The sequence below is a fragment of the Oryctolagus cuniculus genome, chromosome 19 (assembly GCF_051225735.1).
Source record: "Oryctolagus cuniculus isolate XC-2025 breed Fujian yellow rabbit chromosome 19, ASM5122573v1, whole genome shotgun sequence".
NCBI classification, from domain to species: domain Eukaryota; kingdom Metazoa; phylum Chordata; class Mammalia; order Lagomorpha; family Leporidae; genus Oryctolagus; species Oryctolagus cuniculus.
Window position 1 is genome coordinate 11,253,427 of NC_142885.1, and position 68,387 is coordinate 11,321,813.

General features: G+C 60.4%; 1 protein-coding gene across 8 annotated transcripts; it reads right to left on the reverse strand.

The window, feature by feature from the left end:
- Positions 1 to 1,743: 1,743 nt before the first annotated feature.
- Positions 1,744 to 53,772, reverse strand: SRRM3 (serine/arginine repetitive matrix 3). Of its 8 annotated transcripts, none has more exons than XM_070064487.2 (16): positions 53,594 to 53,772; positions 31,618 to 31,888; positions 26,361 to 26,462; positions 18,892 to 19,020; positions 18,750 to 18,818; positions 18,473 to 18,502; positions 18,243 to 18,305; positions 18,106 to 18,141; positions 16,498 to 16,548; positions 15,865 to 15,969; positions 15,379 to 15,559; positions 5,779 to 6,146; positions 4,651 to 4,875; positions 4,436 to 4,573; positions 4,050 to 4,148; positions 1,744 to 3,165 (listed from the first exon to the last, which is right to left on the reverse strand). In XM_070064487.2, the coding sequence occupies exons 2-16, from the start codon at positions 31,848 to 31,850 to the stop codon at positions 2,940 to 2,942; spliced, it is 2,055 nt and encodes a 684-aa protein (XP_069920588.2). In that variant the 5' UTR covers positions 31,851 to 31,888; positions 53,594 to 53,772; the 3' UTR covers positions 1,744 to 2,939. The 8 variants fall into 8 exon arrangements, with proteins under 8 accessions (XP_069920588.2, XP_089177229.1, XP_089177225.1 ...); XM_089321103.1 differs by having other exon boundaries at positions 4,069 to 4,148; positions 4,434 to 4,573; XM_089321099.1 differs by having other exon boundaries at positions 4,069 to 4,148; positions 18,892 to 19,023.
- Between the last annotated feature and the right edge of the window lie 14,615 nt (positions 53,773 to 68,387).

Genomic DNA, 68,387 nt, shown 5'->3' on the forward strand with positions numbered 1-68,387 from the left:
AGGACTTGGGCCATCTTCTGCTGCTTTCCCAGGCCATAGCAGAGAGCTGGATGGGAAGTGCAGCAGCTGGGACTTGAACCAGTGCCCCCGTGGGAAGCGGGCACTGCAGGCGGGGCTTTACCCACTTCGCCACAATGCTGGCCCCAATTCAGCTAAATTTGAACAAGGGATTGAAGGGATCACCAGAACAGTGTCCTGGGTTCAGAAGCAGAGCCGCTGGCCGGAGGCCGTGCCCCGTGCTGTCTTGTTCGAGGGTAGAGAAGCTAGAATGGGGGTCGTGAGCTGATACAGCCTTGGGCTCTGGGGACCTGGGACCTGTGTCATGGCTCATGGAGAGACAGGGGCCGTGGTCAAAGCAGGCTGCACCCTTAGCAGAGGTGGACCACAACATTTCTTTTTAAGATTTATTTATTTGGAAGGCAGAGAAAGAGAGTAGGAGAGAGAGAGAGAGAGAATGAATGAATGAGTAGATCTTCCATCCGCTGGTTTACTCCCCAAATGGCTATAACAGCCCAGGCTGAGCCAAAGCCAGGAGTCAAGAACTCCATCCAGGTCTCCCACGTGGGTGGTGGGGCCCAATCACTTGGGCCATCTCCCACTCCCTTCCCACGTGCATTGGCAAGGAGCTGGATTGGAAGTGGAGTAGATAGGACTTGAACTGGCGCCCATATGGGATGCCAGAGTTGCAAGTGGTGGCTTTGCCTGCTGCACCACAGCGCCGGCCCCTGGACCAGAGCTCTTGAACCATGGGCCCTCCTGGGCTTCGGAGTGACCCTGAGACCCAGTGTGACAGGCCAAACCGTGGGCGAAGGGTTTTCAGCCTTCATGAGATTCGCAAAGGACATGTGGGTCAAAACACACTTAAAAGTCACCCTTCTAGGAGAGAGAAAAAAAAGGAGAAAAAAAAGGTGGAGGGGGGGAGGAAGAGGAGGAGGACTGAATGTAGCTCTGTTGTTGGAGAAAGAAATGCAACGGGCAGCAGTTAGGACACTGTTGCGCTGCCTGGGTCGGAGTCCTTCTCCGGCTCTCCATTCCAGCTTCCTGCCAATGCACACCCTGGGAGACAGGATGGCTCGAGTCCCTGGGTGCCTGCCACCACATGGGAGACCTAGCTGGAGTGCCTGGCCCGGCCCGGCCCTGGCTGCTGCGGACACTTGAGGAGTGAATCAGCAGATGGGAGATCTCTGTCTCCGATACATATATTTAAGAAATGCAGTGGGAATAGCCGTTAAATAAACAAGGGGAACCCACACTTCTAAACACTCCCCTCCAGACAGCGTGCCCCCCGGCGGCCATCTTTTGGAGACTGGCTCTATGCCAGTGTTGATCTGTGCTCCCTGTGCTGCAGAGCTGGGAAGCCAGGACCCCAGGGTCACACCAACAGTGCTCTAACCACTCTGGAGCACTGCCTGGGGCAGTGCAGGGCCTCGCTGCCTCCTCCCTCTGCCCCAGCCCGCATGCTGCTGAGGCCAGGCTGGCTGTGTTTGGGCTGGGCGCCATCAGCATTCTAAACCCTTCAGGGGCCCCAGCCCGGGAGGACGGTGGGTCTTTGATGGCCGACATCCTCCGTGCATGAGCGCTGAGTAGGAGGAAGGAGCGCAGGGCCCTGCTCCTGGGGGCCGGCTCTTCTTCCTGGCGTCCAGGGGCCTCCAGTCCCCCTCATTCTTCGGGAGGAAGGGCGCCAGGACCCCCTCAACCTCCCAGGTGCCCCCCATCACAGAGGCCGGGTCTCACCACCTGCCATCCGGGCACCAAGTGTTTTATTGGAGTCCAATTTTTATCCGCACCGCGGAGAAAGAGGGAGGGGAAATGGAGAGAGGGGAAACCCGGCCAGACCCCAGACCCCTCCCCCCACTGAGCCCAGGGCATCTGCCCTGTTGGGCCAAGGAAGACTTTGTGAGATCCCTGAGGGCCCCAGGAGGAGGGGGCTGGGAGCCACAGAGGAGGACCGGAGCTGCTACTTCCCCCCAGAGCCCCAGGCCAAGGCCAGGGCCAGGGCCAGGGCCCAGATCCTGCCCTCCCTCCTCTGATCTGGGGCTCCCTGGCTGACCAGGCCCCAAAGCGCACATTCTCCTGTGCCTGTGGCCCTGAGCTGTCCTGGGGCCGGGACGCGCTGACCTGGTTCCCGCCCCATCAGCTCCCCTGGCCTGTTCGCTCATCCCTTTGGGCACCTGCGTTGCATTTCCACCCCTTCCTCTTCCACCTCCTGACCCCTTTTGACCTCAGGGTCAGGTGCAGCTGTGGCCTGTACCCCCCTCCCCGGGCCTTTTGTCATGCAGAAAGCCTGGCTGGTGTGGCCTTGGCCCAGGCCAGGGGGTGAGGCTGACCTTCAGGCTGGGACTTTGGGGCTACCCAGTCCAGGTACTTCTGGGCCCAGGCCAGGACCAGGGCTCGGGGAAGCTGTAGGCCCAGCCGCCGGCCCTGAGCCGGGGTCCTCCTTTAGCCGGCCTGGAGGAGGGGCGCCAAAGCCAGGCAGCTCTGCCTGTGTCTAGCATAGCTCCTGCTTGGTGTCCAGCTCCTCATGGCCCGGTGGCAGAGAGGAGGGGAGGGGCCAGTGGAGTGGGAGGGGCCCCCAGGTCTGGCACCTTCAGAGGTGTGCCTGGGGATGCTGAGCTGTGAGTGACACGGCAGGCCGCAGCCTGGGAAGCTGGCGTCAAGCGGTAAGGGGCAGGCGAGGCCTGTGTTCACACGGCTCTTTGTTCCCTGGACGCGGTGTGTGGGCCGGAGGTGGGGTGGGCAGCTCAGGCTGGCTCCTCCTCCTTTTGTCTGCTGGGCGGGCACCCACCCTCAGGGTCTTCCTGGGTGCCCCCTGCCCGCGCTGGCCCCAGGATCTCTGTAGCAGTAGGGGTGGGAGGACACAGCCCCCTCGCCCTTCGAGTCCTGGGACATCACCTCCCCACCCCGGCGGGGGCGGGGGATCAGGCTGGGTCCCTCTAGGCTCAGAGGCCCCCACTCTCAGAGCTGCTCCGGCTGTGGTAGCTGGGGCTGGGGGTCCGGGAGGGGCTGCGCGTGCGGCTGCGGGTCCGGCTGCGGCTGCTGTAGCTTCCGTGGCTGTGGCCCGGGCTGTGGCTGCGGCTGTGGCTCCGGCTGGAGTAGTCGCTGCTCAGGCAGCTGGAGGAGGAGGAGGGGCTGGGCCGGTAGTAGGGGATGGGGCGCTTGCGGGCACTGCCGAGAGGAGAAGTGGGTTACGGGCCGGCCGGGGTCCCGGGTCCCATCGGAGCAGTGGCCGGGGCTTCCTGCCTCAGTTTCCCCTGGTCTCTGGGCCTGTGAGGGTCAGCTGTCACTGGCCCATGTCGGTCATTCTGTTTTCCCTCACCTGTCTGCAGGGACAGGAGTGCCGCGTCTGCCTGATTCAGTCTGAGCTCAGGAGTACTAGCGGATGTCAACTGAGCCCAGCCCTGGCCCTGGGCCTGGAAGTGCCCGTATCAGCCCAGCCTGGCTTCTCAGTTCCCATTCCTCATGCAAGCAAAGCTTGGGCTTTTCCGATCACTCCAAGGGAATAAGGGGAGACCCCGGCCACTGCTGCCCACGCCCCAAGCCCGGCCCAGCCCCGCGCTGGCCCCACGCCTCACTCAGCTACCTCCCGCTGGCCCGCAGTTAGTGGAAGGCAGGAGGCTACAACCCAGAGAAAAGAGAAGAGAGTGGTTAAGGAGCCAGCGAGGCCCGATCTGGGGTTAATTCTGAGGAAGAAACAGGCGTAGTTAGTGGGAGGAGGAGGCAGCCTGGGAGAGGGGCTGAGGCTGGAAAGTAGGAGTCTGGCCATTTGAGGACCCTGCAGCCTACGGGTGTGCCACCTGTTCCGTGGAGGTGCCCCAAGCCTGGGGGTCTGGCTCCCGCTCTGGGGTTGGTGGGGGGGCAGTGCCCTCCATCACCAAGGACTAATCAGAGACTGACAGATTTCCCAAGGCGTCCCCCGCACTCTGCCTGGCAGAGTGGGCGGGGGGGGCTCCCCAGAGACCACACTGCTGTGCCCCCTCCTCCAGTGTCCCTGGGGGTGGGGAGCTGGGAGGTTAGTGAGAAGAGCAGAGGCAGACAGACGGACGGCTGACCGGAGCCAGACCAGCTCACATGGGCATCTCCCCCGCAGCCTGTGGGGAGGGGTCCGCCTGGCCCCCGGGTTGGCCACAGGCCACTCAGCAGGCTGCACCCTGAGACGAAGGAGAGAAGTAGACATCACTGTCGGCAGACGGCCGTGGCGTGGCGAGCGAGGGCGGGAGAGGAGCCTCCGGAGCTGGGCTCGGCGCCTGCTGCTGCTGCTGCCCCGCACCGCGCGTCCTCCCTCCCGGGGCGGACCCCTCCCCTCCTCCACCTCGACGAGGGCGTCCGTCCCCCGGCCTGGCCCGCACTGGGCCCCCCGCCCTCCCCGCGCCGCGCCTGGGTCAGTCCGCCGTCCCCAGGACCAGCCCCGGCCCCGGCCCCCGCCGCCGCCCCGCACCTGGTGATGCGCCGCGGTTCCATGAAGCTAGGCGAGTCCCGGCGCCGCTTGCGGATGGGGGAGTAGCTGCGGGAGCGGCGCCGCGCGCGGGCGGCCTCGGTCTCGGCGTGCCTGGCCCGGCCCTCGCCGTCCTTGTCCCTGCGGGGCGCGGCCTTGCGGTGAGCGACGCGGCCGCCCGCCCCCTCGCGGGTCCCCGCGCTCGGCTGCGCACTCACCGGCCCACGGGCTTCTTGGGCGACGGCGAGCGGCTTGCGCTGCGGGTTCTCTTCTCCGCGGAGCGCGAGCGGGACTTGGACGGCGAGCGGCTAGAGCTCCACGAGCGGGGGTGCGGGCCCGGGCTGCGCGAAGAGCTCTTCCCCTCGGGGGCGCCGCGCCTGCCGTGTGCGCCGGGGGACGGCGAGGTGCTGCCGGGCCGGGTGCGCGGGAGCCGCTCCTTCGCCCTGCAGGAGGAGGCGCGGCCACGGGGAGGCGGCTCAGCGGCGGGCTCGCGGCTCAGGGGGCGGGGCGGGGCGGTGGGGCGGGGCGGGGCGGGGGGGCGCGGCCACGGGGAGACGCTCGCGGCTCAGTGGCAGGAGGTACTGAGGGGGCGGGCTCGCGGCTCAGGGGGCGGGGCGGTGGGGCGGGGCCTGGCGGTGGGGCGCGGCCACGGGGAGACGCTCGCAGCTCAGTGGCGGGAGGTACTGAGGGGGCGGGGAGGCTGCTCGGGGGCGGGGCGGTGGGGCGGGGCCTGGCGGTGGGGCGCGGCCACGGGGAGACGCTCGCAGCTCAGTGGCAGGAGGTACTGAGGAGGCGGGGAGGCTGCTCGGGGGCGGGGCGGTGGGGCGGGTCCTGGCGTGGGGCGCGGCCACGGGGAGACGCTCGCGGCTCGGTGGCAGGAGGTACTGAGGGGGCGGGGCGGTGGGGGCGGGGCCTGGCGGTGGGCGCGGCCACGGGGAGACGCTCGCGGCTCAGTGGCAGGAGGTACTGAGGGGGCGGGGCGGTGGGGCGGGGCCTGGTGGTGGGGGCGGGGCCAAGCCGTCGGAGGGTGGCGGGAAACTTGAGGCCAGGGTCCTCCGTGTGGTAACGGAGTGGTCAGCGAGGTGGGGGTAGCGCAGTGGGCAGAGGGCGTTCGGTGGGCGTATCAGAACCAGTCGGGGGAGCCCCGTCGGCGGGGTTTGGGGTCGGTGGAGGGACCTGAGTGGGGGCTCCATGAGCTGGAAGGGCGGCTGGTGGGGGTGGGCTCAGTGGGGCGCGCAGAGGGGGCTCCGCGGCGGGGGGAAGCCAGGTGGGACAGTGGGGCGACCGTGTCCCGTGAGGGGTTGCTTGGGGCCGGGGCGGGGGGCTTCCGGGGCCGCGCCACTCACCGTTTCCCGTGTCCGCCGTGGCCTCGCTCGGAGCCGGGCTCGGGGCCGGGGCCCGGGGCGCCGCCGCCGCCGCCGGAGTCGCTGCTGGAGCGGACCCTGCTGGGCGAGCGCGACGAGCCCCGGGGCGGCGCGGGCCGGGCGCGCCGGCGGCCCCTGCGGCGGGGCGCGGACGCCGAGGAGCGCGAGCGCCGCCGCCGCCGCCGCCGCCGCCGCCTCCTGCGGGCGGGCCCGGCCCCCGCGCGGCCCCCGCGGCCCTGCGACGACGGCGCGGAGCGCGGGCTCGGGCTGTCCTTCCCCCGCGCGGGGGCGGGCGGCGTGGGCGCGGCCGCCGCCTGGTCGCGGGCCCTGGGCGAGGGCGAGCTGGGCTTCTGACGGGGGGAGAGAGGCGGGGACGGGGCGGGCGGGGAGGCAGGCGGAGGTGCAGAGACAGACGGGGTGGGGGGGACAGACGGGGGGGGGGGAGAGAGAGAGAGAGAGCGGGAGGCGGAGGGCGGGCGGGCGGGAAGGGGGAGAGAGGGAGAGAGGGCTTTCACCGGGCCCGGGTCGGGGGCGGCCGGTCCCGGAGCATCGCACACACGGTCCCCGCGCCTGCCCTGCCTCTACCTCTCCTGAGTGCCCACCTCTGGCCTCCACAGGGCAGCTCATGCAAGGTTCTCGGCATGCAAAACACAAGAGGGAGGTGGGGTGGGGGGGGGTTCCAGGACGGGCGCAGGGGCTGGCATTGCCCCCTCCCGGACGGGGACGGACGATCCCCCGGCAAAGAGAAGAGAGAGGGCGGCACCGGGAGGCCGGGCCAGGGCCAGCCCACCGGGCCGGGCCCCCCAGCGCTTGGGGGTGGGCGAGGGGGATGGAAGGGATCACACGGCACACAGATGGGGCGGGGGGGGGCGGGGCGGGACAACTGAACTCAAAACTGAACCGAAGAAAGGGAGGAAAAACAAATTAAAAAAAGAAAGAAAAAAACAACCAAAAAAAATCCACAAATGTCATTAGATTCCAAAATCAAAAACAATGTCTGAACTCCTGGGGAACCTGACGTTTTTCTGTTAATATTTTTCTTTGTTTTCCGGCCCTGCGGAGAGCTGTGGAGCTGTCAGTAGCACCCGACTGTCTTTCTGTTTCTCTCTTTGCTTTTTTCTTTTTCTTTTCTTTTTTTTTTTTTTAAGTTCTGATTTTTTAAGTCCCTCTTGGTTAACGTCCACTTACCAATAAAGTGGCACTTCCTCCTTTAGTAGGTAAGGTGTGTAAGAAAAGGGAAAAGTGTGGTAGCATAAGTTCATCATTAGATTCACAAAAACGCAAGAGAGATAGAGAGAGAGAGAGAGAAACGCAACCAACCCCATTCTAGGCCTAAGAGGAGGCCGTGCCACCTCTGCACGGAGGACTGGCGGTGCCCGGCTCCCGGGCCTGGGCGGGCACCTCGTGGGTGACCGTGGGAGAGAGATGTCCAGTGTTCTTCCAAAAGTGGACACAAGGATCGGGACGCAGAAAACCAGAAGGGGCACGCGGTGTGGTCAGAAGGGTCCTGGCTGGGGACCGGGAATCCGAGAGCCTGCCGCTACCTCACAGAGCGCCCTGGGCCGCGCCACTTCCCCAGCCTGGGCCTCTGTCTCCCCATCCACACAATGACAGAGTCGGCCTCTGTTGCCTGATGACCCCTCTGCGTGCCCCTCGGCCCCCTTCCCGGCCCCTTCCCTGCACAGACCTGTCCCCTCCTGTTTGGATTTGCACCTGTCTGTCCATAGGCTCAGCTGCCCCACACCCACACCCTGTCACCAGCTTGACTTAGAGCACCCCAGGGCAGATGTGGTGCCTGATTCAGCTTTGTGACCTCAGTGTTTAATCACAATTAAGGCCTCCACAGGCTTTGCTGAGGAAGGAAATGGTGCTCTCACCACGGCCCAGGCAGACCCGGAGTCCCAGAAACAGGATGGGGGCTGGACCGAGCTCTTTGGGCAGGCTGTGTGGATAAGAAGACAAGAGTTGCTGCCACCCTTCAGGGTGCCAGGGACTGGAAGGAGCCTGTTTTCCATGGCATGGCCCTGGGTGTTCTTCACAAACCTAGATCCAACCTGGGCAGGGAGGGAGAGCCAGGAAGTCATGCCCATTGGTGGAGAGCTCGTGATGGAAGGCTGTGCTAGCCAATGAACTCTAGCCAAAGGGGGGGCTAGAGTGGCTGCGTACAGCCAGTGGGGGCTATGTCTCTGTTTGGGGCAGAGGCAGGCACAGGTGGACAGAGTGGGTATTATCTGGCAGTGAGGTGCCTCGCTGAGCACCCGTGACGCTCCTGGCCAGCAGGTCATCCCTCCGTCTAGGCTAGGAGAACTGGAGGCAGGGTAGCTCAGCCACGGCCCCTCTGGGGTGGCAGTTTCATCCCCAGGAGACCCTCCACCGCAGCCCTAGGTTCTCTCATTCAGCATCCTTTTCCCTGAATAGGAGGCAAAAGAGAAAGAAGGCTCCAGGCACCTCAAGTTTTGGGAGCTGGGGGGGTGCTTGGGAGCCAACACACAGTACCCCAAAACTTGGTGATGCTGAACCCCTCTTTTAAGAAGAGGGCACCAAGCAAGTGGGCAGAGTGCTAAGCTTAGCAGTCAGGGCCTGGACGTGGAGCCTGGTTTCAACCCACATTCTGAGCTGAGCCAGCGACTTCGGACTCAAGCCAAGGGGCCGGCAATAAGGGAGGAAGACCAAGGCCCTTGACTTCCCACTGCCTTGGCCTAGGGGTGGGGCGGAGTAGTAGGAAGATGGGTGTCTTGGTTGGATGGCTGCCTGTGGCCAGCGGGGGTGCCGCAACCACCAAGATCCAAGCCCCGGGCCAGATCCCCTGTGCCGGCCTGGCCGCTTGTCTCCTGGCACGTCCCAAAGTCCAAGCTCTCTCTACCACACTTCCTTCTCAGCTCCTGCAAGCCACCTGGCCTGCCATGGCCCAAGACCGTAGTAACCAGCAAGGCGAAACACCCTGGACTCTGTCCTGTGTGACCTCGGGGAAGGGTCCTAACTCGGGGTGGGGGGGCTTAGTTGCCCCATTGCTAAAATGGGGATCAGTGGAGCCTTTGCTGGGTGGGCCTCTAGAGGGGTGGAGAGGTTGTTTTCAGAACCCAGCTGACTTACGGTCCCCTTGAAGATAAACAGGGCAGTGCAGGGAGGCCTGAGGCCCCCGGGGAGGCCCCTGGAAGATGGGCAGGAGGACAGACAGGGCCCTCCCTGGGGCAACAGTCCTTGGACCGACCTCGCATGCTTTTCTGGGAAATCCCCGAGAAGGGTCCCCCGGGGGTGAGCCTCCGCGGGGCTGGGGCTCTCACTCTTCCCGGGAACTGGACAGGGCCGTGGTGCTGGTAACCCCCAAGAAGCCTGTTCTTTTGCTTCCATCTGCCCTCTCCCTCTCCAGACTGCCCACTCGGGGCCTGGCTAATGCCTGCCGCCCCTCGGCCCTGGGTTCGAGGTCGCCCCTCCAGGGGCCTCCTCTGACGTCCAGGGTGATCCCCTCCTTCCATCTGCACTCCCGCCAGGGCCAGGGCCGCCGGGCCAGCAGGTGCTCCTCCTCTACACTTGAGCTCCCCTGCTGTCATGGGGCTGAGTGGCCTCTGTCCCTCCGGCAGCCCGGGAGGCGGGGCACGAGCCCAGCCTGCCTCTCCTGGCGTGGAAGCCACACGGCTGGGCCTGGCACCAAGGAGCCACTGTTGGCCCTGTGTGTGCAGGAATGAAGGAATGTGTGAGTGAGTGAGTGGATGAAGGGCCTCGCCTACCTCGGAGCCCTGCTCCCATTGGCTACCTGGTGCCTTGTCTTTTGTTCCTTAAAAAATATGTGCGACAAGGGGAGGGAGCAGTGGGGAGGGTGTGCTCACACCTGATCCAGGTGCTCTCAAGGGCAAGAACAAGGAAGCACCCGGAGGGCTCAGATACTCCCTGTCTTGCACTCAGCATCTGAGGCCCCGCTTGGGAGTCCTTGGTTACACGAGGTGGCCCTAGCGGGGGTGGGATTGGAGCCCCCACTGCCCTACCAGGCTGGTACAGTCTCCGCTGGCCCTCCCAGCACCGCCCAGCATTGAGGAGGAAGTCCTGGGTTCCTGGTCCCGACCTGGGACAAGCGTGGGCTGGGGCAGGGGTGACCTGCCAACCCTCTCCTTTTGCACAGGGGCACAGAGGCCCACGGAGGCCTCACGGAGTTGGGATGCCCACCTGCCGTGGCTGCCCCCAGGAAGCAGTTGAGAGGGCGGGGATGGGGAGGTGGGCCCTCAGGAGCCCGCCTCTGCAGCCAGGACCCTTAGTGGAGCTGGATAAGCGCTGAGCTGGGGGTCACCAGTCCCAGGATCTGGGGCTGGTTTGGTCCCTACTGACTGTTCCTTCAGGATCATTCTGCCCTGAGAGATGGAAGGATGCTCAAAGTTTTAGGGGAGCCCCTGTCTGGGAGAGGGGCACGTCACCCCAAAGACTGCAGTAGACCCTCTTACTGCAGTGCCCCCTGCTGGCCAACTCAGGCACCTGGATCGACCCACCCAGAAGGTGCGGCTGGGAGGCTCAGCTCTGGTGCCGGCTGCACCCCCAGCTGGGGGAGCCCAGGCCTCTGTCTGGCCCGGTGGGCCTCGGGGGATGGGCTGGCCCCTTTGCTTGAGCTTGACCTTAGCCAGAACGTCCCCCAGGATCTGGAGGCCAGGAGGCCCAGCGCGGCCTCCGCCAGCACTGCTTCCTGCGCAAGTGGGCCCCGAGGGCCAGGCCGTGACCCCGGTCCCCAGGGGCTGGCCGGGATGAGGGCGAGGGACTTGGCAGCCTCTCCAGACAACACAAGTCGAAGGCTCCACCGCAGCGTATCCACCCAGGAAGGGGACACAAACTTGGGATGCTGAACCACACAGAAATGCATCCAGACAACAAAATGAGAAAGAGGGGGAGAGCAGGGGGTCCGAGGGCGGGGAGCAGGTGCAAGGGCGGGAAGATGGACCAGAGCGGCCGTCAGGTGGCGGGGGCGGGGAAGTCGAGGAAACCAAAGGAGACAAACCAGGAGACACGGCTTTGGAGCTCATTTGGAGAGAGTGCGAGTTAACAAATGAGTAGTCGCTAAAAGAGAGAAAGAAAAAGGAGGATAAAAACCAACCAGGGCGAGGCTGAGAGAAAGAAAACCACATTCAAACCAAGCGGAGTGGCGGGCTCGTCTGGAGAGGGGGCAGCACGCACACAGCTGAGCTGGGTACCTACCTTCTCGCGGTCAGGGGCAGGAGTGCAAAAACAGAAAAGAAAGAAGGTCTCCGCATGGGGAAGGCAGGAGGGCCAAAGACAGCGGCTCTCATCTGTGCCCCCGCCCTGGGCCAGCAGATGGGCAGCCAGTGTGCAGAGGGGCTCTTGGTCTCTTCCCAGGGATGGGAGGGGGCTCTTGCCCTGCTATTTCTGTTTGCCTTTTTAAAAAGGGATTGCTTTTTTTTTTTTTTTTTCCTAAGCACAGGCCTTAATAGCCAAGCTTTCCTGAACTCCCTGAGTTAACAAAAGACCTCCATAGGGCATGCGGGAAGCAGCGGATGGAAGCAGTGCCACAGATGGCTAAAGAGGGGGGCTGGCAGCACAGGAGAGAGGCCCAGGTCAGGGGAGAGAGATGGACAAGAGAGAGAGAGAGACAGACAGACAGAGCAAGAGGAACAGGGAGAGAGGGAGAAGGGGAAACAGGAAGTTGCAATGCCAGGGCAGACACGGAGAGGCGGGACGGTGGAGAGGTGGACCCGGACGTCGAGGACAGAGAGAAGGCGTTTAAACAAGGCTGGTGGGAGTGGACAGATGGGACGGACAGGGGATTGTGTGTTTAAAAGGGAAGGCAACCAACCGCAGATTCAAGTTGGAGAATTGCTCCCTCCCCCACCTGGCGTCTGCGTACTTCCAGCAAAAGTCACCCTCCTGCCCTCTGGCCTGGCCCTGGGAGAGATGGCCACTCCACTGCAGCTGTGCTCACGGCCATTTCCTGGGGGTGCACGCTGGGGACACCCGGGTGAGCCAAGTCAGGGAGTGCCGCCCCTCTCCTTGGGGTCACCCTAGGCCGCCCGTTACGTGGTGAAATTAGGGCCAAAGGGGTAGGTTTTGGCCTAGGAGTTCAGACGCTGCATGGGACACCCGTGTCCTGCATCGATCGCTGTGTGTGGGTCTGGGTCTCAGGTCTGCTCTGGGTTCCACACAGGGAGCCAGCTCCCTGGGGACTCGGATTGAGTTCCCAGGTCTTGGCTTTGCGTTGGTCCAGCCCTGGTTGTTGTATCTGGAGGGTGAGCCGGCAGATAGGAGCCCTGTCTGTCTGCTTCTCAGATAAAATCAATAAGTAAATGAGTAGAAGAAAGGTGGGCAGAGGCAGAAGCCAGAGTGCGTCCAGTGGCTTGCTCATCAGTCACTCTGCCACCCTCACCATATGGTGCCTGCTACCTCCGAGGTCTTTGAAGTGCGAGAGACAGGTGTAGCCACGGCAGGTGGCCCTGGTGCTCTGCACTCTGGGAGGGCCACGCTGGCACTGGCCAGTGCCCTTGGGGGTTGGAGGGAGGCTGGACGGAGGCACATGTCCCGTGAGGTCTCCCACTGGGCATCTACTCTTTCGCCCCACACTGTGTGCCCCTGGGCGCCTCCATCCCTCTCTGGGCCTTGTTTATTTCTGCCTGTGTGTCTGAACTACAGGGGCCGAGTTGCTGAAGCAGTAATCATACCGAGTGGGCTTCTGTGACTGGGGGGCCACCTGTACCCCAGTCTCTCGGTGTAGGTGGTTGAGAGAGCTGGACAACAGCCACAGACTTCTGGTGGGGTCCTGGGGTGGGGGGACATGGGAGCTGAGACTGCCCAGGGCTCCTGCTGTGTGGTTTCCATCTGCACTTCTCCCCACAGTGGAGCTGCTTTGGGAATCTACCTGGGGAGCTGTGTGGCCTGGAGCCAGTCTCTTGCCCTCTCTGGGCTGCACTTTCCCCTTGGGCAAGCAACCTTGGGTGCTGTCACCCTGTGTGGCCGCAGGCTGGGGCCAGGATGCAGTGTCTCTCTTGCCTGTGGTCCGGCCCTGGCCCTGGAGCCTCTCCTTGCTCTAAACTCTCCCAGGAGTCTTCATGCCTCCCCTGGGGTTTCCGAAGGACCTGAGGCCTAGCCCTGCAGGTGTGCAGCAGCCTGTCCAGGGGTCTCAGCTCTCGGTCCCTGTCGGGCCTGGCCCGTTGCACTGAGCTGAAGCGAGGGCCCCTCTCCCCGGGCCTCCCAGCTTTTCTTAGAAGGTTCCTTGCACGGGGCAGCACAGCCACAGCTCTCCTGTGTATGTCAGAGGACAGACCATCCCAGGGACGGTGGCTCTGGTTTTTTTTTTTTTTTTTTTGAAAGTTACCTTCCCTTTTAAATTCTGATTACAAAGGAAAACCAATAAGTATATAGAGCTATGCATGGGGTTCATGTCCACGGCTAGTTCCAAAATTCTTCTCTGCGGTAAGAGGCACAGGTTCCCACAGTAACACACACAAAAGCAAAATTCTAGAACAACATAGAAGATAGGAAAACAAAAACAAACCAATCCAGAGAGATAGTTTGCATTTCTGTACATTACAAAAGAAAAAAAAAAAAGAAATACGAACAGAAACAAAATAACTGGAAAACACACATGAATTCTCCCACCCTCTCCCCTTGCCAGCTAAACAAGAAATGGAATCACAATATTACCACGTTTCAAGAAGGAGGCTAAAAAACAAACAAAAACATAGACGGGGTTAAAAAATGTTGACCTTTGCTTTTTCCGTTTGTTTCTCTCTCTCTTTTTTTCTTTTTTTTAAAAAAAGAAAGGTAGCATCCGAGCATACCACCCCCAGTACTCTTCCCCAGAGACAATTTTGTCTTTGTTGTTCAAGGTCCAGTCTGAGACACCGGGGCCCTGGCCTCACCTCTCTGCACCCGAGAAAAGAGGCTTTTTGGGCAAAGAAGGGATCTGAGCATTGTGCGGTCCCAGGGTGGTCTGGGGACACTGCTTTGTGGAAGGGGTCGCCAGGGCCCCCTGGGGCCCCGTGCAGGGGGAGTGTCCCTGGGGGAGGGACGCGGGGTGTGGGTGTTGCCGGAGGCCTGGCATGCTTCCTGCTCTCTCTGGGGCTGTCTGCTGTGGGGTCAGCATTAGCCCAGGAGAGAAGGGGTGGGCTGCAGTGTGGGGGGGGGGGTTGCTCCAGCCTCCAGGGCCAGGGAGGGGACCAGAAGTGGGAAGCTTATGACTCCCTGCACCTGTTGGGAGGCCCAGGAGGCTGTGACGCTTTCGAGGGGGTTGGGGCCTTGTGCTCACCGGGAGGTTTGCCTGTCACCTGCAGGGCCTATGGCACCGGTCCCTGCGGTGGCTACCCTCAGCTGCCTCTGCGTGCCCTCTGGCTCCCAAGACAGAATCCATGCCCTCCTGCCCATGTGGTCCAACTGTGTCCTCCCCCAGCCCCACGGCCTGGCCCCCCGTCCAGGGGGAGCGACTTAGAGATAGGTGATGTCCTTCAATAGCCATTGACCTTGACTCCCACAGCGTTTGGCCAGCTGCCCTTGACTGTCCTCTCTGAGGCCACTGGGAGTAAGGGGGGTGTTTGAGAAAAGAAAGGGAGTGAAAGAACACAGCCAAAAATCAAAATGAAACTGACCGACACGTACATGTTTGCTGCCGAGACCTGAGGTCGGGGAGCAGCGGCTCTCCCACTCCTGGCTGAGGCTTCTGGGGTGCTGTGCGGGCCTGGGGAGGAAGCCACGGGCCTCCCTGCCCCATGCCTCCCACTCCCCCCTCCAGTGCCCCTGCCAGCACTGTACAGCCCCCTCTCTCTGAGGGCCCCCAACCCTGCGCTCTGGACAGACAGCTCTTCCCCCCGGAGAACCCCAACCCTGGCCCGGCCCACGCATCCGGAGAAGCCTGTCTCCTACAGCGCCAGCCCCCAACCCGTGGGTGACCGGAAGTCTGTGCCCCTCCCAGAGCGTGGGTGGGGGATTGTTTCGGGGGCGGTGTTGGGGTCTCCGAGGGAGTGGGTGTCTCTTGGGACGGCTAGGGCACTGGAGCGAGCCTCTGGGAGCTCCTGCCCAGTGTGGGGCAGATTCTCTGCGAGTGGGGCTTGCCGCTCTGAGGCGGCAGCGGCACCCGGATGCAGGAGGGATCTGAGATAGAGGGAGGGGCTAGAGGGGGAGTTGAGGGAGGGGAGGGCGCTCAGGGAGGGGGCAGGGGCCTGGTGGGGAGAGGGAGGCTCTGGGCCCAAGAGCTGCCCAGAGGGAGATCCTGTCTCTTGAATCCTATTCCTGACTGTGACCCCTACCAATGTCCATGCCGCTTCCCACCCCCATATGCCTGGGGGAGGCAGGGGACCTTGGTTCCTCCCCAGCTCTGTACCCAGCCGAGCACCCCACGGCCAGCCCCTCCCTGGTCTTCAGCTCGCCAAGCTCAAGGGTGGCCCAAGCCTGCAGGGCCACCCTCGTCCTGCCACCGACGCCGGGTGCACGCTGCCACCCAGCATTTCTGCGCCCCGGCCAGGCGGGCGCAGGGGAGGGGGAAGCGGTCGGCCTCGAGGGAGGCGCGCGGCACAACCTCCCCAAGACTCGTTCGCCGCCCCCGCCCCTGCACGGCGCACCTGCGGCGCGGGAACCCAGGGCAACGCGAAGCGTACGTACCTCCGGCGGGCTGCGCGCCGGGCCCAGGCGGCCGCTGTGCGCTGCGCTCCGCTGCCTGCCGCCGCCGCCGTTCTGCTGGGGCGACCCCCATCCGCTGCCGCCCGACGGGGAAGCCGACCGGCTCCCGGTGGAGCGCTGGCTGCCAGTCTTCCGCCCGCTGTCTCGGTGTTTGGGGCTCAGCCTGGGGGTGGTGGAGCTCAGCCTGGGGGTGGGAACCTGGGACGCCCCCTCCGCAAGCGGCCACCCCGCAGCACCGGGGACAGCCCCTTACCCGTCGTGTCACCGAACCTGGACCATCGCCCACTTACAGAGAGAGCAAGCCCAGCTGTCCGGCCCCAGACTGATCTCCAGGTCAAGGTCTGGGGCGCCTCAGGGCTGCTCTCTCTGCAGGTGGACACCAGCCCACCCCTCCTGCGCTGGTTCATCTGCAGGTGTCCCCGACCCTGCCCCCAGCTCATGTGAGTCACGTGCTGAAGCCGGGCCTACCTGCTGGGTGACCTGGAGCCGCTGTACTGGGAGGACAGAGAGGGGCTGTGGGAACTGCCACTGCTATGGCGATGGCACCTCCGGCCTGGGGACTCCGTGTGAGGCCTGGGGTGGGAGGGGGAAGCCGCCTGCATCCAGTCTGCCCGCCCTGGTCCCTGGGGCCAGCCTTGCCTGCAGGGATCCTGGGACATGGGGCCTGATGCAAGGAAGCCACTCCTGACCCATCCCTTCCTGGGTCAGAAATGACCTAAAAGGTTTGGTGCTGGGGGCAGAGCCCAGCTGGTCCCTATGGGTCACTGAGGGAGGATTCCTCTAGGCAGCCCCAGTCAGCCCTCATCACCCTTCACCGGGCGCCCTGGATACTGGTTTGGGGGGACTGGGGGGGGGCAGGTGAGTGACAAGGACGGAGCTTGAAAGAACCCTGGATCGGGAGGCAAGAGGCCTGGGTTCCGGTTCCAGCTCTGCCACTGGCTCATTGAGGGCTCCCGGCTTCCTCTCGGCCTTAAATGTTCCATCTGGACAAGGGGGGATGCAGTGAGCCTCTGTGGCCTGAGGCTAAGACCATAAAGGCCAGGCTTGCTGTGAGGGGGCAGGAGCAGGCGAGCAGGGCTGGAGAGTGGGGAGGGCACTCACCTCTTCCTCTCTTTGTTCTTTTCCTTTCTTTTGCTCTTGGGGCTTCGAGATCTGCAAGAAGCAAAGATGGCAGTGATGTGGGGTAGTCTCAGCAGGGCAGGGGATGCCGTGGCCTGCACCCAGCTGTGGGGCTGGCCTTTGTTCCTTTCTGGGGCGGGCAGGGACTTGCCCCAATCCCACCCCCCACTGCTTTGGTGCCTTTCGTATGATTCCTTCCTTCTGTGAGTCCTGGCCCACGAGCATCTCCTGCCTGCGCCCCAGATGCTGCTCCCTCAAGGATGCCGTGGGTGTGGGCCAGGCACCGGAGGTCCAGCCTCAGGTGTGGGCCAGGCAGAAAGGGTCTTGGCACAGGGTCAGCAGTGCTGAGATGGCCCCTCCACGCCCCATTTGTGCCTCCCCTGCCGCCTGCCCTTAGCCTGGAGTCCAGCCGCTGGCCAGCTCACCAGGCTGGAAGTTTAGGGAGGAAATACTTCCACTTGCACTTGATTTCTCTGCTTTTGAGGGACTCTGGATCCATATCTCCCCCAAAACGTCCCACCCACCAGCTGTCTGGGGGCGGGCTCCTCAGCCTGCATCCCGCCTTTGATGAGAGGATTGAGAGCTTTGAATTAGGCCTCCGAGGCCTCCCCCCAGCTCCTAGCCCTGTCTGTGTCGCAACCCTGTCCTCCCCCACAGCACCATGTTCCTCCCGCGCATCTGACCCTCAAGCGAAGCAATGCTCGGGAACTCTGAGTGTGCCCCCCGGGAGGGACAGCAACCACACTGCCTGCTTTTTATTCTGCAGCTGACTTAGCCTCAGCTCACTTCTAGGTCCTTTTGGGTACTGATGGGAGCTGGGTAGATGGTCTGTGCATGCTGATGGTGGCCACTAGGGGGCAGCAGGAGCCCATAGGCCTGAGAAGGTTGTGGTGGTGGTGGTGGTAGGGTTGGGACAGGGGAGTATTGGCAGGGCTGGTTCCCATGATAGGTAAAATACTGCTGACTCTGCCGCTCCTCAGGGCTGCTGGGAGGGCTCTGGCCCTGATGCCAAGGTCGGGGTCACGACCCACAACCTCCTCTGTTTAACTTTTTACCCCTCAGCCTCTGTTTTCTTGACCTGGGCTCCTGACTCTTCCCTCCCCCAGTCTCCCAGAGCAAGTCACTGTCCTGCTAGGAGTTCCATGCTGGCTCCCAGCCCTGCCTGGGTGGAGGCCAGCTCCAAGGCCTGGCAGTCAGGGCTGTGGGGGCTGGCACCTGTTCCCACCCCCCAAAACTCCACCGCTAGCCCGAGCCCACCCTGTGTGCTACCCACGGAGCCTCCCAGCTCACAAGGTCCTCCTGCCTTGGCCCTGCAAATTCAGGGTCTGATGCTTCCTCCTCCTCAGCCGACTCCTCCACAGACGCCCTTGAACCTGAACCTGCCGAGTTGTCTGAAGTTCTAGGGGTTCCCCCAACGGAGGCTGGGCCAGGCAAGGGTTGCCAAGAGTGAGTCTTGGTGCTCCTCCCCTGCCATGGGTCCTCCCCCCTCTGGAACAGCCCCTGGCGTCGGGGGACCGGGCCTCCCAGTGCCTGCCCATCACTGTGTCCCCTGGGGGCCTCGGTCCACATCCTGCACGGAACACCCCTCACCTGTGCCGCCTCTTCCTCCTGGACCCAGAGTTAGACCTGCAGGGCGATACAGGAGTTCTCTTGAGCCTGCCTGGGGTGGCCCGAGGGCACAGCCCTGCTCCTGTTCCCCGCGCGGGGAGGATGGGCAGCCAGGGTACCTGTCTCGGCGATGCTTCTTCACACTCTTCTTCTTCTTGCGCAGGGGTGAGGAGCTCCCACAGCTGTGGACACAGGGGGGCCCTAGTGAGCTGGCGAGGGGATGGGGGCAGCTGGAAATGGTCCCTGCCCCGAGGCACTGCGCTTTCTGCCTCTGGAGGGGAGCCTGGGGCTCTCTCCCACCCCCAGGCCCTCCCACCCCGGGCATGGCTGCGCCCAAGTGGGCACTGACCTGCATTCAGATTCTGGTCTCCTCTTTTTGCTGAGGGCCGATGCCAGGGAGAAAGGAGGATGGACAGACAGACAGATGGCCGGGGTTAGTCCAGGACGAGGGTGAGCAGGGGGAACCACAAATGAGGCCCAGCCAAGCCCCCTCCCCCCCAGGCCACTCAGATTGAGGAGGACCCTGAGGCCTGGTCCTGGTCCTTGCTTCTTGGGGGCTCCATGCAGGGGGAGGGGATCTCGCCAGTGTTCCCCGCGGGGGCCCCCTCGGCACACGGGGCTCTCACCGGCTTCTCCGGTGGCCGCCTCTCTTCTTCTTCTTTTTCTTGGGAGGGGGTGACGCCGAGCTGCTGGACCTGGGCGAGAAGGGGCGGGGGTGAGGGGGGTCCAAGCCCGCGCCCTGCCTGCCCACGCCCGGCGCCCGCTGACCTGTAGTCCCGGTGCCCACGGTAGCAGGCGGCCGGGCAGCCGCAGTCCACCGGGCAGTCGTCCTCATCAAAGGGCGCGTACTCGAGGCCTGGCTCGATGCCCTCAGTCGGCCGTTGGGTCTCCACCGCGCTGCTGGCAGACAGAGACGTTCAGCCTCCCTGCCCTGCGGACCCTGCCTGTGCCCTTGGCCTTGGCCTTGGCCTGGGGGGGGGTTCACTGTGCCTCAGAGAGAGGGCCCTTCCCCCACTGAGTCCTCCACTGGGCCCTGGGCCCTGGGGCACCTTAACCAGGTTAACAGGGAAGCGCCCAACCCAGGCAAGGAGCCCTCCCCCTCCCTGAGGTCTGCCTGTCCCTGAGCCCCCTCCCCCTGGCTGAGCTCTCCCTTCCCCCCAGCCCTGCCTCCCTTCCAGCCTCACCCCCTCTCTGAAATATTCATGGCCTCCCCCTCCCCTCTGCAGCCTCTGGAGGCTGCGCTGCTGTCCTCATCCATCACCGGCTGCCCAGCGCTCTGCCGCCTCCCCCCGCCCATCCGTCTTGCGCAGGGGACCAGGGACCGCAGCCTCCTGCCCCTGCCCCTACTCAGAAGCCCCCCGCCGTCCCCCGCCACCGAGGTTTGCTTCTCAGCGCTGCTGCTGCTTCTTCCCAACATCTGGGCTTGAGGCAAGAGCTCTGAGGGTGCAGGCCAGGCCTGGTCACTTGTGTTCCCCAAGTCACTGACCTGTGCCTCTCGCGGCTCTCTCCTAGCCTCTTTTTTTAAAAAAGATTTATTTATTTGAAAGGCAGAAATACAGAAAGAGAGGAGAGAGAAGAGAGGAGAGAGAGAGAGAGAAAGAGAGAGATCTTCCCAACCACTGGTTCACTCCCCAAATGTCCAACAGCCAGGACTGGGCCAGGCAAAGCCAGGATCCAAGAACTCCTTCTGGGTCTCCCAGGTGGGTGCAGGGGCCCAAGCACTTGGGTCATCTGCGGCTTTCCCAGGTGTGTTAGCAGGACACTGGATGGGAAGTGGAGCAGCCTGGGCTCAGCCAGTGCTGCAGGGGGTGGCTTAACCCACTTTGCCACAGCACCAGTCCCCCTGTCACCCCCCCCCCAACCTCTTCTGAGAGTCGTAACTGTGTTACTGGGCTCTTGGGAGAACTCACTGAGGTTGTGGGTGCTATGCCAGGAAGGGGCCCTTGGGAGGCCCGGCTCCAGGGTGCTGGCCCCCACCTTCTGTGTCCTGTCTACCCTGGCCTCTGCAGAGCCCTCTCACTCTTAGGTGCTGCCCTCCCTGATGACTCCTTCCCTGCCCAGAGCCAGGGAGGCAGGGCTGTGATGGCCGGTCGCTGGGGACACAAGGTTTGGATTCTGGGGTTTGAATCTGGCTTGACCGCCTGCCCTAGCCCTGAGGTCCTTCTCTGGACCTCCAGGCAAAGCCCATCCCAGCTCAGAAGCAGGGATTAAGTATGATTCTGCCTGCGAGGTCCATGATGCGGGGCCTGGCCCGTGGCCGCTGCCCCCCTCGTGGTAGCTGTTGGTAGACGGGCCTTTTTTGGTGCGTACATACCAACACCTCTTCCCGGAGAAACGAGGCTGCAGCATCGTCCAGAAAAGAGACCAAGCGAGGGAGGCGGAGCACAGCTCCAGGGGGAGAGAATTTTCAAGGGACCCAGGAATCCGCTCTTTAAAGACAGATTTTGTGTGAACGAAAAATGCATTCCAAATACTAATGAGTTTAGCAGACCTTGAGGCTGGTTTCAAGAGTGTCATTTGGTTCCCAAACAGCAAGCCGACCTGGACAGCCTCGCGGGCACACAGGCAATAGGGAGGGTTTTTGGAGGTGAAGGAGGAGGGGCTCCTGTCATCATCCTGTCCCCCACACCCAAACACCCCCAATCCTTTCATGCAAACCTCTCTGCTCCTCCCTAGAAACTGGGACCTCCTACCTCCGGTCCCTGAGCCTGTGCAGCACCCCCATCCTCCCAGGACCCATCACCCCCTACACAGCTCTGGAAGCACACAAACGCCCAAGGCATCAAACAGACATTAGCACCACCAAGGGTGCCGCGCCGAGTGGGCGGGTGAGCCAGTGGGACACAGAAGCGGTGAAGGTTATTTACAAAATGAAAATGCTCACCTTGGGGGGTGCCTTCTGCAGGGTCCTTTCTTGCCTCCTAACGTCCCAGCTGGGGTCACCACGGGGTGCGGCCTCCTCCCTGCTCCTCTCATCAGCTCTGTTCTCTCCCTGGGCCCTTTTTCCTGACTTCCTTTGTTCCGGAATCAGCACTGCCCAGCCTCCCTCCCTAGGAGGGTCTCTGTCCCTTTCCCGTCCCTGCTGGGAGCTTTGACAGAGAGGCAGAGGGCACCAGGAGCGGGCTGGGGGAGGGGAAGCATGAGCTCTTGAATCTTCTGAGAAGACTTGTCCTGGCCCTGCCGAGATGCAAGGACTGAGGCGTCTTGCTGACTGTGGGTACCTGGTACCAGTGGTCTACCTGGTGGCGTCTAGAGCCCTGGTTTCTCCCAGCCTGGTTTTCCTGGATGATGACATCACTAGGAACAGCGTTCTGTGAGATCCCTGTGGGGGCCGGTGCTGTGGCACAGTGGAGGAAGATGCTGTCAGCGACACTGGCATCCCGTATGAGCACCGTTTGAGCCGTGGCTGCTTCCGCTTCCCATCCAGCTCCCTGCTAATGTGCCTGGGAAAGCAGTGGAAGATGGCCCAAGTGCTTGGGTCCCTGCTATTCACATGGGAAAGCTGGCTGGAGTTCCTGATTTCTAACCTGGTGCAGACCTGGCCGTTGCAGCCATTTGGGGAGTGAACCAGCAGACGAAAGATCTCCCTCTCTCTCTTTGTAACTCTGCTTTTCAAATGACTTTTTTTTAAAGATCTCCCTGCAGTCCACAATCTCATTTTCAGCTGCTTCTTGATTTAGAGAGATTGCTCCTGTTCCATTTTACAGATGAGAACACTGAGGCTCAGAGTGGGAAAGGAGTAGCCCCAAGGCTGTTGGGCTCTTTGATTAAAGCAAAGAAGTTCAGCTATGAAACTGGCTTTGAGAACAGGATAGCCCTTGAACTTGCTGGCTGACCGCTCTGCTACATAGCTTGGTGGTCCCCTCCCTACTTTATACATCCAGTTCTGGGTGTTGTGCACTGAGCGCTGGACTGGTTTGTGTTTTGTGCTATATGTGGTAGAGTAGGCAGGGAGGTCCAAGCCCCCAGGGCTGACTGAAGTAGGTGCAGACAGGGCCTGCTGCAGAGGGACAAAGGACAGCCGTGTCACCGTGGAACCCAGAACCCGGCAGAGCACACGTGATGAACCAGCCACCGTGGCCAGCGCTCTGACCTGGGTGAGGACTGCCTGCTGCAGGCGCTTCCTCACGCCAGCACTTTTGTTAATTAATGGGTTCTGTTTCCCATTAGCTGGGAGCATCACAACCAGCAGACGGATGAGTGAAGTCCAGATAGAGGAGGGGATGCAGGCAAAGGGTCAGCCCTCACTGCTTGTTCACTGGGCCAGCATGCCAGGCCTGTCGGGCAGTGGTGGGAGACACAGGATCAGGTCAGGCCTGGAGCCTTCTCTCTGGCTCCTCACAGGGCTGACTGGGATTTGCCAACTGTGTTTGTGTTAGGACGCAGCTCATGCAGGGTGTCCAGAAGCCTCTCTCCCAAACGTTTTGTTATGTAACTATGAAAACAATCATTTTTAAAGGTTGCTCATTGGCCTGGAAAGAGACAGAATTGGTGGTGGCCCCAAGAAGAAGAGAGTTGTGTGTGTGTGACCCCCAAAAGAAGAGCTTATTTTTATCCCAGGGATATCAGCAATGGGGCTTTTGGAGGCAGCCTCGACTGGTGGGTGGACTTGACCCTGTGTAGAATTGGGTCAGAGTGTTTCAGGGTCAGCGCGAGCAAAGGCCGGGAGTGGGGACATGGGGGACGTGGCTGGCAGGTGCCTGCAGGTGAGGCCGAGTGGGAGGCCAGGCTGGGTCCAGCGTGTGGGGGGCCCTGGCTGCCAGGCAAAGGAGGCCACACTTGGGTGCTGGGGAACCACAGCCAGTTTCTGTGGCTAAACAGGGCTCTTTCTTCCAGTCAGTTCCCGAAGACAAAAGGTTGTCCAAACTCAACATCCCTGGAACCATGGGCACACCACTGGGCTCCCTGCCACTTCACCCATCGATTCCTCTTCCAAAGGGGACAGTCCCCAAATACCTGATCACATTCTGCTTCCTCCGACCCACACGTGGGGTCCTGTCTATGCTCTGGCAGGATGACACTCTGGTGTCCAGTGTGGAGGCTGGACTGCAGGGGGACTGTCACAGGAGACTGTCACTCAGGCCAGTAAACCAACCTCAAGGAAAGGGAGATGGCCAGATCTCTGGGCCAGATCTCCGTTGTGGACATGGCGGTGGGGGGGACAAAAGGCGCTGGCAGTGAGCCCACTCCTGTTGTGGACATGGCGGTGGGGGGGACAAAAGGCGCTGGCAGTGAGCCCACTCCTGTTGTGGACATGGCGGTGGGGGGGGGGAGGGGCTCTTTCAGGCCATCAGAAACCCCCAGCCTGGAGACCCTTCCACCTGGACCTGACTTTGCCATTTCACTTTGAGAGGACACTGGGTTTCTCCAAATCTCCAGGTCCAGTTCGTGACCGGGGGAAGATGGTGGTCAGGAGGCAAAGCTGTGAAGTGGACAGAGGGCCTGGCCTCACTTTCTCGTGAGAAGCCCCCAGAGACTGGTATAGGGGAAGGAGATGGCCAGGCAGAGGGAACACATCAGGGTCAGTGGGGCAGTCGCCATTGCTGGGGGACCAGGGAGCAGTGGTGGGATCACCCGGGAGGTGTGCACTGGCTATGGTTCATTGCTGGGTACTGCTCCTCACACTTACACTCACTGTTGCACTTAATCTCCTGAAACCCTCATGAGGTATGTACTAGCACCCTCATTTTCTACATAAAGACTCCAGCTGGGCTGGATTGGGTTTGGAGCCACAGTCCAAGGGGTTAACCTTGAATTCAGAGGTTTGGACAGGAGGAGTGTCTGACTGCAGAGGCCACACGCTCCATCCACTACCCCACAGCTAGGACATGAAGACCTGGTCAGGTACCAGGTCCTCAGGAAGTTAGATGACCACGCTCTCCCCAGACCTCCCTAATCCCTGCCCCGCCCCAGGAAGCCTCAGGCCACAGCAGTTTTAGGTTCAGCACCAAGGACAGCTCCACGGCCTCTGGGAGCTCCGCGGGATCCTCCATCCCTTTGGTTTGCTGCAGTCCTATTGGGAGCGCTATTTTCACACCATTTCAGGCTGCCCGGGCTAGACGAAGCTCTGGCTCCACCCCCTCACTAGCAAACAGGGATAATAGCAGTGAAAAACAAAAACAAAACAGATCCTGTCACTCTAGAAGTGACGTCCTTTCTACCTCGATCCCTGGGTCTGCTAAGTCCACCCTATCCCTGCATCCAGAACACCTGACCAAGTTCCCCTGACCACGGAGTCTTCCAGGTGCTGCCTCTTCTGGACACCCTCGTGTGTCCCCATCTCTCCCCCCACTGAACAAGTGCAGGGCCTGAGGCTACAACACTCGAGGGGCTGTGCTGCCTCCCCCTTCTCCTCCCCTCTGACAGCTCCAGCACCGAGTTAGGCAGACAGCACAGACACTCTGTGAGCATGCACCAGAGAGAGGCCATGGTCTGCAGAGAAGCCACCATGGGCCCTGGGAAGCGGGACTTGGTGGCCATGTCCTGAGCAGGTAACAGGAGTGTGTGTGGCAAGTGGCAGCCAGATCTCTGTGGCTTAGAGAAGTAGAGACAATGGGTGCTGCACACTTTTTTTTTTTTTTTTTTGACAGGCAGAGTTAGAGAGAGAGAGAGAGAGAGAGGTCTTCCTTCCATTGGTTTACCCCCCAAATGGCCGCTATGGCCGGAGCTAAGCCGATCTGGAACCAGGAGTCAGGTGCTTCCTCCTGGTCTCCCATTGGGTGCAGGGTCCAAGCACTTGGGCCATCCTCCACTGCCAACCCCAGGCCACAGCAGAGAGCTGGCCTGGAAGAGGAGCAACCGGGACAGAATCCGGCGCCCCGACCGGGACTAGAACCCGGGGTGCTGGTGCCGCAGGCGGAGGATTAGCCTAGTGAGCCGCGGCGCCGGCCTGCTGCACACTCTTAACAGGAATTTGCTTGAGAAATAAAAGGAATCTGTGGGGTGGCTGCTAGAGGAGAGAGCAGGGTTGAGGGAGGGACAGGAATTGGGAGGAAGCCTGGGAGAAGGGAGAGCAGGCTGGGGCTGCAGGGGTGGTGATCACTGGAGAATCCCCAGGAGGCTTCAGGCCTGCAGCCACACAGGATGGGGGAGGAAAGGGTGGGAGATGTCCCAGAGAAACTCTGGGGGGTGTTCAAGGGCGTGCGGGTCAGAAAGCCAGGGCCCCTGTGGTTTGTAGGCAGCAGCGGGAAGAATCTGGTTGTCGGGAGGGTTGAGCAGGGAGAGGAGGAGGCCTGCCCTGCCCTGACGGCGGACTGGCCAGGGCCTCAGTGCGGGAGGACAGCAGGAGCCACTGAGGGCTGCCACGAGTCTGGGCAGCCAACCCGGGACTCCACTGGGTCTGGAGAGGAGGAGGCCAGGCAGGCTGAGCCCGGCTTCCCGGGTCTCCCGTGAGCTTGCTGACAACCCCGAAGCTGCCTCGGACTCTGCTTTTCCTCCTGCGCTGGCCAGAGATGGGAGCTAAGCAGGGGCAAGGTGGGGAACCCTCCACCTGTACCCTCTGCAGAGGGGGCTTCCCCGCTTCCCATCGAGGGTCGCCCGCTCCGACAGCGCCTCTTGTCCTAAGGTGGCTGCAGCAGGAAAAGCGCCCATGGTGCCATGCTGCTGTGGCTTTGTGTTCGGGGCCTGCTCCCCAGATGGTGCCATACATGGGGAGAAGACCAGCCATGTTGCTCCTCTACTTTGAGACAAAAGCCACCTTCCCATAACTTCCCCGTTTGATCCAAAGCCTGCCCCTGTGACAGTGTGGTAGGCTACGGACACACAACCGCCTTGGAGCCCGTACCCTCTACCTGGCGCATTTGGCCTTGAAGCAAGGGCACTGGTGAGGGGGGTCTCCAACTTTGCTGAGCCCATTTTACAGGTGGCAATAGCCAGGGTGCAGAGGAATTAGGTCAAGAGGGTCGCGCTGTCAGTCAGGGGTAGTTCTGGGGTCGGAACGTTTCTGAGGTTTCACGACTTGCACGCTGTGATCTAGGCTGCCCCTTCCAACCTTCCTCAGCTGAGCCACAGACAAAGCCCCAGGGGCAGGCACAGCAAGGCCCTCGATGGTCCTTGCAGCCCCTGCCTCGCATCCTGGGCCAGGCCCGGAGTCCTCTCGTCTTCTTGCCATCTGCAGTCCCAACCACCTGAGGAAGTGCCCAGACTGCCTCCTGCACTGCCAGGGGCCCTGGTGCCGGCCCCACCCCAGCCCCACCCCCGGCCCCACCCATGACCCGCCCCCATAAGCCTGCACTCACAGGTGGGCCCCAGGCCGGTCGTCCCTGGTGAGCACTCCCTCCTTCTCCATCAGCATCTGCCGAAAGGTCCCAACCTTCTGCCGGATCTCCTCTTCTGAGTACCTGCGGGGGGCACACTCCATGAGCACTGCTCTCCAGGCTCTGGTCCCCTCCTGAGGGCCCTCCCCGCCCAAGCCCGGGCCCCCACCTCCACGTCAGAAGCCCACACTCCAGCTTGTGATAACTTGTCTGAGGTCACAGGACCAAGGCAGGCCCCGGGCACTGAGGCTGCTCCAGAACTGCTCACTTTGCACAAGCACACGACTAAACCAGCAACCAACCAAATAAATAAAGCAAAGGAGGTGGCGAGAGACGACTCTGGAGAGGCTGAGCCCTGTTCCCTCCCACGTCTGGGTGCAGCCTCTCTCTAGAGATGACGGGGAGAAGTGAGGAGCCTGACTTCAAGGCAGACACAGCCTTTTTCTGCTGTCTCGTCTTTGATCCAGCCTTGGGAGGTCCTCAAAGCACCCCCACTCCAGTGGGATCAAGACTGCCCAGCAGCTGATTGGGGTTCTGGTGCTAGATCCAACGAGTCTCTCTGCTGCTGGTTCTCCCTGCCTCCCTGAGCCCACTCTCCGGCTAGGGACCAAAATCCAGAATATCTCTTCCTCATTCCTCATCCCATACCCTGGCATCAGTCACTACCCTCTCCGAGGCATTGTATCACCGTGACAGCCGCTGCCCTGGCCTCCCAGACCCTGTGGTGTCCACGCTGTGTCCACGCTGCCCCCTCACACAGCCCCTCATCCTGTGCCTGCCACATAGTAAGGTGGCTAGTGGCTGTTACTGAATGATTCTTGGAGTCCCGCTGCCCTCCCGGGTCTGCAGGTCACTGTCCTGGACAGTGGACCATCCATTTCTGGGGGCAGAAAAGGAATGGGGTCCTGTGTTGTCCCTGTCGTCTGTTCATTATCGACTACCTGTCCCCACAGCAGGCCCAGCCCTCCCCACTCAGCCTGTCCATGAAAATGGGACACTGTCCCCTCCCTCTTCCCCCTCCACCTCTCTCTGCCTTTCTTCCCTGCACTCTTTCAGCAAACAAGCACAGGGGAGTAGCTTGGCAGTCCTGCTGCAAAGCCTTGGCAAGACGAACACATCCTTTGACTCACGAGTGAGCTTGCAGGTGTACCCTGTGGAGAGGATCATGGCTAAGCACTGAGACTTGACTCATTGGATGTTTACGGCAGGACGGATGCCTCCCGGCCGGCCTCGGTGCAATGCCAGCGCGTGCGTTTCCATGGCGACCGATGCCTCCCAGTTCCCGGCAGGTGGTTATGCTCTGCTGACTCGTCTGTACTCTGTGCTGGCCTGGAGGTCCTTGCCGGAGGGCAGGGGCCTTATCTGTCTGGTTTGTTGTAGCATCCTCAGTGCCTGGCATCGAGCCTGCCACATTGGGGGCATCCAAAAATTTTTGGCAAATGAGTGTTTGGTGATGGAGTGGCACTGGAGGTTGGATTCTTATCTTGGAAAGACAGCTCTGGTGGCTGCAAGTAGGAGGAGCGAGGCCTGCAGGCCAGGAGCCCGGCTTTGGGCCTAACATCTTCCCCCGAAGGGCAGGGCTGGGGCTTGGGGTCCAGTTGAATCTGTTGGGGGTTGGGTAAGGGGCACCCCTGCCTCTGAGCTGGCTTCCCTGGACCCCCAGCTGGAGCCTGACTGTGGATTCTGGCTCCTGTGTAGCTACATGAGGAGGGCTGGGTCCTGGCTTGGTTGGTTGGGGCACTATTCTTCCAACCTCCTACTTCCATGTAGCTCGGGCCACCCGTTGCTGGGGACTCCACACCAGCTTCTCCAAGCTCTGAACCCTGCTCCTCTGTGTCACCTCAGACCCTCAGCATTTGCTCGGAGGTCCCTTGACCTGGTTTGCTCTCTGGGGAGTGCAGGCCCCCCTCAGCCGGAGCCCCAAAAAGAAGGGCCGGTGGCCCCTCTCTGAACAGCAGAGGCAGAGAACAATGGCTCCCAAACACCTGGTGCTCAGCAGACTGGCTTGTCATTGTCACCCACACAAGGACCAACACAGCACAGGCCCTCAAACCCTGCTCAGCCCGATTCAGAGCCCTGGGAGGAAGACAGAGCTGGTGGCCCATGGCGTGAGGCCTTGGGCCTGGCAGGGCTGGGGAGGAGACGGCTAAGGACAAGCCCAGGCCAGTGCACCAACAACACAGAGTGGGGTTCAGGCCAGGGTCCACGTCCCCAAGCCTGGGGGTGGTCAGTGGAATGTGGGATCCCAGCAAGACCTGAGGCAGCCCAGACTCGGCATGGGGTGAGGTTCCATGACCAGCTCAGAGGAGTGTGGAGGGCATCTCTGCCTCAGGGGACCCAGGGATGACATGATTACTGAGCCAAGAGGTCTCAGCTGTGGCCACCACCTGAGACCCCTCAGGGCCAGCCCTCCTGGCTGAGGCTCTGCGGGGGCAGTGACGAAGCGGCCAGGCAATACAGCCAGACGCTCCCTCCTTCCTGGCTCCGTGACCTTGGCAGATCACACACTTCTCGCCTTAGCATCCACATCTGTGAAACCTTTCAAGGCTGTCCCTAGGATGAGGTGGAGCAAAGCGGTGCACCCTGAACCTGGCACGCAGCAGGTGCTGGGCGCACAGCAGTGATTGGAGTGTGCTCACCTCCAGCAGTGGGGACGGAGGGTTCAGTCACCCCAGGGCCCCTACCTCCTTCCACCGCTCACCAGACAGGCCTGGTGCTGGGGCTCTGGGAACCACCTGCGCTGCTTCTCCCTGCTTTCCCGGGAGGTGAAGGCTGAGACGGAGCGGGAGGCTGCTCCCCTGGGAGATGGCAGAGCCAACACCTCAGACTCAAAGGCGAGAGCTACGGGGGGTGGGAAGTGGGGCAGCAGCGTCTGTGTCCCTGCCCCTAGCTCCTCAATGCTCCCTAGCCTGTCTGGCTCCCTCAGTCCCCATCCTACTGTGGTTTTGGGGACCTCCCTGGGGGCAGTTCTGGGAGTCCCTGGAGTAGAAAATGCTGACTTTTGCTTCTCACCCGAACCCAGGGCTCTGTTCACTGCAGCCCCAAGCTGGGGGGAGGTGCCCTTTGTTGTCCCCATTTCATTGAGGGGCAGACTGGACAAGGAGCGGGGAGGGCTCAGAGCCCCACTCTACCCGGGGACAGAGCCGTGCTCTGTCACTCCTAAGAAGACGGGTGCAGAGTTGGGGACTGGGGTGGGCACACCCAGCATGAAGGTGGGGGCCATGTCCGTGCCCTCTCTCATGATTGCAGGCTGCACGTGCGGCGTCAGTCCCCACTGAGTCGGCCGCCATCCGTCACTATTAAGGGAAAGGATTGCTTTTTAATGGGGCCAGAGAGAGGGTGCTCCTGTGACTGGCGGGGATATTTGTCAAATGCCTGAGAACCCAGGAAATAAATGCCAGCAAGCCAGTGCTTCTGGAAGTGGGTTATGAATGACCAGAGTGGATAAAGCAGCAAGGGTGCCCGGTGCTTTGGAGCCCTTTGTGGGGACAGGTGGGAAGGGGGCACTGGGCGGGGACCCTCGGGACAACCCCAGGAGGCAGGTGTCCCTGGTTCACAGGTGAGGAAACTGGGGGGCGGGGTCTCAGTGCAGCAGGGGCCCCCTCAGCCGACTGCTGTGAAGGGAGGGGAGGGCAGCGCTTTGGTGGGAGGGGCAGATTCCAGGCTAAAGACCCCCTCCGTGAGGACCTGGGGGTGGAGGGGGCCTTGGCTGAACATCTGGACACCTTGTGGGTGTTTTACAGAGAGGCAGAGGCCCTAGAGGCTGGGGCCCCACATCAGGACATGGCCAAAGGCCTTAGCCCTCTGCCAGGGGGGCAGAAGGGCCATTAGCGTGTGGTGAGAGGGTGGGGTTTTTCCAGGGGGAGGGTGTTCAGGGTGGGAAGGGGGGAGGGGGGAGTGTGGTGAGGGGGAGGAGTCCTGTCTGTCTTGCCTCACTTGCTCCCTGTTCACGGCACCTGCCATACTCCTGAGTCTCCCAACTCAGCGGGGTTTGCAGGCCCGTGGGCACTCACTTCCTCTTCCCACACCCACAGTGCACCAAACCCGCTGCTCTCCTCTCCAACCTCAGCGTCCATCCCTCTCTGCAGGGAGCCTCCCCGCCTCCGCCCGCTACCTGGCCCACAGCTGCAGGTGACCACCAGGTCTCTGGAGCAGCTCACCAGGACGCTGGGCTCAGGCTCAGCCTCGGCCTTGCCTTCCTGGTGGCCTTTAGCAAGTGAACCTCGGTGTCTCCCCAAGCCCCACAGAGACGGTGGCCCCCGTCTTGGCTGTCTCCTGGGGAGCCCACGAGGCCTGGTGGGGGGCAGACACAGGTGCGGCTTGGGAGGACAGCTGTACACGGCTGGCCCGGCCCCCAGGTGGCCCCAGGCACGAGGGCTTCTGATTCCCCAGCTCCTGGACAGTGTAAGTCGGGCAACAGGCCCTGTGCCCCACTCTTTTGGGGTTCCTGGGAGCCGCCCACACGGGGACAGCCTTACTCGCTTCTCTGCCTCCAGGAGTAAGGGGTGTCTTGCCCTGTTAGGCTTTGGTAAGGGGTCCTAAACCCCACTGCCTGATGGGGGCCGGGCATCACACACACACTTCCTCCTTCTCAATCCCACAAACTCCTATTCATGCTTCAGAGCCCACTCAAATGCCTCCTCTCCTGGCAGCCCCTCCCTCCCCTTCCCAGCCTCTCCCCGAGCTCCTGAAGCCCCTGGGCCCGCTCCTGCCCTGTCCTGCAGCTACGGTTCTGCCGTGCGGTGGCAGAGCTGGCTGCCTACATGTCGCTTTCTGTTCTGAGCTGGCGAGTGGGTGCGGGGTGGTCTTTGATGACAGAAAGTGAACTCCAGTTCAGCTCTGGGCCCTGCCTTGTCCTGCAAACACGGTGCCTGGCCCTGTCCAGGAAGAGACCACAGGTTCCCCTCACACACAGTGAGGGCCTGTTGTGCTTTCCTACCTGGCTGGAGCACCGGCTCAGACCCATTTCACAGAATGGGATACTGAGGCCTTGCCTGGCCCTGGAAGGGATGTTTCCAGAGGGCATGGAGTCAGTCAAGGCCCAACCCAGAGCATGACAGAGCTGGCCTTCAAGGTCGGCTTCTCGGTTGAATAAATCCACGAATGAAAAGTGGGCTGGACTCGCCAGGGTCCCCCCTCCACTGGCCCGGATTCCAGCCGCTGGCCTGGAAGGCCCTCCGGCTCCCCCGCCCCCGCGAGCCAGGCCCCGCCCCGCCCCGCCCCGCCCCGCCCCGCTCACCCCTGCTCCTCCATCATCTCTTGCAGCTCCATGCACTTGAGCTCCACGCGCCGCTTGCGCTCGTGGTCCAGGATCTCGCGGTGCGCGCGCTTCACCAGGCCCGGCTCCGCGGCCCGCAGCTCCTCGTCGGCTCGGGGCCAGGCCCCGGAGGAGGCGCCGGGCTGCGGGAAGCCGTTGGCGGCGTCGGGCGGGGACGGCATGCCGGCTGCGCCATTGTTCACGGTGGAGGACATGGCGCCTGACCCCGGACCGCTGGCCTCGGCCGCCCGCCCTGCGGACACAGACACCAAGAGAGTGGTCACTTCTGGGCCACCTGCTAAGCCCCTCTCTGCGCAGGTTAATCCCGGGGATTTAAAAGCCCGCGCGTGGCTCTAATCCGCTTCCCCTCAGCCCGCAGAGGGGGGGCAGATGGCAGGTTTGCACCTCTGGGTCACACCTCCGGACCTGGGCAGGGTCGGACGCCGGACCCTCCCCGTCTGTAACCGTGTCATTTTCCCCATCTTGGAACCGTGTCATCTCCAGGGTCCTAGTTAGGAGAAACCTCTCTGTCTGCAGCCCCTGTAGGAACGCCTCATATGCCTGATCCCTGCATCTCCCGAAATCTGTTATTCTTTTTAAAATTCATTCACTGGAGACAGCGTTGTGGCGCAGGGGGTCAAGCCACTTCCTGCAGCACCAGTATTCCATATGGGCGCCGGTTCGAGTCTGGCGGTTCCACTTCTGATCCAGCTCCCTGCCAATGTGTCTGGGAAAGCAGCAGAAGATGGCCCAAGTGCTTGGGCCCCGGCGCCCACGTGGGAGACCAGGAAGAAGCTGCTGGCTTCCAAGCCGTGCAGCTCTGGCTATTGTGGCCATCTGGGGAGTGAACCAGTGGATGGAAGACTCTCTCTCTCTCTCTTTCTCTCTCTCTTCCTTTCTGTAACTCTGCCTTCCAAATAAACAAATCTTTCGAAGAGCTTTAGGTATCTGAAATGCAGAGAGACAAAGATCACTCATTCCCTGGTTAACCCCACAAATGCCTGCACCAGCCAGGGCTGGGCCAGGCCAAAGTCAAGGGCCAGAACTCAATCTAGTCTCCCACGGAGGTGGTAGCAACCTGAGTACCTGAGCCATTACCGGAGGCCTCCCAGGGTGCACATTAGCAGGCAGCTAGACCGGAAGTGGAGCTGGAACTCAAACCCAGGCCCTCCAACGTGGGATGCAGGTTCCCAGGCGGCACCCGGGCTGCCACACAGACACAGTTTTCACCAGCTGCTGGCTGATGTCTCCAAAGTCAGCATTCCCAAGGCCACAGGACTGTCCTCTGTTCTGGAGACACTGCCCCTGTTGATGTGACCAGAGGTGACGGACCTTGGCTTTCCTGGCCGCCGTGTCCTCCTGTGGGCTCAGGTGGGTGGGGTGGGAGTCAGCATGGCTTGGAGGTGAGCAGCCCTGATGTAGAGCAGACAGACAGACACACAGACTCCAAGGACCTCTGTCTTCACGGAGGGGAGGTGCCTCCTGAGCTATTCTCATCCCCTTTCTCCAAGGTTCTGGTTGCTAAGCAACAGGAAGGCCTCCTTCCCCGGGAGTGGGGTGGAGGGAGGGGGGAAGAGAGGCAAGGACCAGGCGTGCTCAGACCTCCCCGATGGGGCCTTGCCTGTGCCCTCACTGGCCACAGAGTGGGCAGGGTTCAGGGCCATGGGCACTGGAAGTCGGGGGAGGACTGTGAGAGCACCCGAGGCTCTTCGGGGGACAGGGCGGCAGGAGGAGACGGGAGTGATGGGGACACGAGCTCCTCTCCTCCGTCCTTTCCCCGGGGTCCCCTCCACTCGCTGTGGGACCCTGAGGATGCTACCGCCCCTCTCTGAACCTCAAACGGCCACCTGCGCCCAGGAGCACCACCGCCCCAACTCCTCAGTACAGGGGGTCCTTGGGCTCAGGGTCCTTTCTGTCTCTGTCTCTCGCCGGCCCTGCACCCTGCTGCTGCTTGCTTTTCTTAGGATGGTCCACAGATACCACCGCTCACTAGGCCCAAAGCAGAGGCCCAGGTCCTGGCCACAGAGCATGGTTCACGGGGGCCCCCTCCATCCGTTGGTCCCTTGGGACAGGGACATGTGTGGCTCTTGGCTTCCTGCGGCCCAGCCCTCATCGAGCTTGGCCCCTTCTCCCCTCTTCTCAGCTCAGCCCCTCCCATGTCGCAGTCTCAGTCCAGGCCCCGGCTCCGTCCTCTGCCCCATCGGCAGCTTGGCACGTCCATCCAGAAGCACATCAGACTGTGTCGTGCCCTGGGTCACAGCCTCTCCCTGGGGTCCCACCTGACTCCTGCTGCCCTCAGAGTTACTGCCCGTGGGCCTTCCCTCCCCATTCTGGCTGGTGTCAGCCTCTCACAGTTCTTGCCCCTTGCCGTCGTCATTGTGTTTCACAGTCTGGCTCCCCATGGGCTGAGGACCGGTCAGCTTTCAGCTCCTGGTGCCAGCCAAGTGCCTAGCAGGTATCTGCCTAATGTCAAAGACAATGGCAGAGGAGGTCGGGTAAAGGGCCAGGTGGCCTGCAAGGCCCCTGCTGCTCTCTCACAACTTTACCCTCCTGGGTCCGCCCCTTCCTCCGCCCACCTCCAGCCCCACAGCTTGGGCCAGCAGTCCCCAGACAAGCGCTGTGGCCTCCTGCCCTTGCGCCTTTGTTCACGCACCTTCTCTGGCTGGAATCCCTCTTTCCCTGCTTCTCCATCAAAGAGACTCCAGCTCCCCCTTCGGGGCCCAGCTCGGAAATCACCTCCTGCAGGAAGGACGAGCCAGCCCTTCCCTGCGCTCCCGCAGCCCTAGCCCTGCCTCTTTGGTAGAAAAGTCAGGTGCTGGTCGCGGCCTCTATTCTAGAGGGGGGAGCTCTTGGCGGGACGGGGCCATGCCTTCACTCTGGCTCCTCTGAGCCCCAGCACAGGCAACGCAGGGGCTGCTCTGGGGAAGGGGAAGTGTGGGAGAAAGGAGAGCCCTTGGAGCCAGGAGCTGAGCAACGCTGCTCTGCACGCCCGCCCTCGCGTGCAGCCTAGAACTTGACCCAGGCTCCTGGGGAGCAGGAGTGAAAGCTGCAGAGCAATTTTGAGAGCACGCAGATCTCCAAACCCCAAGCAAGTCTCTCTCTGGCCTCAGAGGGTGCTGGGCGATGCTGCTTGGCTGCCGAGGGCTCTCTTTGCAGAGCTGGTTGAGATGGAGAGGAGAGGGGGGTGAAGACGGGAGCTGGCAGAGGCAGACTGGATGCGGCCAGGACAGAGTGGATTCTATCAGTTTCACCTGGTGTGCTGCAGAGGCGCCAGGCAGGAAACTAGGCAGTCATTGACAGGAGGGAGAGGGAGAGAGAGAGAGAGAGAGAGAGAGAGAGAGAATTCTCTCCCCAAATGGCTGCAGTGCAAGGACCGGGGCTGGGCCAGGTTGAAGCCGGGAGTCAGGAACTCCATCCTGGTCTCCCACATGGGATGCCAGGGGCCCAAACACTTGGCCATCTACCGCTGCTTTCTCAGGTGCATTAGCAGGGAGCTGGATCAGAAGTGCAGCAGCCAGGACTTGAACTGGTGCTCCAACATGAGGTGCCAACATCATAAGCAGCAGCCCCCAGGTTTTATGAGACCACAGTGAGAGTTCAGAAGGAGAAGGCGGGGCCAGGGCTGTAGCATACTGGGTAAAGCCGCTGCCTGTAGTGCTGGCACCGGTTCAAGTCCCGGCTGCTCCACTTCCAATCCAGTTCTCTGCTATGGCCTAGGAAAGCAATAAAAGATGGCTCAAGTCCTTGGGCCCCTGCACCCATGTGGGACACCCGGAAGAAGCTCCCGGCTCTTGGCTTCAGATCGGTGCAGCTTCGGCCGTTGTGGCTATCTGGGAGTGAACCAGCGAATGGAAGACCTCTCTCTCTCTCTCTCTCTCTCTCTCTCTGCCTCTGCCTTTCTGTAACTCTGCCTTTCAAATAAATAAAGAAATCTTAAAAAAAAAAAAAAAAGGAGAAGGCGACCTCGTGTGGGCGGGTGCTAATATCCTGTGCTGTTGTAATTGGTTGATTGATCGACCCATCCTCATAAGGAGCTGACTAATGTATCAATGTCAAATTAGACACAGGTGGTTAGCGGAGAGCCACAGGGGCTCTGTCCTCTCCCAAGTCTCGTCCCGTCTGTTCACGGCTGACTGGGGAAGCTCTCCTAGCCTGATGAGCAGATTCGCTGGGGATACCACCTGGGGTTGTAAATTCGGGGTCGGAATCCAGAGGGACTCAACGCATGGGAAAGACGGGAGGAATTGGAAGGGGAAACAGGACAGTGCAAGTCCTGAACCAATTTTCTAAACTGGGAGTTGGGTAGACGTGGTGGAGCAGCAGTATTTTTAGGATGGATTTAGGGATTTTCGGCGATCACAGACTCCATTGGAGTCAAGATCATGGTGTGACTGCCAGGAGTGCGTATTATCTTGGGCGATGTCGACCGAAACACGAAGCCTGGGAGGGGGCGAGTGGGAGAGCACACTGGGGGTCAGAGGAGGACTTAGGTCCGGCCTGGCTGAATCCACCGAGAAGTTTGTCACAAGGGGCTTGTCCGACATGGCAAAGCCAAATACGGAATGCCCAGTCCAATGGAGATTGAATTTAATATTTGGGACACACTTCAACCAAAAAATTATTCACTGTTGATCTGAAATTCAAATGTAATTGGGTGTCCTATATTTGATACGTCAATCCAACCTGGGCCCCTCCCAGATGCACCGAATGGAAATCTCGGAGAGAGCGTGCTGGGGTTCCCCAGGGGATTCTGATACAGCCCACCTGGGCGCCACGATGGTGAGCAGGTGGCCGGAGCAGGCCTTCCGAAACTTTACTGGGTTTCAGAATCACCCGTGGGGAAGGTTGTTGAGCAACGGAACTGCCCAGCATGTGTGTGGCTTAGCCATTAAGATGCCACCTGGGACACCTTCTCCCACATCCTTGGCTCTGGGCCCTGAGTGCTGAGAGGCAGCAGGTGATGGTTCAAGGGATTGTGTCCCTGCCACCCATGAGCGAGACCTGGATGGAGTTCCCAGCTCTGGGCTTGAATCTCTGAAGTAAAAAATTAAACAACATGGGCCAGCCCCGCGGCTCACTAGGCTAATCCTCCACCTAGCGGCGCTGGCACACCGGGTTCTAGTTCCGGTCGGGGCGCCGGATTCTGTCCCGGTTGCCCCTCTTCCAGGCCAGCTCTCTGCTGTGGCCAGGGAGTGCAGTGGAGGATGGCCCAGGTGCTTGGCCCTGCACCCCATGGGAGACCAGGAGAAGCACCTGGCTCCTGGCTTTGGATCAGCGCGCCGGCCGCGGCGGCCACTGGAGGGTGAACCAACGGCAAAGGAAGACCTTTCTCTCTGTCTCTCTCTCTCACTGTCCACTCTGCCTGTCAAAAAAAAAAAAAAAATTAAACAAACACAAAAACCAAACACACAGGTCACTGGGTTCCACCCGCAGTCTCCGATTCAGTAGAGCTGGCATAGGGCCTCGGGATTTGCATTTCTAACAAGCTCCCAAATGAACTCAAGGCTGCCGGTCCATGGAGCCATACCAAGCAGAGCCAAGCAATTGGGTGGCTGCTGGAGACGGTCAGGACCTGGAGTCGACTCCGGCCCAGTCCAGCAAAGGGTTGTTTTGTTTAATAATGATCAAAACTCTTTAAAAACCGCGAGGCTTGTCCTACTATGATGAGTGAGCTTCCCATTCCAGGAGCTATTCAAACAGGAGGCACTCCATCATTCATTCACTCAACTAACACTCATCAGCGTCTTGCCCAGGCCCCACCCTCTTAGAAGCCAGGGATTTGCAGATGAGCAAGACCCCAGCCTGGCCCCCTGGATGTTCTCGGGTGGCTCAGGTAAACAGCAGTGGTGTGTTGTGATACAGGATGTGGGGTGTGTCTGTAGCCCCACACGTTTGGTCAGGGCAGGAGGAGACAGTGATGCAGAGCAGGTGGGGCCTGGATCAGGATTCAAGAAGTAAATGGGTTGACTTGAGGACTTGGGGTTCACTGGCGGGGCAGGCGTCTTGGATGACACTGGGTCTCTGCTTGGGTGACCATTTATTGTGATGGGGCACATGGAGGAAAAACTGTGTGTTGAGGGTGAGGGGCTTGAGGGGGTCTAGCAGGCAGGTATGGAGCCTCGAGATGCATCCCCAACTCCATATTGCTCTGGTCTTCGGAGCCACCGTCATTGCTCCTCTCTGGAGGCAGAGTAACAAATGGGAAGCCTTTTGTCTACAGCTGATTGGCTGAGGCCCTAAGCAAGTGCCTCCTGATTGGCTGAGAGGCCCTGGACCAGGAGGAGGGCTGGACTCCAGGACCCCATCCATCCATCCATCCTTTCCTACCAGCTTCACTGCCCACTCCCAAACCTGGAGCCCACCCCTCCCTGGGGGATGGAGCCAGTGGCCAGAGCCACCAGCCACTGCTGGAGGTCAGCTGAGGCTGTCCCGAGCGCTGGATCAGGTCCCGAGAGCAAGCCTGGATTCTGAGCCCATAAAACTTGCAAGCAGATGAAAGTCAGAAAGTGCTAGTGCCTGCCCACGGGGAGCACTCCTGCTGCCGCCAGCCAGCAGGCGTTCAAGGGCCAGGGGGCTGCTTTCCAAGCCTCATATCTGGGGCCCTGGTCTTGCCCCCCCCCCGAAGGTGCAAGCCTGGGTCTCCTAAGCAGGCCTGGTTATGGACATGATGAGCCACGTTCTGGGTGCAGGGACCTGCCAGATCAGCCTGCTGGTGATTAACTAAAGGTAAAACTGCCCATCTGTCCTGCAAGGTCCAGTCTGCTTGGAAACTCAGCTGTTGACAGGCACGGGGGCCTCCCACCTAATGAGGTCATCCACACCCTGGGGCTCTGAGGGGAATATGCCCAGGTCAGCAGTGTCCTGGCCAGGTCTGCAGGAGAGGTAGCAGGCTGTATTGAGTAGCAGACCAGAGACAGGTCCAAGGGGGTGGCCTGGCCCTGCCCTGGGAGTCCCTGATTTGCAGGGAGACAGAGCTGTGCTCTCTGGACAGTCATGAGCTGAGTGACCTTGGGCAGGAGACTTTACCTCTCTGCACCTCAGTTTTCTTGCCTGTCAAATGGAACCAATCCCCCTGACAGGTGTGCTGCAAATTCTAATGCAGGTAAAAGGCCACCCCAGGGCCTTGTGTCCTGAATGGCATGGGTGGTCATCACTGTTCATCCTGTTTTGGATATGGTGTGTGTGAGGAGGCCCTAGACATCCAAGAGAGGATTCCAGGAGGCTTCAGCTCACGGGACTGGCCCTGGAGAGACCAAGTCTGGGCTGAACTGGAGACTGAAGCCTAGAGCCCACAAGGTGGCTGACTGAGGAGGGTGCATAGAGAGAGAAGGTGAGGGAAGAGACCAGGGCAGTGGTGGACAGCATGCAGAGGGCTTGCTGGGGGGACCTGGGCCGATGCTCCTCACCCCCTCGCTGGTCTCAGCAAACTCCTTCTCCCCATTCCCCATCTCAGCACTCCAGTCTCCAGCACCACGGACAGCACCCGTGCTACCAACCTAGGGTCCCCCTTTGCTCCTGGGGGCAGCACCCCTACCCCCAGGGGCTCCTCTCCTTGGCCCTGCCTGCTGCTGACCTGCCTACCTCCCCTGGGTGATATCAGGCCTCTGCACCCTCAGGTACAGCTCCCCACCGCTTCCAGCAAGTTCTCCGTCTGTGTTCACACAACTCAACCATCTCCCTGCCCTGAGTCCTTTCCGAAGTCTCCCAGTAGGTCCAGGACAGGGGGATGTTAGCCAAGGAGCACTGGTCTCAGAGAAGCCGTTAGCCTGAATTCCAGCTCTACCACTTCTGCATGGGTGGCAGGAAGAAGCCATCACATGCCCCTAGGGCCTCAGTTTTCTCCTCTGTAAAATGGAGACAATACTCTCTACCTGGTAGCTTGGTGGGACCATGCAGTACTCCAGCGACAAGTCTGTCATAAAGACAAATCCTGCAACCACTCCCCTGTGCGCCCTGCCCTCTACCCCACCCCCCAACCCAGTGCTAGGGCACCAAAAAGAAACCAGGGAGGGGCTGCCTTTGCCTGGGCTGGGCAGGGGAAGTTTTGCTAAGGGATTGACACTCAAAGTGTGAGTCCCAGGGAGTCCCAGCAGGGGGACAGTGAAGGCTGAAGTGTGGCACGGTTGGGAACCGAGGCTGGGGTGGGAGTGGCGTATGCGGTAGGAAGCTGCACTTGCACTGAGGGTGAGACCTTCTGGAGAGAGAGCCCAGGGAGGGGGAGGGGGCAGGGATGTGCCTCCTGGATTCTCCGGAGGATTTTTTTTTTTTTTTTGCACCTGTCAGAAACGTTGACGGAACTGACAAACCCGCACGAAACCTGGTTGTTCGGTAGTGAAACGGAACTGGGTCTTGGTGACAGCAAGTGTGGACAGCAGTGGTTTGCCAGGTGTCCCCCCTGAAGCTGGAAAGAAGTGGCCCCCCCACCGTTGTGGCCTAGGAGTCGAGGCATGTCCCCCGGCCATGGAGGCCAGGCTGCACCCCTGACACGGACGCGTCCCCTGAGGCAGTCGCCTGCCCTCCCTCCCTTCCTCTCACCTCCAGCCTGCGAGCCTGAGTGTGGGGAGGGGGCCATGAGCTGGATGCCCACCCACAGGAGTGGCCTTGGCAGCAGAGCCACAGGGCCCAGAGTTACCCCCTCGGCTCTGGGCTGGGTTACGTGTTTGTGTCACAGCTGTTTTGTGGGTGGCTGCTCTCACGCCCACCAGAGAAGAGAGGAATGCAGGGGGAGGGGCACTGGTGTGAGGACGCCAGGACAGGGGAGGCTGGAGGGGACTGAGCTGGAGTGTGTGGGGAGGAGCCTAGCCCAGGGGGCTTTCTGGAGGAGGGAGTCCTGAAGCATGAGTTGGAGCGGGTGGGACGGAGAAGGCGAGGACAGGTGTCCTGGCAGGGAGGAGAGGGGTGGGTAGGGAGAGAGGAGAGAGCACAGGGTTGGGCATGCTGAGTCCATGGGGACAAGGAAGGCAGCAAGGGCCAGGCCAGCCGTGCCAGGCTGAGGAGCTAAGACCGCACCCCGCGGGCAACAGGGAGCCAGCGAAGGATGTTGAGTGTGAGGGGGGGAGTTCACGGTCAGCTTTGCATTTTAGGAAGGGGCTCCCTTGCCGCCCAGTGCATCTTGGAGAGAAGTCGGATCCTGAAGCACAGTGCAGCCCTCAGGGACCCAGACAGACCCATGCAGATGTGCAAGTGCCAGAAGAGCCAGCCCTGTGCACCTGGGCTCAGACCTCCTGCCGCGTGCCCTTGGGTGAACCTCTGGGCTCAGTTTCCTCATCTGGGAAATGGGGCACCTACAAGCATCCCCTCTCAGGCTGGTGATGAGGCGCAAAGGAGTCAATGAATCCACAGTGAGTTCTGTGACTGTCAGCTCCCATGATTCTCATAAAATATGCCACGCTACGGGCATGAGTTGCACCAGCAAGCAATACTGGCATTTGGTGCAGCCGATAAGATACCCCTTGGGACACCCACGTCCCATATCCGAGTGCCTGGGTTCAAGTCCCAACTCTGCTCTGGATTCCAGCTTCCGGCTAATGCACACTCTAGGAGGCAGCAGGTGAACCCAGCTCAAGAGCTTGGGTTCCTGCCACTCCACACGTGAGGAACCTGGATGGAGTTCCAGGCTCCTGGCTTCAACCTGCCTCACCCCCAGCTGTCGTGGACCTCTGGGGAGTGGACCAGCAGATGAGATCTCTCTCTCTCTCTCTCTCTCTCTCTCTCTCTCTACCTCTACTTCTACCTCTACCACCCCCCTTTCAAAGAAATAAACAAAAGCTTAAAACCAAAAGCAATACAGATCCGTGGCAATCAGGACAGGGTGGGTAAACTTGTGAAGGCTGATAGCGATTTTCACAGACATGGTGTGCGACCGCCCAGAGGCAGCTGGCAGGGAAGGGTTAGCGGAGGGAGGGAGGGAGCGAGCGAGCTTCCTCCCTGCCTCCTTGGAGTGTCTCCTGGGAGGCGCTGGTGCCGCTGTTTGTTACCCAACCCTGGAGAAGCCGCACAGGGGGAGGGAGCAGCGGCTGAAAGCCTCGCTTTCAATTATTCAGCGGCTGGGGCTTCCTGTCGCCCCCGCCTGGAGCCCCAGAAAGGCCTTGGCCAGAGCCCCCAGGGCTGGTGCGGGCTGGGCTGGGCCCTGCACGCCCCTATCCAGTGGAGGGCAGGTGCGGCTGTGCCTGTGCAGGGTTTGAACTGGCCCCTTCCCGCCTGTGGAGTTGAGTGATGGTGGCTAGGCACAGCCATGACGTGATGGAGAAGGGAGCCAGCTGAGCACCGGAGGAAGCCTGGAAGCTCGCTCCCTGGTGGGTTCTGGGAAATCCGTGCAGCCCCAGGCTAGCTCCCGCCTCACAGGCCAAGAGCTGCTCCAAGAAGCGCACTGGCCCCAGCTGGTCCTTTTTCTTCCATTCATCCCGTAGGACTAGTCAAGCGTCACCTCCTCCATGAAGCCTTCCCTGATCCCCTGTAAGGACACCCCGGAGACGTGCCTCTGCTGGCTGCTTCCTCCAGCACCTTCCTCGCTCTGCTGTGTCTATGGCTCCCTGGACAGTGGGGGGCTCTCCAGGGGCAGTGGCTGAGTGGACCCCCTTCATCTCCCTAGTTCCCAGCACAGTCTTCTGTGAATGTCTGTTGAAAATCAGCCTGTGTTTGCCCTGCCATCTTGAGGGACTTCAAGGGGAGAGGTCCTTGTCACCGCCCTCAATGCGGTGTTGACATCCACGGGGGTCACACTGTCACCTACCTCACGAGCCCTGGAGCCCAGCTCTGTCTTGGAACAGACAGGGTTACTCACCGGGCACCAGGTTCCTTGTCCATCTACCCAGGGCCCCTGTCCCTGCTGGCTCTGAGTTCAGCTTCAAGGGACAAGGAGGCCACAGCCATGTGCTCCCTATAGAGGGACCCACGGGACAGGGTGCAGGCCACAGGAATCCAAGACAGGCCTCACAGAGCCTTGGAAGTGAGACTGACCCAGCCGAGCCAGGAGTCAACAGAAAAGAGTGGGGACCCTGGGCAGCTGTCTTGCAGGCTAGTGGGACAGGTTGGGACAGGTTGGAACAGGTCAAAACCGGTCTTCGGAAATGACGCAGACCCAGTTGGCAGATCTGTCTAGACCTGAACAGATACCAGAGAAGCAAGGAGTACTTGAGTCTCCCCTCCCCGGTACCCTAAGCGAGACAAAGGACTCCCGGCCCCACTTGACCCAGTGGCCCCAGGAGCTGGACTGAGAAAGGCAAAGACTGACCCAGAGGCTGTGGCAGGGTGGCGCTGGGCACTGAGTCTCTGGAAGTTCAAGACTGAGAAGAATCAAAGTTGGGTGGTGACTGCACCCCATCCCCCGCTGAGCCCAGTAGCCATCAGCAGGAGGCGTGGATGCAGGACAGACAGACTGGCCGAAGCCAGGGGCAGCTGCCTCCATTGCCCACACAATCTCATTACGGAAAATTCCCTCTATTGACTCAGCTCTAATCAGCCAGACTGCCCTGGGCATCCCCCCCAGGTTCCTGCTGGGCTGGCTGAGATCAAAGAGAGCTGGGCTGGGGGCTGGGGCATCGCCTGCCTCTCCCATCGATCCAGATGCGCCTCTCGTTGCTAGGCAACAGCCTCCAGTCTCTCCCGGTCCTTTCTCCCCCAGGGGCTGCAGGATCGGGCAGTAAAGGGAGAAAGAGAGAGAGAGAGAGAGAGAGAGAGAGAGAGAGAGAGAGAGAGAGAGAGACCTTATCCTGTCTTCCCTTACCCAGCTGGAGATCAGTCACCAAGCTGGGAGCCCCTCCCCCTTCCACCTCCTGCCCCATGACGGGGGTGAGGCTGGACCCTCCTACCAAGAGGGGCTGTTTCCTGTCTTCCCGTTCACATGCCTCGGTAGCATCCTGGGAGTCCACACCTCCCATGCCCCTGGAGACAGGCCAGGGATTTGCCATTGTGGAAACTGAGGCCTAGAGAGGGGAGGGGTCCCTGGGGGGGGGTGTCTGTGGAAAAGTCGGGAGCAGACTGCAGGCTCCTGACTCACTGCCTTGCATGGGAGAATTCAGACTCCCAGGGGTTGGCTTCCCTACCCATCCTGACCTGCTCCCCCGACAAAGAAACCCCAAAGAACCCAGGATACATTTCACAGTAGTTTATGTTGTTGTTTCCACTGCTCTAATTAGAGAACCCTAAGCTGTGTTTTAAAACAGGCATTGAAATGTACTGCGGGCTTGAGGGGCTGTAACTGACTAAAGAATGCAAATCGAATCATTTTATCACAGTTTAATATTTTGCATATTTTATCTACCTTAAACAGCTCATCTCTCACTCTCTCTCTTGACTGGATGTGTGCGCGTCAGCTTAGCAGTTGTCCTGTGCTGACCTACTTAGATTACGGCTTATTTGGGATTTTAAAGTGTCCCCCACTCTGAGGTCTGGAAGGCCCCCGAGGATGCAGGAGGTTTCTCACTTATTCCCCTGGTCCTCATCGAACCTTTTTCCTTCTTATTTATTTAGTTATTTAATGCAACTGAGAGGAGGTAAGGCACCTGCCAAGAAGTGGAAAGGCCGGAACCCAGGAGTCTGGAGGCTCAGCCCTGAGAGCCGCTGGGAGGTGCGGGGCCCCTGGGCCCCTGGGCCCAGACCTGACCCTCTCTACCACCTGCTCGGCCTGAGTTCTACATCCCAAGCGACAGCTCCTCCCCGGCCCCCCTGCCCAGTGCCAGCAACACACTGCCGCTCCGAGAGGCACAGCTTTTTGCATAGGGTCCTTGACAAATGGTATCCAATTAATGTCAATTAATCTGATTAGCCTCAATAGTTAATTAAGCAGTTAATTAACAACATCATTGACAATAAGCCATGGCTCTTGAGGGATTGTGGGTGGGAGGCAGGAGTGACAGGGGCAAAGGGGTTCTCCTTGCTCTGGGAAGGAGGGAGCCCCTTGTGGGCAGCCTGAGAGTGGGGCTGCTGGGGCAGCAAGGGCCACTCTGGGCCTCCTCCCTGCTCTGCCATCAACCCCGGAGTCTTCGCCAGGGCATCTGTTCCACCCCAGCCCCAGGCCTGCCGGGACCCCTGGGTGGGAGGGGCTGGGGCTCAGCACAGTGGAGGGGGGGATCGGCCTGACATGCCAGAGAGAAGTGCCTGCCTCTGCAGCCGTCGCCCCCCACACCCCTCAGCTGTCACCCCTATCAGCAGCCCTGGGAGACAGCTGTCATCCTGCAGGTGGGACATCGAGCACCCTGTACGCCAGGCCCCCGTGCCTGCCCTGGGGACCCAGGACAGTGACAACACAATGTCCCTGCCCACCAAGAGCAGCCCGTGTGGGACGTCGCAGAGCAGGGCTGGGGCCGCACCACTGCTGACCACTCGGTGCAGATGGCGCGAGGGCTCAACGGGTTCACAGATGCAGCAGGCCTGGCACGTGGAATGCCAGGTGAGTGGGAAGGTGAGCAGCCAGGCAGGGAGCGTGGAGACAGCAGCTCCGGGCATGCGGGGATAACGCAGCAGGAGAGAGCCGGGCACCAGACACGGCCTGGAGGCTGTCTGAGCAGAGCCCGGATGGAGCGCAAGGAGCTGGAGGCAGAGGGGAGACCTGTGTTCCAGGCGAGGGGAACCTCATGGACAAAGCAACGCAGGCCACGAGGCCGAGGCTGCCTCCTGGGAGCCTTCACAAATGCGGATCCTCTCTCTGCCAGGCCCCTCACTCAGGTCCTAGGGAGCTGCTTTTCACAGACTGTTCTAGAAATACCGAGGCAGGGACCATGGCTGCAGGGGTTCTGGGTGTCCCAGGTTGGGACAAGCTGAGCCACAGGCGGGCAGGCCCAGGCCATGTGACCTGTGTTCCAAAAAAAGTGCTGCAGGGGCCCCGTTCTCCCCATCTGTCCACGCTCGCCCTTGGAGGTGACCTTCCGGAAACAGCTCTGGCTGTGCGTGCACCTGCCAGGGACGGCCCTAGCATTCTCTGCTGTCCACAGGAGAGAGGCCAGATTGCCTTGCCTGGTACCAAGACACCCTCCGCCCCACAAGGCTGCCATCCCCTCCTCCATCCAGGCCCCGACCCTTCAGCCACGCTCATGCCCAGGGCCGGGTCTCCCTCCTCCTCCATCTCAGCTCTGCTGTCCTCCTGCCCCCTCCCCCTTTACCCTCCTGGCAAACGTGTCCTGGTTCTCTGAGGTCCATCTGTGAAGCCAACTCCAAAGTCAGGCAGGCCAGGGACCCATCCCCCTCAGCAGCCGTCAGGTGCTCCCCACAACCTGCGTTCCGCCCCGGGCCTTGCTCCTCACCGGGCTGAGGGCTGCGCTGCGGCCAGGACCAGATCTTGTGCCTCCCTTTGTCCAGTGCCCAGCACAGGGCTCCAGGATGAAAACGGAAATGGAGCATTTGAGTTCAGAGGTGCTGCTGGGAGAGTGAGCGGCTGAATGAGTGAATGAGTGAATGAATGAATGATGCTCGAGCAGCAGGGGACGGGGAAAGAAAGGATTCTAGAGGCAAAGAAGCGAGAGAGGTTCTGGGAGAGTGCAAAGCTGGGTCACAAGGACCAAGAGCCATGTTCAGGCAGGGACGGGCCAGGGCTGTCCAGGCCTGGCTCAGTGTCCCAGCTTCCTAGGCCTCCAGAAGACCCCTCCGCTGCCCCAGTGCGGGGAGAGGGAGTGGCTCGGCTGCTCGGCCGTGCTGAGACCCGTTCCTCCAGCCCGGGGTGGGTGTCTCTGGGGCTAAGCCATCAGCTGGGCATGGGCATGGGGGGCAGGCTGCCTGCCCCTGCCCGCAGGTCCTCCTTGCTCCCTGGGGGAGCCTAGTCTGAGGCACACACACTCCCCACCCATCCCGTGGGGTAGAGCCAGGTCCCTTTCTCTTTACCCCCAGCCCAACGCTGCCACGAGTGTAGGTCCCCCCAGTGTGCACACCTGACCATTTCCTGACACTGTTCCAAAGCGCTCTGTGACACTCACCACTTTCCCTGCCATTACAGTGGTTTTCAAGGTCCTTCAGTACCCAAACCAGCTCAGCACTCCCCCTGGGCTGCCCGCTAGCCCCCAGCACGGCCTCTGGGCTTCACCCATGTTGGACAGATCATCACTCCTGAATCCAGCCAAGATGTTCCATCCTTTTCTTTCTTTTTTTTTTTTTAATATTTTATTGACAGAGTTAGACAGTGAGAGAGAGAGAGACAGAGAGAAAGGTCTTCCTTTTCCATTGGTTCACCCCCCAAATGGCGGCTATGGCCGGCGCTATGCTAATCTGAAGCCAGGAGCCAGGTGCCTCCTCCTGGTCTTCCATGCGGGTGCAGGGGCCAAAGTACCTGGGCCATCCTCCCCTGCCCTCCTGGGCCACAGCAGAGAGCTGGACTGGAAGAGGAGCAACTGGGACTAGAACCCGGTGCCCATATGGGATGCCGGTGCTGCAGGTGGAGGATTAACCAAGTGAGCCACGGCGCCGGCCCCTCCATCCCCTTCTTGCCATTGTCCATGCTGCCCTCCGAGCACCGTGCCTCTGCCTGTCTGCCACTCTCTGTCACTCTTGGCTCCAACTTAAACGTCACCTCTCCCAGAAGCCTCCTCTGGCTGTCCCCATCCCTCATGCCAAACCTCAGTGGGTCATCACCATCCTATCCCCAGTGACCTTTCTTTCAACTACTCTGGGAGCTCCTCGAGGTTGGGGTTGGGGTCAGAGTCACCTCTGTGTCCTCAGGGCTTATCCTGTGCCCAGGGAGTAAGAGCCCCTCCCTGAACACTGGCTGCAGAGTGTCACCTACACACACGATGGCCGCCGTGCCTCAGGAGGGCAGTGCTGGGTGCTTTCTTTTCTTTTTTAAATGATTTATTCATTTATGTGAAAGGCAGAACAGCAGAGAGAGGAGGGCAGAGAGAGAGGTCTTCCATCCACTGTTTCACTCCCCAAATGGCTGCAATAGTCGAGGCTGAGCCAGTCCAAAACTGGGAGCCAGGAGCTCCATGTGGGTCTCCCACATGGGTGAAGGACCCAAGCACTGGGGCCATCTTCTGCTGCTTTCCCAGGTGCATTAGCAGGGAGCTGGGTTGCAAGTGGAGCAGCCAGGACTTGAATCAGCACTTCAATATGGGATATTGGTGTCCCAAGTGGCAGCTTAACCTGCCATGCCACAACACTGGCTTTGCTGGGTACCTTTTTTTTTTTTTTTAAGTTTTATTTATTTGACAGGCAGAGTTAGACAATGAGAGAGAGAGAGAGAGAGAGAGAGAGAGAGAGAGAGAGAGAGAGAGAGAAAAGCTCTTCCTTCCATTGGTTCACTCCCCAAATGGCCGCTACGGCTGCTGCTGCATCGATCTGAAGCCAGGAGCCAGGTGCTTCTCCTGGTCTCCCATGCGGGTGCAGGGCCCAAGCACTTGGGCCATCCTCCACTGCCTTCCCAGGCCACAGCAGAGAGCTGGCCTGGAAGAGGAGCAACCAGGACTAGAACCCAGTGCCCATATGGGATGCTGGTGCCGCAAGGTGGAGGATTAACCAAGTGAGCCTCGGTGCTGGCCTCCTGGGTACTTTTAAAACCTGAATCCCGGGGCTGGCACTGTGGCATAGTGGGTAAAGCTGCCACCTGCAATGCTGGCATCCCATATAGGCCCTGGTTCAAGTCCCGGATGCTCCACTTCTGATCCAGCTCTCTGCTATGGCCTGGGAAAGCAGTAGAAGATGGCCCAAGTCCTTGGGCCCCTGCACCTGCATGGGAGACCCAGAAGAAGCTCCTGGCTCCTGGCTTTGGATTGGCCCAGCTCCGGCTATTGCAGCCAATTGGAGAGTGAACCAGTAGATGGAAGACCTCTCTCTCTCCCTCTCTCTTTCTCTCTCTCTCCGCCTCTCCTCTCTCTGTGTAACTCTGACTTTCAAATAAATACATCTTTTAAAATAAATAAATAAGATCTTTAAAAAGAGAGAAAACCTGAGTCTCTCAGAGCACACCTGGAAGCAGGTGCTATGACGCCCACTTTTCAGGAGGGAAGACAGCCCTGAGGGTTGGGGTTGGGAGGAGCTGAGATCAGAGACCAGGAGGTGAGGAAGCACCCGAATCCACAGCTCTTTCTTCTGAGGTCTTGTTGGACCTCAGCTTCTCACTATTCCCACAGACGTGGGAGCCTCTGCCCCTCCTCCCCCGGCAGCTTGGGCCCCTCCCACTTCAGTCCCTAGCAGAGGGTGCACTGGGGAAGCCGGACAGCCGTCCTCCCCAAGGGAAACCCACAGCCAGCAGAGCCCAAAGGGGCATCCGCCTAACAGAGGTGCCCGGGCGAGGCGCTCCCTGCAGCTCACTGCTTCTCTGGAAGGCAACTCCTGCCATGCCCGGCTTTTAAGGACCATCAAAAATGTACTTTCTGGGGCTGGCATGGCACAGCTGGCGAAGCGTCACCTGGGGCTCTCTCTTTTCCTCTCAGATAATTGCATTTTTTAAAAAAAAATATGTATTTAAAATATTTTTTCAGGGCTGGCGTTGTGGCACAGTGGGTTAAGCCACCAGTTGCAAAGCTGCCGTCCCACATGGGAGCCCCAGTTTGAGTCCCGGCTGCTCCACTTCTGATCCAGCTTCCAGCTGAAGCTCCTGGAAAAGCAGCAGAAGATGGCCCAAGTCCTTGGGTCCCTGCCACCCACATAGGAGCCCTGGATGGAGTCCCTGGCTCCTTGCTTCAGCCTGGCCCAGCCCTGGCTGTTGCAGCCACTTGGGGAGTGAACCAGCAGGTAGAAGGATCCCTCTCTGTTGTTTTGCTTTTCAAATAAATGAAATAAAATATTTTTAAACAAAGTTTATTTGGGTGCAAAAAATGTTTAAGATCATGCATGGTTTTTTCATAATACCTCCTTGTCATGAGCGTCCTTAAAACCTCTCCCATGCATGAATTTCAAAAACATTCTGCACCGAAATATGCTTAATTTGTAGTCCTTTCTCCCATGAACGTTGGGAAGCACCCCCCTGCCCCACTCTATCCCCCAAAGCTGTGGCCGAGTGCTAGCACTACTGATGCTAATTCTCTTCCCCTTGCTTTCTGCATTTCCCGAATCTCATGCAAGGAAAATTAGCTGGTCTTAAAAATCCAGCGAATTTCATATGAGGCTTGCTTTTACCTGTCTCCATCCCGGGGAGTTCAGGCAGGGGGCACTCAGAGCCGTAGCTGTCCAGCTGAGGAAGCTGCCTGGCCCCCTGAGCCTGGGAGACTGGGCCTGGGCCTCCTTGTAGCCCCGAGAGGCCCCAGCAGGATCCTGAGGGAGCTGGGTCCGCCTTCCAGCTTCAGCGGGCACAGCAGCCTCTGCAGTGGGCAGGAGGCCAGGGCGGGGACGACGGGAGGCTGAGGCCAGGCTGGCTGCCCAGGAAGCTGCACAGCAGACAGACGGGCCAGCAGCTTTTGGCTAAAGGGGTTGTCCCTTGGAGGGAAGGGGCTGCTCCAGGGCCACAGCACACATGGCCGGGGAAGCCTCTCTCCCGGTTCGGGAGTCAGCCTGCGCAGCCCTGACCTACCTTGCTGGTCCTGGGGATCCCAAGAGCCACACTGTAGATGATAGGGGGACCAGCAGGGCTAGGGCTCTGCGAATCGAGCTGTGGCTCTCCTGTGCTCCTGACCCAGAAGAGAGCGAAAGGGCAGAAACCCAGAGGTACGAGCAGGTGCTCAGCCACAGCATGACCTAGGCTGGGCCAGGCTGGCACTGAGTCCTCCCCTTCATAGGCCCCTCTGCTCCCTCCTCCAGGCCTCCTGCCCTCTCTCTGCCCTCCCCCTCTTCCCGGAGCCCACTCCCCCTTGCTAAGCCTCCATCGAACTCCTCTGAGCGCCGCCTCCTGGAGCCCCTTCCTCCTCCCTGAGCCTCCACGATGCCACGGAGCCTTCTATTCCTCAGAGAACGCCCCCGCCCCGACCCCTGGTCACCCTAAGCCCTTCCCTCTCTTGAGCCCTCTCCCCCTCACTCACTGAGCCTTGGCGTTGGAATTGAGAAATTCCTTCTCCATTTCTCCCTGCACCCCAGCCTGGACTGCCTGCCACTCTGACAGAGGCCTCCCGGGACCTTGCCGCCTCCCTTTAGAGCACAGTTGAGCCACACTTCTTCTGGCCTGAACTCCCAGAAATAGACATGGACCGCTGCAGCCCTGCTGCTGCCCTGGGCCTGCGCAGGGGAGTCCTTGCCATTGGGGGGGGGGCTCCTGGGCCCTGGTGAACAGCTTTGGGTGACATCTTCAGTGACCCTCGGATCCCTGGGAATTTGGGGCCACAGACAGAGTCAGGTGAGCCCGCTGGGCTTCTCCATGTCCTGCAGTTAGGCCCCTGTGTCTGTAGGCGGAAAGGACAGGTGGACTTGGAATCTCAGCTCCAACCACTAAATCAAACCCAGCACCACCAGAAGTGACTTGTATGAAACCGCGGACTTCCCAGCAGCAGCGAGATCTGAACCAGGAACCTGGGGAGCCATCTAGTTAAACTCATCATTTTATGGTTGAGATCCAGAGATGGGTTGGGACACGTTCAAGGTCACCCAAGGAGTCAAGATCAGAGCTGGGACCAGAAAGAAGGTCTGCTGGACTGCTGTCCCCGAGGCCATCAGTTCCCTTCCCCATGTGCCACGTCGCCAGCCCCTCCTGGCCCTCAGTGCCCAGGCTGACCACCACCTGGGAGAGCTGGAAAACTGTAGAGCCACGCTGAGCCCTGAGGCAAGGGGCTTGAGTTGCACCGAGACCTTGCTCTGTGACCTTGGGGGAAGTCACCTCACATTTCTGTGAAAGGGAGGCAGGATGAGATGAGGTCATGTATGTGAAGGGGCAGGCCCAGGGGCAGGGGCACAGAGAGCGGGCAGGAGTTCAGGGAGACAGGCGGGGGTTCCCCTAACTTTGGCTTCCGTGTCCTTGGTTGGCTGCAGGGTGGGAGGAACTCTGACGGTCCCTAGGGGCAGAGAAGGAGAGAGTCAGCAGGCAAGGCTGACCCCAGCCAGGCTGGCAGCTGCTCGTGACCACGGGCCGTCTCAGGGGGCAAGGGCTAACCACTCAGGAGGAAAGAGGCAGTCACCGGCTTGCCCAGGTCAGCAAGAGGCTGGCGGGCAGGGGAGGTAGGAAGCAGGCACGGCAGCCAGCAGATGGGCCCGCCAGACCCAGACTTCCCCTTGGCAGGTGGGACAGTGGCGGGGGGGTGGGGTGGGTTGTGGTAAGGGCAGCCAGCTGGCCAGTTCAAAGCACATTCCATGCTCAGATAGCCCAGCGACCTTGGGGGAGTCACCTGCTCACTGCACTGCATGTCCTTACCTGGATGCCCTGGGCTCCCCACCTGTCAAGCTGGCTCCGTGGACCAAGAAACTGGCACTTAAGTGGCCCTTGATAGAGGAGGGTGAGCCAGGTTGTCACCAACATGGATGCCTCCCTTGGGGGGGGGTGGTGGGCAGCCTGAGTGGCTTCATGACCTTGGGAAAGTCGCTCAAGCCTTGTTTTCTAGCTGTGAAACAGGGACAATGACGCTCCCCTCGTGGACTCAGCCGGTTGGCTGTAGCCCTGTACCCAGCATGAAGCCTGCTCTCCGGGAAGAGAGGCACGCTTCCAACACTGCTGAACACTTCCCCACCCTCACTGGCTCCTCCTTAAGGCACTCTTGCTAGTATCCTGTTTACTAACACCCAGCGTTTCACAGCGTGAACGTAATTTCCCATCCGCCAATTCCCTGGGTGACTTCGTTCAGCGACACGGTGGGTACTGTGAGGACCGCGGCTGATTTACAGAAGGGGAGACAGCCTCAGGAAGGTTCAGCGGCTCCCCCTTGACAGAAGGCAACCTGGATTTGACCCCCATGTCTCTCAGAGTCCATGGCTCCCAACCCACCCACCTCCACCTCTTAAAACCCCGTCAACTCTTTAATCGTTCCTTAAGGATTCCTCCTCCACCCCTCACAGGAGAGTGGGATGGGCACAGAGGTAAGAAACTAGCGTGTGGGGTTTGCGTGGGAGCCATGGGCTCAGTCCTATTTCTGGCTGAGGAAGTAATTGGCACGTGCTGGTGCCATGACCTTAAGATGCGCCCCTCACCCCTGGACCTGGGAACTCCCCAGCCCCTGTTCTGCTCCCACCGACACAGGATGAAAGATCAGCCCAGGCCCCCTGATTCCAACAATGGGTGCCTGAGCAAGGTCTCCGGGGAGTGGGAAGTTACAGCTGGGTTGGAGCCCAGACCTGGGGAGCTTTGCCTCACTGTCCCCAGATCCATCCACACCGTGGACCGGCTGCCAGCAGAAGGGACTGCAGGAGGCACCGACGCTGTCCAGGCAGAGCCCTGGGAGGGAGGGGGAGGGCCACGCCAGGTGGAGGCTGCGTCTCTTTCCCCAGCCTTCTTTTTGCCAGGAATTCGCCCTAGGGATGGGCCCATCCTGAGCTCTAGAAACTGGGCATCCGGAGAGGGCACAGAGCACCCCTCCCCCAAACTCCCAGTGGCTCTCTGCCCACCTTCGGCCTCCGTCCTCTCCCGAGTGTGAGAGTAAATGCCGTCCTGTGTGAGACCCAGTTCTCCTCCTCGCCAGTTCCTGCCTCCCCCAGGGGCATCTGGGCGTCCAAGAAAGGGGCCAGACTGTCCCCTATGCTGGCACCCCCTGCTGGACAGAGACCCAACACCCAGGTGGGGGCCTGCTCCCTGCACCCCTGCCAGTGGCCAGCATCTCCACAGGGTCCCTGCCTGCTCTCTTCCCTCCCTGGGGAGTGAGTTCTTCCCCCTCAGTAGGGCGAGGGCAACTGGGCTGCCCTTGGGGTCCTCCCTGGCACCACCCTGGGGCGGGCCATGGTCATTTTACACCCAGGAGAGTCTTGTCCATGACCCCGCAGGGTTCTCACCGCCTCCATCCCTCCCAGGGAAGCGAACAACGATCCTCAGCCCTGTTCCCCAGCGTCTATCGCACCCGGGACATACATCCAAGCAGTTCCCCCTGTACCAGCCTCCACGCCGGGGTCTGCGGGCCCAGCTGACCAGGCCCCAGGTTCAACCCAGCTCCAGCCCCTCTGGGAAATGCCCCCGCCCCATTGGGGCTCTCACCTCCCCGCCGACCGCCGCGCTCTGCCGGGAGCCGGAGCCAGGCCCTCCGGCCCCGTTCGTCCGGGCCGCCTCGTCCGCTCGACTCGCCTTGGCTCAGCGGGGCAGCTCCGCGGCCCCCGCGGCCCGCGCCCTCCGTCTCCCCGCGGGCGCCGCCGCCGCCGCCGCCGCCGCTTGCTGAAATGCTGGACAGCGCACCACCATGGAGGCGACCGCCTGTCGGCCAGAGCGGCTCTGAGGGGCCCACAGCGCCCTCCGCAGGCGTGGAGGGCCGCCCGCCGCGAAGGCCAAGGACGCGGCCGGGACGTCCGTCTCAGTCCTTGCGGGCGGGGCCGCGCCAGTTCTGGGCGGCGCCTTGGGCGCGGGAGGTCTTTGGTTTGGATTTAGGAGGGGCGTTCGGCATGCAGAGTCCTCGGCAGGACACTGTCCGCGCAGCCAGGTGTCTAAGGGGGCGCTAGGGTCCACCCGAGGGACACCCCCAGGACTCTCTTGTCGTCGTATTTCCTGGTGCCTGGACGGAGGCCAGGCCGAGTAGGGCGGGAGACTGACCCCAACGGGGATAGGATTTTGAGAATGGAGACTTTGGGCCTTCAGTGTTGCTGGGTTGGGAGTTTGGGGTCCTGAATTCAAGTCCCCCTCTGGTTATTCTTTGTGTCCTTGGGCGAGTTTGTCCCTTTTCAGCCCTTTAAGTGGGCGAGCCTGGTGGAGGGGTGCGGGCACTGGGAGCCCAGAGGCCTCTCTCCAGTGGACGTCAGGAAGGGGTGGGGGGCCCTGCTTGAAGCCCACCAACAGTGTCCCCAGGAGCTGGCTGGACCCTGCTGGGACGCCTGGAGCTGCAGATTTTAGGAGGCGTTTGCATGTCCCAGAGTGAGCCCTGGGTCTGAGTGTACACTTGTTGTGAGTCTGTGTGTGGGTTGTGAGTCTAGGCGCCCATCTGCGTGTGCGTGTCTGCTCATGTTTCCGGGTGGAGCCTGCGTGTGTCTGCCTTCCCGCCTCTCCTCTCCCCAGGTTGCCTCTCCTACCGTGTGTGCACGCGTGTGCATGTGCACGTGTGTGCGTGTGCATGCTGTGTATGGCTAGGATTCACGCTGTGTTTGCAGAACAAAGGTTGGAGATGGGGGAGAGGGGTGGGCTACAGCTGCTGTTGCCAGGGCTGCAGGCCCATAGCCCTGGGCAGGGCGGGTGGTGGTGGTGGTGGGGGGAGTCCTCTGCTGGTCTCTTGCCTTCTGGCTGTATGAATATTTCATCTGCTGGGGTTTTGTGCCGGCTGAGCCTCAGTCAGTTTGGTTCTGCTTCCCGGGAGGAGCTGCCCCCTCTGTCTGCCTGGCCCTTCCCAGGCAGATCAAGATCAAGGGCTGGGAGAATGTCCCCCTAGAGGGCCTGCGGGTCCCTCCTGGCTTAAAGAACCGTGGATGGCTGCGTGTGTGTGTGGGGGGGGGGAGAAAGATCCGAGGAGGTGTGGACTGCAGCAGCCTCACAGAGGGAAGCCCGATCCCTAACGGAAGTTGGCTTTCGGAAGCCTCACCGTACAGCTTTGGTGCCTGACCAGACTTCGCTCAACTCTGTTTGGAATGAGTGTCTGGGAATTCTGCCCACACCTCCTCCTGCCCTCTGCCCAGCTGTCCCGCCAGCTCCTGCCTCTCTGGCCTCACAGTGGGAACAGAGGATTGGAGCCTGCACTCTGGCTGCAAGCAAGCATTCCCCAGCTGCCTGCGGCGCCCCCGCTGCACCAGACCTGGCATGGGGAGCCCCGGGAAGCCGGGCTGCCTCTCGGGTTCGATATGTGCCCTCACCTCTTGCCCAGGCTCATAGGGATATATCTTTCTCTTGGTTTCCCTACCAGTCTTCTGTTTTCCCCAAAAGTGCTCCTTCCCTGTGTTACTCATTTCCACAAATGGCATCACCATCTGTGCTGGTTGCCCCACTGGATCCATTCTCTGCCCTGCTCTGCACTGCTCTGGGCCTTGGGAGGCCACCTCTACACATGGATTACCCAGGCTCCCTTGCTCCTGGCTCCTGGCTGGATTCATCCAAGGGGCAGCCTCACCAGGAGACCGGAGGGTGGAAGGGGAGAGCGGCGGGTGTCTGTCCCCTCGCTGAGTTCCTCTCCGGCTCTGGCTCAGTGACTTCCACAGCTCCGGTTCTTTGGGCCAAGCTCTGGCATTCAGTTCCCTCCCTATGGCGCCTGTGGCCAGGGGTGGGGGTGGGGTGGAACCTGCTTCCCACCACGATAAGTCTTTAACAGCTTCTCTATCCCTCCTTGGTCCTTTCTCGTCAGTGCAAACCCCCTCATCAAGCTCCTCAATTAAACCTTTGGGGTTGCTGTCTAGTTCATTCTGGGTCCGTCACCCTCACAACCCTCCCTCTCTCCAGTCTGGTCTCTAAGTCAGAGCACTCTGAGTCTCTGAGCTCCCCAGCCCTTCCCTTCTGTTTACAATTTTTTTAAATTTATTTTCATTTGAAAGGCAGAAACACACACACACACACACACACAGAAACAGACACACTGAGAGAGAGAGAGATCGTCCAACTGCTGGCTCACTCCTCCAAATACCCACAAAAGCCAGGGCTGGCCAAGTGGAAGCCAGGAGGCTGGAGCTCCACCCGGACCTCCCACGTGGGTGGCAGGGGCCTGGGGCCCTGAGCCATCATCACCTGATGCCTCTCAGGCTATGTATTAGCAGCGAAGCAGGCCAGACTCAAACCAGCACTCCTGGGGGGGAGGCAGGCAACCTCAAACCCCACCCACCCCCAACTTCCTTCCCTTTTAAGGTTGAATAGCATTCCACTGTATGCACACAGCAGTCCATCGATCTGTCCGTGGAGCCTTGAGTGGCTTCCATGTTTTAGCTGTTGTGAACAATGCTGCCATGGACATGGTGTACAAACACCTATTCAAGCCCTCACTCAGCCCTCTTGGGTGCCTACCCAGAAGTGGAGTTGCTGGATTATATGGTGATTGATGTGTAGCTCTTTGAGGAATGGCTGTTTGGTTTTCCACGGTGGTCGCACCATTTGTTCCCATCAGCAGTGCACAAGTGTTCTGCCATCACCATTTGCCATTTTATGGGTTCTTTTGAAAAATAACAGGCATTTTTCTGGTATCTCCTATTGTGCTTTATTTCTATTTCCCTCATGGCTAGTGATGCCAAGCTTTTTTTTTTAAATATGGGGATACAGAGAGAAGGAGAAAGAAAGAGAGAAAGAGAGAAAGAGAGAGAGAGAGAGAGAGAGAGAGAGAGAGATCTTCCATCTGCTGGTTTACTCCCCAAAAGGCTACAACAGCTGCAGGTGGGCCAGGCTGAAGCCAGGAGCCAGGAGCCCCCCACATGGGTGCGGGGGCCCAAGCACTTGGGCCATCTTCTGCTGTTTTCCCAGGCACATTAGCAGGGAGTTGGATTGGAAGTGGAGCAGCCAGGACTGGAGCTGGCGCACACATGGGATGCCAGCATTGCGGGCGGAGCCTTAGCCTTCTATGCCGCAGCTCCAACCCCAGGGCTGGGCATCTTCCCATGTGCTTATCAGCCATGGGTGTATCTTCTCCCTTACGTTTTCTTCATCCCCACCTGCCCCACGACCCCTCCCCTGTGTTCAGTTCTGCCTGCACACTCCAGAGCTTGAGCTCCGTGGGGCTGGGGACTTCACCCACTGCGGCGTTCCTGCCTCCTGCGTGTAGTGCATGCTCATTAGCACTTGCTGATGCGATGTCTTCCCTCGGTCCTTTCTCAATCCACCTTCTGCCTGGCCTCCCCGGCCAAAATGTGTGCTATTCTGCCATCCTGTAGCGTGAGAGCAACAGTGCCACACAGACGCCTTTTCAAGATAGACGCGGGATCCAGATTCCTGCACTTGCGGCTGATCCACGCTCTCCCATCTCCTGCACACCCAGACTCGCTCTCCCTGGCAGCAGCTCAACCTGTCCCTGAAGTTGGGACCACCCCTCCCCCTCCCCCTTCCCTCCCATCCCCTGCACCTCCTCTGAACTTCACACCTGTGGTTCCCCACCTGGAACACCACTTCCTGCTTCCTCTTGTCCTTTGAGTCTCAGTGCCAGGCTGGACCCCACTTCCAGGCAGTCCCCCGCCCCTGTGTCTCATCAGTCCATCCATAGGCCTCATGCCCAGAGGCACGAGCAGGAAAGACGCTGTGATGAGAGCCCAGGCTGGGTTAGCGTCCATCGCTGGCCGGAGTACCTGGGGTGGGACAGGGCTTATGGGGTGTGTAGTGGTCTGGGCCCCAGAATCGGCCCTGCCTTCTCTGACTCTGCCCTCTGTCTGTTCCCCCTCTCTCTGTGCCATTCTGGGTTAGGACAGGAGGTCCACTCAGGCAAGGCTGGGCCATACCTAGCTCTGTATCTTTCACATCAGCACCAAAGGCGTGAAAGTCATCTCTTGTTGGAATGAGTTGTCTGGGAGTCGGAGCTGTGGCAGAGCTGGTAAAGCTGTCTTCTGCGACACCAGCATCCAATATGAGCACCGGTTCGAGTCCCGGCTGCTTCACTTCCCATCTAGCTCCCTGCTAATGCACCTGGGAAAGCAGTGGAAGATGGCCCGAGTGCCTGAGCCCCTGCACCTGCGGGGGAGTCTGGGAAGAAGCCCCCGGCTCATGACTTCGGGCCAGGCTGTTGTGTCCCTTTGGGGAGTGAGCCAGCAAGTGGAAGAGAGCTCTCTTCTTGTGTCTCTCCGTCTCCCCCTGTAATTCTGACTTTCAAGTAAGTAAATAAATCTTAAAAAAAAAAAAAGTCGGCCGGCGCCGCGGCTCACTAGGCTAATCCTCCGCCTGCGGCGCTGGCACACCGGGTTCTAGTCCCGGTCGGGGTGCCGGATTCTGTCCCAGTTGCCCCTCTTCCAGGCCAGCTCTCTGCTGTGGCCAGGGAGTGCAGTGGAGGATGGCCCAAATCTTTGGGCCCTGCACCCCATGGGAGACCAGGATAAGCACCTGGCTCCTGCCATCGGATCAGCGTGGTGCGCCGGCCGCAGCGCGCTGGCCGCGGCGGCCATTGGAGGGTGAACCACCGGCAAAGGAAGACCTTTCTCTCTGTCTCTCTCTCTCTCTCACTGTCCACTCTGCCTGTCAAAAAAAAAAAAAAAAAAAAAAAAAAAAAAAAAAAGTCTTCCTCCAAGCCAACCTCTGTCCTTTTGCTTCTCTTCCTTCCTGCCTCTTCCCCAATCTACTCTGCACATTTCTTTCTGTAGGATGTGGTGTAGACGCGCACCCCTTGGAAGCCTTGGACTTGGTTCCTGTCTCCCGGTCCTTCTAAAGGTGTTTTCCAGCCTGTGCATTAGGACCCCTCAAGTGCTTGTCAGGTGCGGTGGTGCCCAAGGCTCACCCCAGGCCTGCTCCAGAGGTTGCCTGCTGCTGTGCTACAAATACTCCCAGGCGCTTTATTGTGTCTCACAAGTTCATGGATTAGAAAATGTGTGCGGGGCTTGGCCAGGCGGTTCTTCTGCTCTGCACGCCCTTTGAGGCAGGCCCTGCGTGGTGTGCAGCTGTGGGCTGAGGGGCCCAGGTGTCGGGTCCTGGGGGAATAGGCAGGGGAGGAGGCTCAGCCTCACCTCTCTCCCTCTCCTGGCAATCTGAGGCCGCTCCACGGGGCGTGCCCAGCCCAGCAGTCAGACTCCATGCCCTGCTCAGGGCCCCACGAGCAAGGACTCCAAAGAGAGGGAGGAGGAGTTGCTGATCCCTGAATGCCTAGGCTCAGATACACATGACTTGGCCAGCGCCGTGGCTCACAAGGCTAATCCTCTGCCTTGTGGCGCTGGCACACCGGGTTCTGTCCCGGTTGCCCCTCTTCCAGGCCAGCTCTCTGCTGTGGCCCGGGAGTGCAGTGGAGGATGGCCCAAGTGCTTGGGCCCTGCACCCCATGGGAGACCAGGAGAAGTACCTGGCTCCTGCCATCGGATCAGCATAGTGCACCGGCGGCCATTGAAGGGTGAACCAATGGCAAAAGGAAGACCTTTCTCTCTGTCTCTCTCTCTCACTGTCCAGTCTGCCTGTCAAAAAAAAAAAAAAAAAAAAGATACACATGACTTTGCTTTCCTTATTTTTTTTATTTTTTATTTTTTTAGACAGGCAGAGTTAGACAGTGAGAGAGAGAGACAGAGAGAAAGGTCTTCCTTTTCTGTTGGTTCATCCCCAAGTGGCCGCCATGGCTAGTGAGTTGTGGCCGGCGCGCTGCGCTGATCTGAAGCCAGGAGCCAGTTGCTTCCTCCTGGTCTCCCATGCAGGTGCAGGGCCCAAGGGCCTGGGCCATCCTCCACTGCATTCCCAGGCCACAGCAGAGAGCTGGACTGGAAGAGGAGCAACTGGGACAGAATCCAGCACCCCAACCGGGACTAGAACCCAGGGTGCTGGCACCGCAGGCAGAGGATTAATCTAGTGAGCCACGGCGCCGGCCTTCCTTATATTTTTTAAAAAGATGTATTTATTTGAAAGGCAAAGTGACAGAGAGATCTTTTTTTTTTCCCGAATTTATTTATTTGAAAGACAGAGTTACAGAGAGGGATAGAGAGAGAGAGAGGTCTTCCATCCCCAGATGGTTCACTCCCCAGATGGCCACAACAGCCGGAGCTGCGCCAATCCAAAGCCAGGAGCCAGGAACTTCTTCTGGGTCTCCCATGCGGGTACAGGGGCCCAAGGAATTGGGCCATCTTCTACTGCTTTCCCAGGCCATAGCAGAGAGCTGGATCGGAAGAGGGGCAGCCAAGATTAGAACCAGCGCCCATATGGGATGCTGGCGCTTCAGGCCAGGGCGTTAACCCGCTGTGCCACAGCGCTGGCCCAGAGAGATCTATCTGCTGGTTCACTCCCTAGATGGCTGCAACAGCCAGGGCTGAGTTCTCCCACATGGGTGGCAGGAGCCTAAGAACCTGGGCCATGCTCCACTGCTGTCCCAGACATTAGCAGGGAGATGGATTGGAAGTGGAGCAGCCAGGACTTGGAGAGGTGCTCTGTCTGATATGGGATGCCAGCATTGCAAGCAGTGGCTTCACCTGCTGTGCCACTACACCAGTCCCTTTTATATATATATATATATATATATATATATATATATATATATATATATAAAAATACATGTTTATTTCTTTGAGAGGCAGAGAGAGTGGCAGAGATAGGAGGCGGACAGAGATGGATCTTCCATCTATGGTTCACTCCCCAGATGCCAGCAACCGCTGAAGCTGGAGCCTGGAACTCAACCCACAGGGGTGCTGGGACCCCGCGACTGCCTCCTAGGGTGTACCTTGGCAGGAAGCTGCAGTCAGAAGCAGAGGAGCTGGGACCTGAACTCAGGGGTTCTGAAGTGGGGTGCAGGCTCCCCAAGTGATGTCTTAGTCGCTGAACCATCACCTGCCCTACTTTTTTTTTTTTTTTTTTGACAGGCAGAGTGGTTCACCCCCGCAATGGCCGCTGCGGCCAGCGCATCGCGCAGATCCGAAGCCAGGAGCCAGGTGCTTCTCCTGGTCTCCCATGGGGTGCAGGGCCCAAGGACCTGGGCCATCCTCCACTGCACTCCCGGGCCACAGCAGAGAGCTGGCCTGGAAGAGGGGCAACCGGGACAGAATCCGGCGCCCCGACCGGGACTAGAACCCGGTGTGCCGGCGCCGCAAGGTGGAGGATTAGCCTAGTGAGCCGCGGCGCCGGCCACCTGCCCTACTTTCACGGCTGGTCAGAGCATTGTCTGAGCCCACCTCGTTTAAAACAGGGCTTCCCCGTCCGTATTCGAAGGTGGAGGGCTGAACCCCACCTCTGGAGGGGAGCAAGGCCAAGGCTGCTGTGGTCTGTGTGTGCCCCGGAAATTCAAGTTGGAATCTCACTTCCTGGGTGCGGCAGTGTCGGGAGGTGGGAGCCTAGTGGGCGGTGTTTGGGTCACAGAGGCAGAACCCTAGTGGGTGATTAGTGCCTTTGTTTTGGGATTGGGCTGGTTCTTAAGGCAGGGTGGGTGCTCTCTCTCTAGAGGGACTGGATCAGCCACTGCAGGAGCAGAGGCCGCCCCTTCTGTCTGCGAGCACTCACGTTCCCTCCCGCTTTCTTCCATGCATGAAGGCAGCGCGAGGCCCTCACCAGAAACCAAGTGGACGCCGGCACCCTGCTTGTGGACTTCCCAGCCCCTGGAATCAGGAGCTTACACAAACACCTCTCTTCTTCGTGAACCACGGCGTATCAGGTTTTCTGTGCCAGCAGCAGGAAGCAGATGGAGGCAGTGGCCAGGCGCAGACTGAGTCACGCCCTTTGGGGAGCCGGGAGTGTGCTCCTGACTCCACAGAAGCAGGGCTCTGGCCCCCTCCTGCCCTGGCGCTTGTCTCTGGCACCCCAGGCTGCCCTCTGCCCTGCGTGCCTCCTGGCCCTGTCGCCGTGGGCTCAGGTGCTACCCTGCTCACCCCATGGCCCCTCACTGGCCCCTGCCTTCTGCTGCTTGCCCACAGCCGCACACTGGCCGTTTGGTGGGGGACACGTGGGCGTGTCATGGGAGGGTGGCGGGAACCAGGCATGAGCTGTCAGCAGCTGTTTGCAGTGGTCCTGTGCAGGGCTCACAGCAGGCACTTAATTATTGCTCCATCCTGCTCTTGCTGGACGAAGAGGCCTGGACGACAAACACAGTCCCTGGACCCTCAACTCCAGTGGACTCTGCGCGCAAAGCCATTCCAGGCACAGTGACCAGAGGTGACAGGCCAAGGGCACCTGGACCTGACGACCCTCGGAAAAATGGCTGAATGCCTGGGGCCTCCCTGGCTGACTGGGAGGCATCGCTGCTGCCCGTTCCACGCAGGTGAGACAGGAGATGGGTTCAGGCGGCTGGAGCGTCCTCCTGGGAGGCTGCTGGAGCAACCTGGGAGGCCCTCCTAGAGGGAGAGTCCCTCGCCGGGGCTGGAGGACCGGGAGGATGTGGCTGACTCGGCAGAGGAGTGGGGTCTGGTGCCGAGGTTTGCCGCTCGCCCGTTGTGTGGTCTGGAAGAGTGGCGGAAGCGTCCCTAAGCCACGTCTCCTCATCTGTAAGATGGGGCTATTCACACCCATCTCCAGCACTCATTCTGAGGCACCTCGGGCTCCTTTTCCACTTGTTATAGATCTTTCAATGGCCACAGCCTCGAGGGAGCTGGTGAGATAGGTGAAAGGTCAGTGACATTCTGGTGCCATAAAAAATTTAAAAAAAAATTTGATAGAGAGGGGCCAGCGCTCTGGCACAGCAGGTTGCTGGTTCAAGTCCAGGCTGCTCCACTTCTGATCCAGCTCCCTGTTAATGCACCTGGGAAAGCAGCAGAAGATGGCCCAAGTGCTTGGGGGCCCTGCACCCACATGGCAGACCCAGAAGAAGCTCCTGGCTTCGGATCAGCTCTGCTCTGGCCACTCTGGCCACTTGGGGAGTGAACCAGTGGATGGAAGACCTCTGTCTCTCTCTATAACTCTGCCTTTCAAATAAATAAATAAATCTTAAAAAAAAATTGATAGGAGAGAGAAAGGAGACAGAGACAGTCAGAGCTCCCATATGCTGGTTCACTCCCCAAATGCCCACAACAGCAGAGAACACAACCCAGATTTCCCACGTGGGTGCCTGGGACCCCATTATCTGAGGTCCTCACTAGCAGGAAGTCGGAGTCGAGGGTAGAAGTCAGGTACTCCAACGTGGAAGGCAGACACCTGAACCATGGAGCTAAGTGCCCACCCTCTGGTGCCTTGAACCTAGTGAATGACTCAACTCAGGCCTCCGGGTCTCTGCCCGGTCCTGGTATCTTCACCATTTACCCCGGGCCCAACCCACCAGGGCTTCCCCTAAGCCGCTGGGGCCCCTTTCTCCCCGCCGTGTGTCTCCCAGGTGATCCCTCCGTGACCAGCATCCTGCTGGGTAGCGTGTGTTCAGGGGCCACGGTGCCTCTTTGTGCCCCCACTCTGCCTGCCTGCCTGCCCTGGTATCTTCTCCAAGTCTATCCCCCGCCGCAGCCCAGCACTGCACTCGCTCGCGCTCGCGCTCTCTCTCTCTCTCTCTCTCTCTCTCTCTCTGCAGAGCCTGGGAAATCGAGGAGTCCCTTGTGGCAGACAGGCTGGGCTGACCTTGAAGTAGATCTTTAATAAAAAATGAGCAGAGGCCACAGCCTCCCCCGCCGCCCTCCCCTGCACTCCCCTCCTCTCCCCTCCTCGCTCCCAGCCTCCCGCTCCCTCTGCTCTTGGGAACTCACCCAGGAGGAGCCGGGGCCCTGGGTCAGCACCGCGCTTGTCCAGCGCCTTCTGAAGGGCCCCAGCGTCGGGCAGGGGGGCATGGAAAGGAAGGAAGCTTGGCTGGGATCTGGGGAAGTGGTGTAGCGCGTGCCCTCTCCTGGGTGCATGGCCCCCACCACCCCGAGTTGGGAACCCCCCTGCACCAGCAGCAGGGTCCACCTTTTTTTTTTTTTTTTTTTTTTAACAGGCAGAGTGGACAGTGAGAGAGAGACAGACAGAGAGAAAGGTCTTCCTTTGCCGTTGGTTCACCCTCCAATGGCCGCCGCGGCCGGCGCGATGCAGCCAGCACACCGCGCTGATCCGATGGCAGGAGCCAGGTGCTTTTCCTGGTCTCCCATGCGGGTGCAGGGCCCAAAGACTTGGGCCATCCTCCACTGCACTCCCTGGCCACAGCAGAGAGCTGGCCTGGAAGAGGGGCAACCGGGACAGAATCCGGCGCCCCGACCGGGACTAGAACCTGGTGTGCCGGCGCCGCAGGTGGAGGATTAGCCTAGTGAGCCGCAGCACCGGCAGGGTCCACCTTTGAGGGCCCCCCAGAGCCAGGTCCGTCAGCACCTTGCCCTCTTCCCCTGGTCTACTGTCGTGCGTGTGTGCCTTGGCCCAGGCCCCTCCCCCTTGAATGTGTCTTTTTTTTTTTTTTTTTTTAAGATTTATTTATTTATCTGAAAGTCAGTTACATAGAAAGAGAAGGAGAGGCAGAAAGAGAGAGACGGGTCTTCTAGCCGCTGGGTCACTCCCCATTTGGCCACAACAGCCGGAGCTGAGCCGACCCGAAGCCAGGAGCCTGGAGCTTCTTCTGGGTCTCCTATGCAGGTTCAGAGGCCCAAGGACCCGGCCATCTTCTACTGCTTTCCCAGGCCACAGCAGGGAGCTGGATCGGAAGTGGAGCAGCCAGGACTAGAACCAGCACCCATATGGGATGCCAGCACTGCAGGTGGCGGCTTTACGCGCTACGCCACGGCGGTGTCTTCACAGGAGGTGTAGACCTAGGAATGGATGTGTGTGCGTATGGGACATAGGGAAAAAAAGTGAATGAATAAACTCTTCAATGAATTTGCAAATGAATGAGTGAATGAGACATTGAGTCAGTGAGCTCTGTCTGCCCGGCAAGGTTGGGGCAGGACACAGACCGTTCTCGTAAGGCCCATGGCGACAGAGACGTCCACCAATGTCCATACACTCTTTCCAGAGTGCTGAGTAGCCTATGGGATGAGTCCCTCCAGGGACTACATGTCCCAGCATTCCTGGCGGGTATAGCAGTGGAACCATGTGACCCACTCTCACCAATGAAGTGCTAGAACTCACCAGGAACTACATCTCCCAGCATTCCCTGCCAGTATGGAGGCGGGATCATGTGACCCATTCTCACCAATGCAATGTGAGCAGAAGCGACCTGTTCCCGGAAGAGCCGCTGAGGAAAGTAGGTCCCCCCACCCCAGCCCGGCGGGGTCCCGAGACTGAAAGGCCGTGGGTAGGTATGGAGCCGCAAAATGGAAGAAGCCCGAGCCACTGAGTCATTCTCGGAGGGAGCTGCCTGCCGTGAGGCGCGTGGCGGTTTACGTGTTAGGGCCGCGAGCGCCGTCCCCACCCACTCTCGGGAGCGGGGTGTTTGTGCTCAGCTGCAGACCCGCAGAGGCCCCCTCGGGGCTCCCGCCCGCCCAGGCCGGGGCCGGGGGCCTCATCGTTTGCCCGTCGCTGGGGGGTCCGGCGGCGTCCCCCGCGGCTTCCTCTCGGCTGTTGCTGCAGGGTTGGGGTTAGAAGGGCCCGCGGGGCGGTGTGGACACCCACTTCCCACACCCGAGAATACCTGGGCTCCTATCCCGACTCCAGCTCCCTGCTCACGCGCACCCAGGGAGGCACCAGGTGATGGCTCCAGCGCCTGGGCCCCTGCCGCCCACGGGGCAGACCCGGCTGGAGCTCCAGGCTCCCGGCCCTACGCCGCAGCGCCGGCCCCTCATTTTAAAAAGGATTGGCGGGGGGCGGGGGGGCGCGGGCCCTGTGTCCACAGTCTCACACGTGTGTCTGTCCCCGGGCTCTCGACACCCCTTAAAGTGCTCTGTCCACATGCCCCCCCCCCCATATCTGCACCTGCTTCACCCCTGGAGACGCAAACCTCAGACGCAGACCCCAGGCACGCAGCTCTTCCCAGACACGCCTCACGCACACGCATGACACCCGCACACGTGCAGCTGTGCACAGACGACGGACACATCCCTGTGGGGTCCCAGCTAGAGCCTCGGGCCCTGCCGGTGGCGGAGCGAGCTGAGACTGGGTGGGAGGCAGGGCCAGGCCCCGGCAGGAGCACCTGGGGAGCTCCGGGGCCCTGGACTGCACCCTGGACCTGCCCGTTCCGGCTGCCCCGTCGTGGGGAGAGGCTGTGGATGTGGGGCCGGACGAGAGGCGGGGCGCCCGGCGCAGGCCTGCGTGTGCGCATGCGCACCCGCGATTGCCCTAAACGCAGGGCCCTGAGCTCCCCCGCCAACAAGCCCCTTCCTCCCCGCTGGCCCGGCTGCAGTGACTCCTCCAGGGGCCCCTCCGGGAGAGGCTGGACTTGCCTTCCTAGTCAGAGGCCCGCTCAGCCCCACGGGAGGGCAGCGTGGTCCCTGCTGGCCCTGGCCACTCTGCTCCCAGGATCCCGGGGTCTTTATCTCCTACCCTGCGCTTGCAAGTGAGGAAAATCCCCAGGACAGTCGCCGCGTATTGAGCGCCTGCTGTGTGCGGTGTAACTTTGTTTAGCCCGGGAGTGGACGCTGAGGCTCGCGCAGGGCAGATTTGCTGACCCCATGGCAAGTGAGTGGGCCTCTTGTTGGCCCTCGGGACCTTATTTTCCGTAGCGTCCTTCTGGGCTACTGGACTCTCCCTTCTAGAAGGTTCTGCTGCACTGGTGCAGTCAGATATACAGTGCAGCCCCGTGACCTTTACCATGGAGGCCTGGTAATTCCTCCTCTTCTCCAGGTTTTTGCTCCACAAGCAACTCCTGTACGGTGGTTTCTCTTGACCTGTTTCTTGAAATCCACTCCGCTTAGTGGTAAGAAGCCACCTGAGATGCCCACATCCCAGATGAGGGCGCCGGGGTTTGGGTCCTGGCTCTGCTCCCAGCTCCAGCTTCCTGCCGATGCGCACCCTGGGAGGCAGCAGGTGCTTGGGTCCCTGCCACCCATGGGGGAGCCCCGGACTGAGTTCCTGGAGTGGGGCTGAGTGACTTTGGTAGGCATTTGGAGAGTCAGTTAGAGGATGGGTGATCTGTCTCTGTCTCTCTGCCTATCCGATAAAATGAAAATAAATCATACATAAGTCTTCCCGTTGGTCTGAGCCTGGCTCTAAGCAGAGCTGCCTCGGGTGTGGTAGGCCACAGGTGTGGTTGTTTTCTTGTTTTTAAGACTTATTTATTTATTTGAAAGGCAGAGTTACAGACAGAGGAGGGGAGACACAGAGAGATCTTTGATCTGCTGGTTCACTCCTCAAATGGTTGCAATGGACAGAGCTGGGGCAGGCCAAAGCCAGGAGCCTGGAGCTCCATCCAGGTCTCCCATGTGGATGGCAGGGGCCTAATCACTTGGGCCATCCTCCACTGCCTTTCTAGGTGCATTAGCAGGGAGCTGGATGGGAAGTGGAGCAGCCGGAACTCGAACCTGCTTCCCTACAGGATTCTGGTGTTGCAGGTGGCAGCTTAACCAGCTGTGCCCCAGTGGCAGTCCCAGGTGCTGGTGTCTAATATAGGGCCGGGCCTCAGTCACGGTGGTGGCCCTTGCAGGGACTGGACCAGGTCCCTAGCACCAGACCTGGCCTCTGCGTATGGAGAGTGTCCCCTCCCCACAGGTGCTGAGACAGACCCACCCCCTCAACAGCCAAGCTGAGGGCTCTGCCCCTCCCCTGGGGAAAGCACGCTGCTCCGGGGTCAGGAGCCAACACACGTCACGTGCTGTGTGACCCCTGTGAGGCTGTAGCCTCAGTTTGCCGCTTCTCCCCGCCTCAGCTGCATGCCTGGCAGGCACCTGCCATGTGGCCGGCCCACAGGGCCTGGCTTTGGGACCACGGCTGGCAGGAGCAGCCCTGCTGCTCTCCCATTCGAGCGGCCTTCCTCAGAGGCCTCCGGGGAGATACAGGCGGAAGGTTCTGGAAAAGGACGGGTGCTCTTCACACAGGCGCTTCTGGGATTTACTCCAAGTGGGAATCAGCAGGTGCTTGGAGGGTCCCGAACGCCCCACTCTCCTGAGCCCAGCCCAGCCCAGCCGAGGGTGTGTGGGGTGCATCTGGCGTTGGTCACAGCCAGCACAGCTTACAGTATCTGCCCCTGCCCCCCACAGCACACCCACACCACATCCATGCACACAACACTCGCGTGTACACACTGTATCACACACACGCACGCACACACGCACGCACACACGGAGTCGCTGCCCTGCCGTGAGGGATCCTCTCGATACCCCATGCCTGCCCCAGCCCGGCGGCCTCCCCGAGCTAACCTAATTACGGGCCTGGGTCTGCAGGCGCCAGCTTGGCAGCCAGAGAATATCAGCCCGGCCGGAGCTGGGAGGGAGCCAGCCGAGGCACAGGCATTATTTTTAGGTGTGAGGTGGAGTTA

What these genes read in the sequence shown, in the direction of transcription:
- SRRM3 (XM_070064486.2), bottom strand. Translation starts at nt 31,850, where the DNA reads ATGTCCTCCACCGTGAACAATGGCGCAGCCGGCATGCCGTCCCCGCCC. An exon ending in GAGATGATGGAGGAGCAGGG is followed by an intron (nt 26,463 to 31,617) that starts GTGAGCGGGGCG and finishes TGCCCCCCGCAG; the next exon opens with GTACTCAGAAGAGGAGATCC. An exon ending in GGCGGCCACCGGAGAAGCCG is followed by an intron (nt 18,503 to 18,749) that starts GTGAGAGCCCCG and finishes ATCGGCCCTCAG; the next exon opens with CAAAAAGAGGAGACCAGAAT.